At 33.1% G+C, this 63,643-nt stretch overlaps 4 protein-coding genes and 2 non-coding genes across 9 annotated transcripts; 1 reads left to right on the forward strand and 5 right to left on the reverse strand.

Moving 5' to 3' along the window:
• Positions 1–5,350: 5,350 nt before the first annotated feature.
• On the reverse strand, positions 5,351–10,999 carry LOC110604019 (UBP1-associated protein 2C). 3 transcript variants are annotated; one of them, XM_021742041.2, is made up of 2 exons: positions 9,706–10,999; positions 5,351–8,735 (listed from the first exon to the last, which is right to left on the reverse strand). In XM_021742041.2, the coding sequence occupies exon 1, from the start codon at positions 10,880–10,882 to the stop codon at positions 9,707–9,709; it is 1,176 nt and encodes a 391-aa protein (XP_021597733.1). In that variant the 5' UTR covers positions 10,883–10,999; the 3' UTR covers positions 5,351–8,735; position 9,706. The 3 variants fall into 3 exon arrangements, with proteins under 3 accessions (XP_021597733.1, XP_021597734.1, XP_021597732.1); XM_021742042.2 differs by having other exon boundaries at positions 5,351–7,699; positions 9,706–10,998; XM_021742040.2 differs by having other exon boundaries at positions 5,351–8,722; positions 9,706–10,995.
• Positions 11,000–11,656: 657 nt separating this feature from the next.
• On the forward strand, positions 11,657–13,038 carry LOC110603997. Its single transcript, XM_021742009.1, has 3 exons — positions 11,657–11,668; positions 11,797–11,925; positions 12,334–13,038. Exons 1-3 carry the CDS (start codon positions 11,657–11,659, stop codon positions 13,036–13,038), a joined length of 846 nt encoding a protein of 281 aa, XP_021597701.1.
• Positions 13,039–23,584: 10,546 nt separating this feature from the next.
• Positions 23,585–27,855, reverse strand: LOC110603535 (U-box domain-containing protein 7). The gene is made up of 2 exons (XM_021741286.2): positions 26,535–27,855; positions 23,585–24,556 (listed from the first exon to the last, which is right to left on the reverse strand). The coding sequence occupies exons 1-2, from the start codon at positions 26,951–26,953 to the stop codon at positions 23,710–23,712; spliced, it is 1,266 nt and encodes a 421-aa protein (XP_021596978.1). The 5' UTR covers positions 26,954–27,855; the 3' UTR covers positions 23,585–23,709.
• A 5,909-nt stretch (positions 27,856–33,764) lies between these two features.
• On the reverse strand, positions 33,765–33,835 carry TRNAG-GCC. The gene has a single exon. It is a non-coding gene; the product is annotated as a tRNA-Gly (tRNA).
• Positions 33,836–35,450: 1,615 nt separating this feature from the next.
• Positions 35,451–35,521, reverse strand: TRNAG-GCC. Its single transcript has one exon. It is a non-coding gene; the product is annotated as a tRNA-Gly (tRNA).
• Positions 35,522–37,057: 1,536 nt separating this feature from the next.
• Positions 37,058–40,865, reverse strand: LOC110602908 (transcription factor bHLH30). Of its 2 annotated transcripts, none has more exons than XM_021740506.2 (2): positions 40,062–40,865; positions 37,058–37,805 (listed from the first exon to the last, which is right to left on the reverse strand). In XM_021740506.2, exons 1-2 carry the CDS (start codon positions 40,377–40,379, stop codon positions 37,323–37,325), a joined length of 801 nt encoding a protein of 266 aa, XP_021596198.1. In that variant the 5' UTR covers positions 40,380–40,865; the 3' UTR covers positions 37,058–37,322. The 2 variants fall into 2 exon arrangements, with proteins under 2 accessions (XP_021596198.1, XP_021596197.1); XM_021740505.2 differs by having other exon boundaries at positions 37,058–37,808.
• Between the last annotated feature and the right edge of the window lie 22,778 nt (positions 40,866–63,643).

Consider the following 63,643-nt stretch of genomic DNA (forward strand, 5'->3'; position numbering starts at 1 on the left):
AGCTAAAGGCGTCTAGGCTACTTCTATCAAGGTTGCTGAGCTCGAGGCAAAGTTACAAGAGACGGTGGCTTAGGATGGAGAGATGTTCATACAAGACCAGGATTCGGTGAAGAAGGAATTAGTAAAGCGATTTGCTTCTAAGGTTTTCTCTTAGATAGACGACATCTTCTCCGAAGAGGAGGATGACGTTAAAGAGGAGGAGGGGTGTGTTGAGAAAACTCCCAACGACCGAGTCTCTACACATAATATAATAGATGTAAAAAATAGTGATATAATAGAGACTCGAGTAGAGGAATTTGAAAATATCCCTCCTCCTATGTACTTTTTTGTGACTAATGAATATCTTGTCATTATTTTTACCGAGTGTTTGTATACCTTGTGCTCATTTGCATAATTCTTTTAAGACTTAAACAATTTCTTCTTTTTAAAGAATTGCCAAGAGTTAACACTTGCCCATCATAGTAGTAATAAATAGCTTGAAAATCCTTGAACAATGGGGATAATACCCAGACATATAGCTTAGCATATATTTGCCTTAGGTCTGAAATATTCTACGAGATTTTCCATGATATTGAGGCCATAAGCACCCGTTCTGTAGCTTAGGCCTCGAATGTCTCAACAGTCTCACATGGAGCTATCTCCTGGTAATTAAATTTGGCAAAACCTGCCTAGTGGCCTAGCATAAATCCCTTGATTAGTGGGGCCCTTGCCGACTTTTTTGGTCTGGCCTATACCTACCCTATGGCCCTGGGGTATGCCTTATGATTTCTTATGGGGGATTAACACCGAGCGGGACTCGCCCTGTGGCCCCTTATAATCACTTTGGATTAGTGGAACTAATGTCCGGATGGTCTGCCAGAACCAGCCTCATGACCTGGTCTGGCGAAATCCGCCTTGTGGCCTTATTTAGTGGTAAACCCCGGATGGTCTGGCGAAACTCGCCTTGTGACTTGACTTGATGGAATCCACCTTTAGGCCTTATTTAGTGGGACCAATGCCTGGATGGTCTGGCGAAACCCGTCTTATGACCTGCCTTGACAGAACCCATTTTGGGGCCTTATTTAATGGGATCAACGCCCGGATGGTCTGGCGTAATCCGCCTTATGACTTGGCCTGGTGGAACCCACCTTGTGGCCTTATTTAGTGGGACCAATGCCCAAATGGTCTGGTGAAACCCACCCTGTGACTTGACCTGGCGGAATCTGCCTTAAGATTTTGTTTAATGGAACCAATACCCGAATGGTATGGCAAAACCCACCTTATGATCTGCCCTGGTGGCACCCGCCTTGTAGCCTTGTTTAGTGGAACTAATGCCCGAATGGTCTGGCGGAACCCACATTGTAATCTGACTTGGCGAAACCCGTCTTGTGGCATTGTTTAGTGGGACCAATGCCTGGATTTTCTGGCAGAACTCACCTTACCTAGCCTAATGGAACCCGACTTGTGGCCTATTCTTGTCTCCTTAATCCTTTTTCTTTTTTGAGGAAGATAATCACATCATTCCTTATCACTGAAGAACACAACATATGAAAATATTTCATTAACTTTATTATTAAAATAATGTCCTCATGTTACAAATATACCAAGAGTGGGGGATCACTCGGCTTTCCAATTTGGTTGGTTTATAAAACTTCTGGGTAGGTGAGGACCTCGAGACTTAAATGGTCTTTTTCAACGTACCATACCAGTAACTACATCTGCAGTTTACTTATTTTTCCTGATCATCCCTAGGTCCTTCCATTATTACATGTATGACCCCTACAAGTTATCAATCAAGGGTTTTTTTGGGAGTTGTTTTCTCGAGCTCAGGTCTCCTCTCTTCCCTTCCCTTCCCTTCTTGGTGAATTTTCGAAGAGTGTTGTCCCTTATCAATCTCTCAATCTCATTCTTTAGTTGTTGACATTCTTCTATTGTATGACCATTATCTTCATGGAAGTGACAATACTTTATTTTGTCTTGTTTTTCTATTTTCTCGGAGTTGAACTTAGATGGCCACCTGATTTTTTTATTATTTTTCCTGATCCATATCAAAGTACGAGTCCGTGAGTTATTTAACGGAGTATAATTTTTATACTTACTTTGATCGTCCCTTCTTTGATAGATGAGATAACTCTTGTGATTCCCTTCATGTCCTCGCCTCTCGGACTTTTGACTTTGCTTTTGCTTCACACTCTTGTCTTCTTTTAGTTCTTGGATTTCATCATCCAGCCTGATATACTTTTAGACTTTATCTATCAACTGTTGATACGTCGCGACTGGATTTTTAATTAAGGAATCCATAAATTTGACATGGTGGATTCCTTTTTTCAATGCTTCACACACTATCTCATGACTTAACTCTTCACCTATATGACTTTAGCATTGAAACATGAGATAAAACTCCTAAAAAGACTCACCCTCTAAGTCGTTAACGTCCAAAAGTTGAATGGTTGTCTTGAAGATCGCCAGGTGACTTCTTGAATCTGTTGTTCCATCATACTTGTCCAAGCTAGGCCGCTTGAACCTAGTCGGAAAGGTTTCTGCTAATATTTCTTCCGAAAGAGGCGAGGCACCATCTAAGCTGAAATCTTTCTCTTGTTCCTTTTGGTACCTTTACATGGCACGTACTAGCTTTTAATCAACTCTTTTTAGAGTTTCGTCTGATTCATTTTCAGACTCAGCCTTTCCTTTAGGCTGTTTTTTTACTGCCTCTATCCGAGCCCTTAGGGTGCTATAGAGGCTTCCTCCCTTCTTACGGGGGCCATGTGCGATACTTTCGCTCGAGCCTTGTACTGCTCAATAGCAGCCTGTAACTTTTGGATGTACTGGAACATCTGCTCACTATTTAAATTGGTGAAGTCCGCTTCATTAACTATTGGGGCGCATCTTGCCCGTTATATAAGGCAGAAGAAGCGATGACCCTTTGTGGGTGGCGATATTAGCAGAAACTCGCGAACTTTCGGCCATTTTGAAAGTGAAAGGAGAGAGGATGTTCTTTTATGGGAAAACGAATAGGAGATCAATCGTAATCCAAATGAATGGAGGATTTAAAGGATACCCCCGCAACAAAATCAGATGACGTTGTAGAGATTGGATTGATGACGTGGTCGAAATGGAACTGTGCTGTGATTGAATAGACTTGCAAAAAAGAGAAGGTGAGGTGGTGGTGGATGCCTACAGCAGCCACTCTGACGCAAGTCAGTAAACTGAAAACAAGAGAGAATGCACTGAATTGCTTAGAATTTAAGTAGTGTTTCAGAACAACATACTTACCTCTATAACTCTTCTCCTTTTATATTCTAAAGAGGTAGAGATGAATATGATATTTTCCGATAATTTGATATTAATGTGGCCGGTTGCTTTGATAAGGGATATCAACAGCTAATAGGTGAGAAATCCCGCGATTACAGGTATAAGGAAAATACGCTGGGCTGCGCTTGATAACGGTAATTTCGTGCCGAGACTCGCTCTATCCCTTTGATGATTGAACCGGGTATTAATATGTCTGGGTCTTTCTTTTCTCGTGTCGAACCACATTTCTTATTTAAAAATTTTTACTTTTACAGTGATAGCTCATAATTTATTTTGAGCTGTTATTATATAGTATTAATAATCTACGCTATATATAAAAGTGGGAAGAGGGAAAATATTAAGATTTCCTAACCTATCACTACTATATTTTATTAATTACAATTTTATTATTATTTAAAAATTTTTAATTTAATTATATTAGTATTTTATTTAAATTCAAATTAAATAAAGAAATCTATTAATATTTAAATTATAGTTCATTAAATTTTATTATAAAAAATTCTCTTAACATTTAAACTATTTGTATTCAAATTTTATTATAAATTAAATTATGATATTTTAAAAAATAGTTATAATTTATTATTATTTAAAAAATTTTAATTTAATTATTTAATTATATTATTAGTCTATTTAAATTTAAATGAATTGAAGCCATCCTTGATTAAATTTTATTATAGAATTTTTTTAATATTTAAATTCTATTTATTAAAATTTTATTGTAAATTAAATGATTTTTTTAAAAAATAATAAATTAAAAAATCCTATATAAAAATTAAAAATAAATAATTTTATAACGAGTTAAAAATATGTTCAAAACATAGAACAATGTTTAAAATTACATCTAGGAAAAATATAAATTTACTCATGTAGCATAACATATTGCTTTTTTTTATTATTAGATGTAAGATTCGTTTGATGTTTAGGCACACCTTGCAACACATAAACAATAAAATAAATTATTTTAATTAATTAAAAAATATTTTAATCAATTAAAATGTTCTCCTTACCGTCGTTGTCTCAATCACCCACATTCTCAAGACCATCCATTTTTACTGCTCTATTTTTCAAGGCTTTAGATAAAAAAATTTCACATACTTAGATAAAGATAATTTCTCTTCAATTTATTTTCTTTATTTGGAATAGTTAATTTTGAGAAAATTAAAAAAATCTTTTTTTTTATTTTCATATTTAATGAAGTTAATAATATAAGAATTAATTTTAAATTAAAATTATTTATATTAACATTATTTAAATAACCCTTGAAAACCTTTTTTTTTCTTTTTCTTTTTCTTGTCCTTATTTATTTTAACTTCAAAATTGTTTATGCTTTCCTAATTAATAAATTCTTCTCTTTTTTTAATAATTTAATTTAATTTTATATTAAGTACTAAAATTTAAAAAGAAAAGTCATTTTAATGGCAAGAAAATTATATAAAATTTAAATTTTAAATATTGTAAAAAATATTAATAATTTTTTAAAAGAAATATTTTCAATATGATAATAATTGAGTACTTGTACTACTACCCATAGGTGGGTGGCTGATAATTTTGAAAATCCAACAATTTTGCTCAATAATCAAATATCCAATAAATTTCATGACGCATGATCAAACTGGATCCTCTAACCTTGTTAATTCTTGTAACAAAAAAATTAAATTCTATTTTGTAGAATTCATTTCATTTCTATTAAAAAAATTCATTTGTTTGAATTATATTTTAAAATAATAGAGAATTCTTCCGACTAAAATAAATTAATACCAAATTCAAATTAATTTATTTTTGTAAAAAGAACCACAAATTAATAATTTGTTAAAAAAAAATTAGTTATAGTTTCACGAATTTTTAATTAAAGATCTAAACTTAAATTTGTAACAGATGAGCACCTATATCTTTATAAGGTTAATCAAGTGAGAATTTTCTGTTAAAACTATAATTTTTAATATTATAACGTTTTTTTTTTTTTGAAATAAAGAACAACTCTAAGGCTTATTGATACTTCACATCTCCAAAATGTAGCCTCACGAGCCATTAGAAGCAGATTGAAAACGCACAAAGAAGAGAAGGAAACTCAGGCAATCCACAGTTTCAAAACAGAGAGAAAATCATCACGTGCAATAACAATACACGTCGCTCTAGACTGAACAATGGAATCAGTAACTACCACAAGAGAAGGGTAGCCTTCCACAATCACTGTTGATCACCACCTTTAAAAACCGAGTAGAAACCATCGAACACATCATCAATAAGATAGGAAGATAGTCGCAACCTCATATCTTAAGTCAATGCTCATCGTCCCCCTCCTAACACTCAGATTTAGCTTCAAAGGCACAAATTTGGGACCACCTCACCTGCACAAGCACAAACAACCAAACAACGAGAAACAAAACAAGGAAACCGACAGACCACTTTTACTAATAAGTACCTCCTACCGAAAGCAATACAAAAATTTAAAGAAAAAAAAAAAATAAGTCCCACTCAAGATGAGTAGGAAGAAAATCACATCCAAGTAAGGACAGAAGAGCCAGCCCTACTCAAAAGGCAAGGAAAAGACACATATCCAGCAAACCAAAGTCAAACTGCCTCACAAACAAAAGAAAAGAACCTGAGAAAAGTAGGAGAGAAAGAAAGCTAACAAAGAGTTCTTTCATTTCAGAACCCGTAGAAAATGGCATTGTTTAGTACTCATTATGTTGTATCCATGTCTTTCTGTTGTATACTCATTCTGCTCTACACCCACTTATACCCGCTCCTTAAAAGTTTGCTCATTCCCACTGGATTTCGTTAGTTTCATTGTGGAATCTTTCTGAATATATATATAAATTTAACGTTGTCAAACATCTTCAAAGCTTGAAAAAGAATTAAAGTACCATTGGAAAGGAAAATGATGCAAGCTATGAAAAGCTGAACCACAAAATTTATTATTAAAAATATTTTCCTAATTTCTGATGCTCAATGCACTGAAGAAAATTGATCAACCAAAGGTAATATAAATCACTTTTAAAGAAAATGATCGTCTTTTGAAATCAAAATCTTTTTCATAATTTTATTAATATTTTTTATTTTTCAAATTACAATAAAAGAATGAAAATAAATTACTTTTTTCAAGTTATTTTTGCAAGAACGAAAAGTAGATATTCTCTATATTTTTTCATTGCATATCAGAGGACCCTAACAGATCTTTTTTCCTGCATATCAGAGGAACCTAAAAGATCTTTTTCTCGTTAAGAGCACTGCAATAGTAAGGAACCCTTACAAGTTACAACTAAATTAAACAGCTCTGTTTCTGTGATGAAATAGAATTGTTTATACTAACCAAAAACAAAATGGAGCATTCACTATCCAATTAAAATTTAAGCAAAATACCTACGGGGAATGTTTTTGAAAATCATTTTATTAAATATTTAGAGTGAGAGAGAAGAAAATTTCAAACATGATATTAAAGATTTTGAATAGTACATAGAGGTTCCTATTCGTCTTCAAATCAACAGCCACTGCTGGTACTCTATTTGCCCAGATGTAGCATATCAGCATTCTCCGCAGGTAAAGCAAATCAGAATCCCAACTTCAAAGGGTTATGATATATGTGGTGGGTGGGATCAACCACCACAAAACACATCAACACACGGAGAAGAACCGCCAAATCATTAGTTAGCCAATCATGGGTTTTAGACTTTATAAATTATAACACACCCTAACTAAAAATTTACACAATAAGGTTTCAGAAATCCATTTGAAACTGCAGCCATCCATATGGACATCAATCTACCATGAGAAAAATTCAAACTACACAAGGGGGACCTAGAAAAACATTGTCAAAGCAAAGAACAAGGAAAGGCTAATCATCAAAACTTGCATTATATTGACATGACATCATTAAAGGATCAGCTGCCCAAATTTCCAAAAGCCAAATCCCATCTATTTGCATTGCACGGTCATGCTACAACCAAAATCTTCCACTTTGGATCCATTCAAATCACCCACAAACTAATTTAAATTATCAAAGATGTATCCCATGCTAAAAGTGGTAGAGGTTATACATTTTGTTGAGCAATTTATACTCGATGGCAATGCATCTCACCATTTTTTCTGGTCATCAAATAATACTATCATTCACTTTTTGTGCATGCACAAACCACAAAAGACAGTCAGATAAAAATCATACATATTAGAATAAGGTACATTGGAAGAATGGAATAAACTTGAAGGACACAAGGAACAACAAAGCTATTAGTACAAAAAGTTCAAAAGAAAAAATTCTAACTGCAAAATAGTTCTCTAACACTGCATAAGAAGCCAGTTGTTGCATCATGCATATTTTACTTATGAACAAGCACAGGAGACAATAACAATCTCTTGATATATTTTTGAGGGTGCCTTCTCTTTTCTGGTGAAGGTGGCAGGCTGAAAACTGTCCAAAATTACAAATGGTATCCAACTGCCTAAGAACCAGTATGAACAAGTATTCAAGGATGCTAAATAGACAGCAGAATGCCACAATATCATCAGCATATTAGATAGAAGCTAGACACAAGTCTTCCCTTTTTTCCATTCATTATTCACCAAGGATGATGGAATTCTAGTTATAATGTATATACACTTCGGATAGGTACACTCCAATAAAAATAAAGTCAGATTTAAACGAATGCTGTCTCTACTCAAGCACTGATAGAAGCATGATGTTATCAAGAGTCTGGACAAAGAAAAAGAAAACCAACAGCAAATCAAAACTTTCTGTTTTATTTGGGCCCATTTTTTCTATTATATTATTTGATAAAGTTTAAAATAGTGAAGAGTAGTCCAAAATGGATAGACTAGATATAAAATACCCACAACATGGAAAAAACAAGGGATGACTGTACCTAACAGCCCTCCACAATAATTGAAGCACACCGTGCTCGAAGAGGTACGAGATAAAGCAACAAAAACAATGCGATAATCTCAAAAATTAAAAGTGTGAAAGTCAATGCTGCATCAATTATGATAAGACACACACCACGCCTCTAGCAATATACGATCAATATCTAACATAAATCAAGTTGGCAATAAAACTAAAAATACTCACGCACTAATTAATACATGCCAGAAGAAAATACAAAAAATGAGCTTGTAGCAGCATGAACAACGCAAACTAATAAGCAAGAACTACGGTTTGTAGTAACTAATGATAAATGTATTCCAGCACACCAAAAAAGTTCTACAATCCTTCCAAAAAAGTACACTGATTTAGAGGCTAAACTAGCTTTGTAAAATTCACGTAGCACTAGCATCCATCACAAATCCAACCACAACTTTGAAAATGGAAGATGAAGTGAAGCAGCAATGAAAGCACAGCAGTCCACATAATTAAACCCAAAGATTTAAATGTCTTCCGTCACCAAATCACGACAACCATTTAAAGCATTTGTGCCCAAGAAGCTGTCAACTCATACACCTGAACCAAACACCTATCAGAACACAAACCAATACATAAACAGAAACTGAAATAAAGCAAAAATATCAACCTAACATAGCAGAAGGAAGCCAAAAAAAAAAAAAATTAAGATGAGTCTACAATGCACATGACAATCAAAGTCAGCAAGTTTGAAGCTTGTGTATGTGCAACAGATAACGCTCCAACACTATTACAAAGGAAATGGTAATTCAATTCAAGTATCCAACTGAAAGGTTTTCAGGAAACAAACACAGCCACCCTCAAGATATATTACACAGAAAGACCACTACAAGGAACATTAGAACAAAATTGTTCAAGGTACGGATACAAAGTATTGTTCTACAAAGCACTGAATACAGGCAAAATTGAGCACCTTGAAAGCATACATAATTCACTTGGAAAATTTTCAAAATAAACAGGACACGGTATGAAACTACAAAAAGCAGTCAAATCCATTATTAATAAATGACGTAGATCAGCAGGATTAAAGTATCAAATCTAGAAGGACGAAATCCAAGCATTCCAAAACTTGATATAACAAACGAACTTAGGAATGCACTAACGCATATCTTAGAATAATCACATCATTTCTTTTAAGAGAAGACGCAGTGAACAGCTAGCAAATATAACCATGAATGCAAAAAACCCAAAAGATGCCCCTAAAAGACCAAGAAGCAATCAGATGAACAAGGAAAGTAAAGGAAAGAGGATTTAGTGAGTCAACAAAATATTTCTGAACTTGGCCTTTGCAACATACACATGGACACACCAACTGCACAAAAAATTGTACGTGACAAGAGAGCTATCAACCAGGAAACAGATGAGGCAATCCACCCACAATAATCCATCCACAAACCAACAAATTAAACATGCCTACTATTTCTACCAAAAAGAAAATATACTTAAAATAACCAAGAGAAATATGCTCAATACCAAAAACTGCATGTCATCAAAACCATGAGAAAGTGAACCGCAACAGTTACCTCAATAATATGGTGGCATGCCCTGATACATCCCTCCAGGTGGAACTCTAGGGGGCAATGGCGATGAATGGTGTTGCTGAGACAGCCCATAAGGGGCACCAGCTGGATATCCTGCAGAAGCCATTCCAATAGAACTAGGAGGCATCCTATACATAAAATTGCCAGCATTATTCATTCCACCGAACTCACCAGAACTTGGTCCCCCATACTGTGGAACACCATATGGACCAGCATTACTACCACCACCAATCGAACCTGGCAACGAAGTATTCAATCCATATCCACCACTACCTAATCCAGAAAACCCTCCATAGGGTGGCAAACTTCCAGGAACACCATAGTGAGATCCAGGCATTGAAGACTGTGGTTGTGGCTGTGGCGGTGGCTGCGGCTGTGATTGTGCATTATCACCACCTACACCACCTTCGGTCTTGGCTTTTTTATTATCAACCGCCATTTTGCAGAGAATTTGATGCCCATCAATCATCTTTACAGTATCAGCAATGGCAGCCTTGGCAGCCTCCTCAGTCTTGTATATAATAAAAGCAAACCCCTTTGATTTACCCGTGGCCTTATCAAACCCTAGAGGTCCCTCTTCAATCTCCCCATACGTCAAGAAAAAACTTAACAATCTCTCTGAAGGTATATCATACGGCACATTCCCAACGTAGATCTTCCTCGACCAAACATCGCCACTACTAGAACCAGGATTCGATAGACCCGCGGAGGCCAACTGGGTAACAGTCATCCTGCCGTCAATTTTCTTGCTTGGTTCCTTCAGCGCGATTAAAGCACCGTCTACATGTTTAAACGTGATGAAACCAAACCCCTTGGATTTTCCAGTATTCTTGTCGAATATTACGACGGCCTCCTCAAGCTCGCCATAAGAGGCAAACAGAGAGCGGATGGTCTCGGTGGTGGTATTGGTGGAAAGGCCCCTGATGAAGAGCTTGCGGAGAGAGATGTCGCCATCGGCTACGGTGCGGATGGAATCGAGGACGTCGGGGTGACGGACTGCGGCTGTTTGGAGGATATCGAGAAGCTGCTCCTTTGTGAAGGGTTCGATTACCTTGCGGATCTCTTCTGGGGTTAAGGAGGTTGAGGCTACGGCGGCAGGAAGAGAAGGGATTACTGCGGTGCCATTTTCCTCGGCTTTTCGTTTCTTTGTGAAGTCCATAGCGACGGAAAGAGGAGAGAAAGAAACCCTACAAAGCGTCGGGGTCGAAGATAAGGTTATAAAGGCAGGATTCCAAAACCAAATCAAATTGGGAATACTAGGCCAAGTTCATGCCTTGCGAGTTTAATAAGTCTTCTATTCTTTTTAACCTAAAAAAAGGGCAATTTACGCCATTAAATTTTTGCTTTTCAAAATCAAACAAATAAATTTTTTTGTATTCTATCTACCCACAAAGATGGAGAATAATAATTTCATAAAAACCATTTCAAAAAAAAATAATTTCATAAAAGATACCCATACCTTTATATGATATTTAAATTTTATTTTTATTTAAAGTTTTTAAATTAATTAAATAATTACATTATTTTTTTATTTAAATTAATAAAATGAAAAAATCAACCAAAAAATTGTATTTGAAAAATCATAAAAATTAATATTTAGTGATGCATTAAAATTGTCGTTAATTTAATTATAAAACGTCATGATTGAGTTATGAGGCCAGATTCAACTAAGTTATGATACTCGATCACGGAAGTTTCATCTAAAAAAAAAAATTGAGCATCATAACGATTGATGCTTAGAGCAACACAAAACTCACTTTCTTCTTAATTGATTGAGCCTCTTATTACACAAGTTACCGTCAAATAATAGAATTCGCTAGATCTTCGTTATACTTATAATTGTGGAATCCTTATCCACTAGCTGGTACTAGTTGGATTTTCAGGACATTCGCTAACTAACTCCATTTCTTACAGTATAAAAAGTAAAGTATACATGGAATTAAAGGTATACATTCTTACACACTCATTCTAAGCTCAAACTACTTTTTTACACTCACTCTTTGTGATAAATTACTAATGTGAGTGTCAGAGTCGCTGTCATATATGCTAACCATCTCACTCTCTTTTTTACAGATTGACAAGTCATACTTTAGCTTATTTTCAGCTGCATTATTTGGTTCCATTGTCGATATATCTATTGAGCTTTTCTTGTTCATTTGGAATAAAATCCAACTTAACTTTCTATTTATCTTCTCAATAAAAGTACATTTTCATTTTTCTTTACTCTCAAAATAGCTGAAAACTCACGGGCTATTGCTAAGTCTGCTGCCAACAAAGGAGCCCTCGTCTCCTCCATCCCTAGTAATGGATAAAACACCCTTTCTATATATGGTTAATGAGGCAGACCTCAATAATCTGAATAATGAGTAGATTCTACAATATATCAAAAAGTTGTAGGCAACTCTTAAGCAATATAAAACTCTAGAAGAGGCCTCATTTATGACTCTCAGAATAAGGGTGGAAGCTTCCTTCGAGACCCTGAGGACTCAAACGAAAGCAATTCAAACGTAGTACAAAGGGAAGGCCAAGCTGGAGGATGAAGAATCATCGGACGAGGCCCCAAAAGACATCGATTGAAAGTTGGTTCATGCGGTACAAATATACTAAAAGGAGCAAGAGGAAGATTACAGTTTGAACGATGCTTCGCCCATACCAGAGGAAATTCTTGCAGAGACATTTTTCAAGAAGTTAAAGCTGCCTAGTTTGGATAAATACGACGGGACGGTAGACTCCATGAGTCATATGGCTATCTTTCGAACAATGATGCAGCCCCAGGATGTCAACGATTTTATATTGTGCCGAGTCTTTTCATCTACGCTCACAGGTTTGGCCCAGAAGTGGTACCAGCATCTGAGTCTAGATTCTATCCATAATTTTACACAGCTTGATATGTTATTTAAATACAAGTTTATTATCTGTATACCTCCTAAAAAGCTCTCCTCAAACTTGCAGAAAATTCGACATGGAGAGGGTAAATCTTTACAGAGTTTTATCTCACATTTTAATTTTGAAGCAATGCAGATTGAGGAACTAAATCACGAGATAGCATGTGAGGCATTAAAGAAAGGGATTCACAATATTAAGTTCATGGATTCTCTGATTAAAAATCTAGCTACTACCTATCAACAACTGATAGATAAAGCCCAGAAGTACATAAAACTGGATGACGATGTCCAAGCACTCAGGGAGGATAGGAAGACAAGGCAAAGCAAAGCCCAGAAGCTAGAAAGGCGAGGCTATGAAGGAAATCGCAAGAATTATCTTGTATCCCGAGAAAGGGACAAGCGAGGAAAGTATAAAACTATACACCATTAAATGACTCACGAATGCACATTTTGATGTGGATCAGAAAAAATGATAAAGAGATCAGATGGCCCTCCAAGCTCAACCTTGATAAAGCCAGCGGGTGAGATAGGACCAAATATTATCGATTCAACGAAGATCACGAGCATAGAATGGAAGAATACCTACAGTTAAAAGATAAGGGACGACACACTTTGAAAGTTTACTAGAAATGATAGAGAGGAAAGGAGACCCGAGCCTAAGGTAAGAACTCATAAAAACGCTATTGACAATGAACCCGTTGGGGTTATACATGTGATTTCTAATGATGGTAAGGGTAAGAATAAGCATGTCGTTGAGGATGTCTTGTCTTTAGAGTAAGAGCCGTAGGCAAAGCAAGAGATAAAGTTTGCACTCGCAAATAAGGTGATAGAGTTTTTTTCACAATGATCCATTAGTCATAAGTTTTCGGTTGAATAGGTATGACATGAGGCGAGTCTTAATAGACACAAGTAGTTCCATCAACCTTATTAATTTTAAAGTATTTAACAAGTTAGGTTTAGATAAAAATAATCTCACTAAAGTCTCCTACCCGTTAGTGGGACTAGAGACAAAATTGTGACAGTTCTAGGCACAATTAATCTCCCCTTCGTGATGGGTGATAATAAGCACAAAGGGAGTTGCATGCGAAATTTACGGTATTATGTGTTTAAAGTTGCCAGCTCTAGGGGGATTGGCTATTGTTCAAGGCAGCCAGAAGTCAGCACAGGAATGCTACAGACACTCTACAAAAAGTCTCGGGAAGACAATGCTATCGATCGATTTTCTGAAAAAACTAGATTCTCATACGAAGCCATAACTAGCAGAATCGTAGAAGAGGTCCAATTAGAAACTAATAGAAAGAAGATGTAATAGGTGTAGACTCGACCCTATTCACCCACAAGTTGTCTATTTATAAGTCAATAAAATTAGTCTAATAAAAGAGGTTCAGTATTCTACATGGCTCGCTAATTTTGTACTAGTTAAAAAGGCAAATAGAAAGTGGAGAATGTGTGTGGAATTTACTAATCTGAATAAGGCGTAACCAAAAGATCACTATCCATTCCCATCTATCGATAGGTTAGTAGATTCTACCTCAGGTCACTTTGTGGTCTCTTTTTTACATGTCATTTCAAGGTACCAACAGATCTTAATGGATCCTAAGGACGATGAAAAAACCACTTTCATCACGGATGAATGGATTTTTTATTACAAGGTGATGCCATTTGAGTTAAAGAATACAAGGGCGACCTATCAATGGTTGGTGTCAGGTATCTTCAAAGATCTAGTGGGAACGACAGTGGAAGTGTACATGGATGACATGGTGGTGAAAAGTCGAACCTTAAAAGATCACACATACGACATCCAGATGGTTTTCAACGTACTGGATAAGGCAGGTATGAAACTCAACCCTAATAAATATACTTTTGGGGTAAAGGTTGAAAAATTTAGTATAGTATCTAAAAGAGGCATAGAAGTAAGTCCAGATAAAATTAAGGTCATACAAGATATGGAAACACCCAAATGTATAAATAATATACAGAAGCTAAATGGGCGAGTTACAATTCTTGGCCGATTTATATCATACTCAGTCAGGAGGTGTCTACCATTCTTTAAAGTATTAAAATACAAAAACAAGTTTGTATGGGAAGAAGAGTGCGTTGAAGCATTCTTTAATTTGAAAAATTTTTATCGTTTCCTTCTTTGCTAAGCTCCATGATTGTACGAGAGTACAAGGGAGAGCAAAGCCCTGTCTACTATGCCAGCCAGGTCTTGAAGGGTGCAGAATTGAATTATCCCCCTCTCAAAAAGTTGGCCTTTGCAATTCGAATGTTTGCCACAAAATTGTGTCCTTACTTCGAGTCTCATACCATAGAGGTAAGGACAAATGATCCTCTACGAAAGGTACTTCATAGGCTAGAACTGTCAAAGCGATTGTCCACCTGGGCGGTGATACTATTAGTATATGATATCAGGTATGTACCTAGAAACGTAATGAAAGCCCAAGCTTTACCTGACTTTATTACAAAAATGACTCCATCCGTAGAGACCTCTGAATCGGCTGTTGAAGAATGGAAGGTATGGGTGGATGGTGCCTGTGGAGCCAGGGATTCTAGAATTGAAATTCTTCTACAAAGTCAAATGGGAATAAAGATTTGGTAAGCAACAAAACTCACCTTCAATACTACCAACAATGTAGCCGAGTACAAGACTGTGATCACGGCACTAAGGATTATCATGAAAATAAGCATACAAAAGTCAATTATTTTTAATGACTCACAACTCGTTGTTAATCAGTGTTAGGGACAGTTCAAATTTTAGGATCCCAATCTCGTCAAATATGAAGAGAAAGCCCAATCCTTAATGACGAGAATCAAGGATGGGCAAGGCAACTATGAACTTCACCAAGCGGCAAGAAGCAACAACGAAGAAGCTAATCAGTTGGCAAAAATGGCGGTGACAGGAGAGAAGCACTTAACTCAGTCATTTCAGTTTGAAGTACTACATACTCCAGCAACCGATGAACAGGAGTCTTTACTAATTGAGGAGGGGGAATCGTGGATGACTTTGGTGTATAGATTTCTGACGGAGGACTAGTTACCAATAGATGAATTATCGGCCAAACAGGTTATAAGAAAATTTTCTAGATATGTGCTAATAAATGGTTGGTTGTATAGGAGATTGTGAACACAACCGTGGTTACAGTGTGTAACAAAAGATGATGGTCAGAGTATCCTTAGAGATATCCATGAAGGATATTGTGAAAGCCATGAAAGAGCTCGAACGATCGCCTGAAAAGCATTCAGACAAGGATATTACTAGCCAACAGTAATGTAGGATGCAAAGGAGCTCCTCCAGAAGTGCCAACGGTGTCAAGTGTATGCAAGCATTCCTTGAAACCTAGGTAAAATGCAAGTAGCAATCAGAAGCCTTTGGCCCTTTTTTCGATGGGAGCTAGCATCCTTGACCCATTCTTAAAAGCAACCGGGTTAAAAAAGTTCGTGATCATGGTAGTTGACCATTTCAGCAAGTGGGCCGAGGCAAAAGCAGTCCAGTCTATCACCACAACGCGAGCAATCTCCTTCGTCAGCAAAAACATATTCACCCATTTTGGATCCCCAATGTAGTTATCACTGAAAATGGAACCCAGTTTGCGAGTTTAAAATTTAAAGACTTTTGCAGGAAATGGGATATTGACCTACGATTAAACTCAGCATACCATCCTCAGACCAAAGATATGACCAAGGTCACAAACAGAACAATCCTTCAAGGTTTGAAGAAAATGCTCGACAAAGCCAAAAGTAGCTGGACTGAGGAGTTACCCCACATCCTCTAGGCATACAAAATAACCCCAAGAGTAGTCAAAGGAGAAACCTTGTTCTCACTATTATATGAGGACGAAGCAGTAGTGGAGGTTCAAGTAAGCAGTTTTAGGACTCAGCACCCTGAGTCCTCAGGGGACCCCGAAGAGATGCAATTCAACCTGGACCAATCCGAGTTTTTATGAGAGTAAGTTGTGATTAGAATGGCTGTCTATAGAAACAAAATGTCTCAAATGTTCAACAATAGGTTTAAACCCTAAGTTTTAGTGTATAAGACTTAGTTCTTAAAAGGACTGATGTAACATGCGGTAATGCCGGGGTTTGATAAGTTGGGTAAAAACTGAAAAAAAACCATTTAGGGTCTTAAAGGTTATTCACCATAGGGCTTATAAATTGGCCAAGTTAGATGGTCGGGTCATTCCCTATTCCTAGAATATCTGTAATTTATGAAAGTTTTATCAATAATATTAACGAGGTATTTTTTTTTATGTGTTGTGTTATTCAATTATGAGGAATGATGGTTTGCTAAAATTAAAAGCCAATGATCAAGCATTTTTTAGAGATAAGCCAAAACGCGAGTAACTGCCAGGCCCATGACCGGGTGTTAGTCTTGCTTAAGTAATTTATCCAATACATTTTATGTCAAGGCCACAAGACGGGTAACTGCCAAGCACTTGATTGAGTGTTAGTCCCGTTAATAAAATTTTCAAGACATTTTATGCCAAGACCACAAGGCGGGTAACTGCTAGACACTTGACAGGGCGATAATCCCGTTAATAAAATTTTTCAAGTTATTTAAGACTTATTTCACAATTTGCGACTTATTTCTCAATTTGCGCTTGATTTGTGAAATAATTGAATGAAAGTTCTTATTATTTTACGATTGGATCGAGTACCGATCTTAAAATACTTAGCAAAAATAAAGACAAAAATAAAAATTTTATACATTACATAAAGAAAATTACATAGGAGGAGGGACATCTTCAGTCTCCTCTTCCTGAGTCTCTATTACAGTTATATTTTCTACATCTATTACATTATTTGTAAAGACTCGGTCGGTCGGATTGTCTTCAGTTTGTTCCTCCTCCTCTTCATTTGAGAAAATGTCGTCAATCTAGGAGCAGTCCTCCACAGAAAATCATTTGATAAGCTCTTTCTTCATGGAGTCCTGTCCTTGGATAAACATCTCCCTGCCCCGGACCACCGTCTCTTGAAGCTCAACTTTCAGTTCAGTCACCCTGTCTGTGGCGGTCCGGTTCTCTTAAACTTGAGACTATAGCTCCTAGACTTGTCGTTGAAGGATAGCCACTAGGTCCTCAGTGATTTTAGCCCGATTCTCAAAGGCGAGTTTTGAAGTGTTGGCCTCATCTAGGTTTGCCTAGAGCTTGTCTATAGACTCTGGGGTCTCCTTCATGGTGTTTTCCACCTCAATAACCCGAGCCTTCAACTCGGTGCACTCTTCTTGCACGAGATTTTTGTCTGTCTCCTATGCTCCATACTCTCTCCTCATAGTCTTATTACACTCCTTGGCTAAGTAGGCACACAAGGCACTCTCCATTGCGGAGTGGATAACGTTGTTGTAAAGGTCATCCATCTCAACTTCGTTTAGACGGTGACAGTCACCTGGCTGCAAGGCATTCTTTGCAATCAGACTAACAACCAGGATTTCTCAAGTAGCGAGTTCACCCGGGTCAGTGCCAGCACCAAGTGTTGGATGCCTCGAGACCAGAGGGCTCCAAATCCAGCCTCTTCTTATTGTGGTCCAATTTGGACAAGCGGCATTGAAGAAGTAACCCTGGAGGAAGACTCGGGTTGGGACACAATTTGCTCTGGTGTACACAGAGGATGGGGAGAAGGAAGCCTAACGATCTCCTCTGCCCGGCGAGCCCATTTTGGAGGTGGGCCGGATGTTCCAGTAGAAGCCTTGCCTTTGTAGGTAGCACGTGCCACTTTGGCGAACTTGTTTTTCCCTTTGTCCATCATATCTGCATAAAGTAGAGAGTGAGTAAGTAAAATAATTTGAAAGAAAAATGATAAAAGTAAAATATCCTGCTCTACAGGAGAGGGTTGGATCATCCGAGGGGTCTGTTGTTTAGATGGCGAAGGCAGCTGAGCCTGCTCTGCCTGATAGTGGCTTTGCCAAGACAACCTGGCGTTCCTCACCGACACGTTGATATCCATTCTCTAGGTTGATGCCATCTTTAGGAGGACGTGCAAAGCCTCTTCTTCGTCACTCTGTGGTAGGACCCCATTCTTTTTAAGCTCTACGTACAAATTTTAGTAAGTTCAGAGCTGTCCAAAACCTTCGAACACCCTATGACAGAGAATGAAAAACTTATTATTCCAGCACTTTAGTAAGGAGGTTATCCGGTCCAAAAGCGTCATATGTTTCTTCCCATTGAAGAACCACAACTCTTCGTTCTTTCGTGTACCTAGCTGGTATAGATGGGAGAAGAGTGCAATGCTCGACTCGATATTATTGTTAAAGCATATAAGCTGGAATGCCATCAAAATCCTTCAGTTGTTGGGAGTGCAATTTGATGACTGACAACTTGTGAAAACTAAGGACTTCAATAAAAAACGGGTCCATTGAGAACCGAAGATCTACCTTCAACTGTTCTTTATAGACTATGATTGTATCCTTTGCAGCGATTTGATCATCCACATGAACATTCGGGTGTAAAGCATAAACCTGGAAAATCTCTCGAGAGATCTGGTAATGGTCATGCAATCAGTCTATATCCTTCTCAATCAGCACAGATGGGATGTCATTCATCAGGAGGCTATCGTTATCATGGACCACCCTCAATGGAACGATGGGAGCTGGAGTACGGATAGGGCCGCTAAAGAAAGAGCTCGAGGTGGAACATCTATCAAAAGAAAACGACAAAGAAGAAAAAGTCCTATTCATCTTAAGAAATAGGAAAAAGGAGCGGAAGTAGGAGTTACCTTTTAGAGAATGAAATAGTTAGAGATGACTGAGTAGCCAAGTCTATTGTAAGCAGAAGAAAGCAATTGAGAGCAAAAGTGGTAATTGCAGGAGAAAGGGAGATTTTATATTGTGATTTCGATGGCAAGTATAAATATTGCTCGAGAAGTAAGGCAATCATCATTTATGTTTAGGAACAGGCAAAAAGATATGGGTATAAAGAGCCAATTCATGTATATCACATGTTCAAGGCCATGAAAACAGTTATAATTTTCGAATTTGTAGAGTCGAAGATCGATAGGGACTTCTAATATGACATAATATTCGCCGAAAGTATGCTATAAACTGTCACCAGATGACTGAGCCAAGTGGCAAGGCTCCACAGAGCTATGATACTCGGTTACGGAAGTTTCACCTAGAGAAAAAGAAGACCTCGAGCATCGTAACGATCAATGCTCAGAGCAACACAACACTTGCCCTCTCCTGAAGTAGTCGAGCTCCTTGTTACATAAGTTACCATTAGAGGATAGAATTCGGTAGATCCTTATTTTGCCTATAATCGCGGAATCCCTTATTTACTAGCCGGTACCAGTCGGATTTTCTGAAAATTCGTTAATTAACTCCATTTTCTTACAGTATAAAAGCAAATGATACATAAAATTTAAAGTACGCATTCTTATACACTCATTCTAAACTCAAACTAACTTTTTACACTTGCCATTTATGATAAATTACTAACCTGAGCGTTGGAGTGACTGTTTATAGGCGCCAACCATCTCATTTTCTTTTATAGATTGACCAATAATATTTTAACTCATTATTTTACCATATTAATTGATTTAAATAATGCTATTATTGCTAAATAAATTTTTTGTTACTATTATTGATCGCTAAAATTTTCTATATAATGTAAAACTTTTGACGATAAAATTTTCTTTTGCTAAATAATTTTCTTTTCCTTACTATAATACACAGCTAAAACTTTGCTTACGCTGCATTTTAAAATTTTTTACAATGAAGTTTTTGTTATTAATAATTTTTAACAATTAACACATTATTTGATAAATTAAATTTATATAAGATTTATTTAAATAACTTTAACATACTAATTTTTATTTATAGTAATTAATATTTTAATACAATTAAAAATATTAAAATAAACAAGTATTATATTTTTTATAAGAATAAAACTTTACAAATAATAATGTTTTATTATATTAAAAATAATTGTAAATAAAATAATAGATAATAAAAAATTAGTCATAATTTTTAAAATAAATAAGTAAAAATAAATAAATAAAATAAAAATAAATAATATTTTTTTAAAAAAAATTGTATACTTAATAACTTTATTATATAATAAGCATTACTACATAAATAAAAATATTGTATTTTTATTTTAGTTACATTTTAAGTATTTATTGAATTTGAATTACATATGGCTGTATTTAATATAGTAATAATTTTAAGAGTTAATTATTAAAAAATTTTATATTTTTTATTTTATTGTAATTATATTCATATTTTTATTATTAATTAAATTCTAACATTTTAAAATTGATCTAAATACGTTCAACGGTACCGTTAGAAAACTAATCAAATTGCCATAATTTATGATATTAAAAAACTAATGAAATTGCCATACCACTCATCACGTCAACGCCATATCAGCACGAAACATTAATAAAATTTAGAATTAATTTTTAAAAAGTGTTATATTTTTATTTTTTACCAATTAAAATCTATTATTTTATTTCTAATTAAATATACTCTACCATTATTTATATGATTAAAAATTAGAAAATTATTAAACTATTATTTTTTACTGTATTTAAAAATTACTATTTATATTATTATTTAATTTATTTATTTTTATCAATAATTTTATAAAAATAATTTATTTTAATCTTATTTTGACTAAAATTATTATCAATCAATTTTTTTTAAATATATCTAATATTTTTACTATTTAACATTATTTTTAAAATTATTATTAAAAAAATAATCTTATTAAATATATTAGTCATGAAGCATTAAAAATAATTTAAAATAATATTTAATATAATTCAACATAAAAATATAAAAAATAATAAAATAATTTTTTAAGATATTTTTAAATTATTCTTTTAACTTTCAATTATAATGCTAATTTATTATTTTTTTAAAAAATTATACTAATATTATCAAATTTTAAAATGCGGAATACTATCGTGATATTGATAAAATAATTCTATTAATTTTTAAGGGTACAAATAATGATAGCATAGAAATGAAAAATTTTAAAAAGTGGAGTTTAATTAAAAAATACATAATAATTGTAAATTTTTTCTACTATTAACTTTAATTTTAATTAGTTAATAAATATATCTATGTGTATATATATATATATATATATGCACATTAAAATTTTATAGAGTTAAAATCTTATATGAATTTAGTTTATTGAATTAATAATTATAATTGGTTTAAAATAATTTTTTTATTATTATCTGTCTAAAAATACACATATATAATTGTTTTTATTCTTCGATATTATTCTCAAATAATTATTTGTATTTTTAATTTTCATAAGTTAATTTTATATTTGATAAAAAAATTTATTTTTCATATTCAAATGATATTAGTTATTTATAATATTTATATTTATTATATCTATAATATATATATATATATATATATATATATATATATATATATATATTATATAATTATAATATATATAAAAGTAAAAAGAGGGAAATAATGAATTACTTAAATTACTTCTAAATTTTTATATTATTTATAATAATATTTTTATTATTAAATTAATTTTAGAATTCATGTAAATTTAAAATTTTTAATTTTCCTTATTTTAAATAACAAACAATTTAATTTAATTGATTATAAAAAATTTAATATATATTACTCTTTCTATTTCATAATTTTTATTTTTTTAATTATTATTTTTTTATATTATAATAAAATATAAATTAATTATTATAATCATGTTTAATTTTATCTTATTTTCAAAATAATCTCTTATTAAATGTTATTTTTTAAGTGAATATTTAAAATATTTCTATGTAATTAATAAAAGTTAATGTATTTAAGATGAATATAATTGAAAAATTAATAAAATAATTATTTTTCTTGCATAAAACTGTGATAAAAATTATGGGATGGAGTAAATAAATAAAATAAAAATATAATAAAATAAAAAAATAAATAAAATAAAGCAGTGTTATTGGTGACGGCTATTTAAATTCGTTGCTAATGATGAAGCAATCAATGGTACTTTTGTCACTAATTAGTTTTAGCGACAATACTGTTGCTAATACCTTTAACAACGATTCTTTGCGTTTTTAATAGCTTCTGTTCATTGCTATTAATTCGTCACAAAAACATTTACGGCAAATATTCTTCGTTAATAATTTTCAGTACTAATATTTTATTTAATAAATTAAATTTGTATCAAATACATATTAATTTTTTGTTTATAATAATTAAAATTCTAATTCTATTCAAATGAAATATTAGGATTTTTTAATAAAAGCAAAAGTTTATAAACAACGATTTTTTTATTATATTAAAAATCAAATATTTATAAATAAAATATTAATAATAAAAAAATTTCAAATGTATATTTATGCTAATTAAGATTTATTTACCATTCAATACGGAAATTTATAAAAATCATAATAATTAAATATAAATTAATTATATTATTGATATTTTATGTAAAAAAATAAAAATTAATCATAGATATTATTGACTATATTCTAAATTTTATTAGTTATACTATTAAATTTTATAAATTAATAAAATTAAATGAATATAATTTATTATTTTATAAAAATTTAAAGTAGAAATAGCAAAATTTTAAATTTAACGAACTGAATTATTTTTTTTTATTTTATAAATTATCATATGTGGTTAATTTATGTTTAATTATTATAATTTTTATAAATTTAAATGTTTAATAGATCATAATTTTAATTTTGGTATTTAATTAATTAATATAAAATATTATAAGAGTGTAAATATATGTCTAGCCAATAAAAAATTATATATGTTAAAATATTATTCATATCTTTCTACTTATAAATAATTAAATTTAATTAAAAGTAATAATTTTAGATAAATAAAAATATAAAATTATTAATTTTAATTTTTTATTAGAATAAAGTTAACAAAGAGTGAACTATTTATTTGCCTACGATTATATTATAGTTATATATAATTTTTTTTTAAGAACATATTTATGTATTAATTTTATTAAATAATAAATATTAATTTTATATTATTAAAAAAAAAAAAAAAAAAGAACTGGCCAACATGTACAATTGTAATAAGCTATTTGCACAAGAAATGCATACCATTGCCCAAAAGAATTCAAAAGAAGCTTGGAAATTCCTCAAACTGCCTATAAAATCTTCAATAAGGCAAGCTCTTAGAACTTGTACTAATAACCAAAGACTTGAGCTTTGAAGAATCCCCAGAAGCATTAGCTCTCCTTGTGATCATCTCCATATTCTTATACAGACTCTGCTTCACCAAATTCTTCATCATTTTCTTTCCTTCTTCACTCTCTCTTGGATTTACAGGAGACCCCATTGCTATCCTTCCTGTCTGGGGCCCAGAATGTGGGCCCATCCTGGTCAACCTCTGATCTTTGAACCATTGCAGTAGCTTCAATGCTCTCTTCTGAGCTAAAGGACTCCCCAGTAGAGCAACTTCAAGAAGCACAGGGACAATTCCAGACTTGGCCATTTTTTCTCTCTGAGATGAGCTTTGATAAGCTAGAATCATTAGAATATAAGCTGATAATTCTTGGCATTTGGGTTTTTCATCCCATGTGAGAATCTCTATCAAGCTTTCTGGCACAATTGGATTATTTTCCATTGCTTTCTTTCCCATTAAGGTCACAACTAGATGCCCTAGAGTTGCTAGGGCTTTCTCTGAGAGTTGTTTTACTGATATGAGAGTCAAGAGAGTTTGAACAACACCATTAGAGATCAAAGGTCCTGCATTTTCTAACACTGCTGAGAGGTTGTATAAAGTGCCTAAACAGGATTCTTTGGTTTCAACACTTGAGCTTGATTCAAGAATTCTGACTAGAAATGGTAGAACTTCTGATGAGGCAAGAGAGAATTGGTTATTTGCCAAAGAAGATAAGGATAAGATTAATTCTGCTAAATCATGCATCATTGAATCCTCTGAAACTTCTGTGTTCTTGGTTAGTTTTGAAAAGATTCCTGCTTCTACCATGAGGGTTTTGTTCCTGAAAATTCGAACCAATTATAAATATTAATTTTTAAATTTAAATATATTTAAAATCTAATTATATATTATTTAAATTTAATAAATAGAATATTAAAAAATACTCCATCTATTCTTATCCCCAACCGCAGCTGAGAAAACCAGAAAGATTATGCAAACCAAACCAACCAATCAATGAACCAAACTAATAAAAAATAAATTTTATGGGAAGGAAAGCCAATGAGATTCCAAGATTTAGATCTGTGTTGAAAGGTGTAGGTCAAGAAAATGAGTTTATTTATTGCTCAAGATCATAGGGAATCTCATGAATTGCACTAAATCTTACAACTTGTGATTAATTTATAATATTCATGGACAACAATGTCTGTTCATTAAACATCATTGTCTCTTCAAGCTTCTCACCACCACAAAAACCTAGTGGAAAGTAATTAAGCACTCACCCACAGTTAGAGGTGAGCATTCGATCGATTCAGTTTAAAATTGAATCGAATCGAATAAACTGAAAATCGAAATTTTAGTGTTTATGAAAATCGAATCAAATTGATTTTGGCAAAAAATCGAATCGAACCGAATCGGTCTGATTCGGCTCGATTCGGTTCGATTTGATCAGTTTCGATTTTTAATAATTTTTTTATTTTTTACACTTTATTTTTAATATTTTAAAATTTAATTAAAATATTTTAATTTTAATATTATTTAATTTCTCTATATTATTGAAAAAACATATTATTATCACTAATCGGTTCGGTTCAGTTTTTTTAATTTTTTCTGATAAAAACCGAATCGAACTAAAATAATCGAAATTTCTGAAATTAAAAACCAAACCGAACCGAAATGTATAAAAAACCAAATCAAATTTTTAAATCGATTCAATTCGATCTATTTTTTCAATTTGAACCGAATATTGCTCGCCCCTAGTCACCGTTTGGTCTCCTAATCTATGGGCATCATTCTTAATTAATTTCATATGATTTTAATGAAATGGGTTAACTCAGTAAAAAAAAATATTAAATGGGTTAATTCACCAATAATAGAAAAATACAATAAAATAAAATAAAATAAGCAAAATTTTGTGTTCAAGTTTGATTTTCAGTGAGCTTTAAACTCGCTTATTTTCGTTTATTTAAAAAATAAAATAAAATTTTAACATTTTCTAATAAGTGAAATTTATGAGCTACAGCATTTAGTGGTCCTCAATGCATCACAGCTTTGCAAGCTAGAGGTACATTTCTGGCTGCAAGGGTACCCTACCCTACCCCAAAGGCCTAATAAAAGCAAAAGAATGGAATCTGGGTCAGGAATTCAGAAATCTGGTAGACCAACTACCATGTGACCTCTGACTAACCTGCCCCTCTTTATTCCTTAAAAAGTCAAATTGTGCCAAATTCTCAACAGGGCTCCACCCCAAATTAATTCTTAATGCTTTCTAAATAAAATGGGTCAAAAATGGAAACATTGAATTACTTGACATCAAGAAATATTCCAAATCAAGATAATTGGGGATTTGATTTTGGAATCAAAGAATTAAGAAGATGATGACCATCTTCTTATTGCTTTTATGAATTTACTTTTAAAATACTTATCCTAACTCAGTTATTATTAGAAAAGATTATATCGAAAAATTCATAAATTAATTTTTTAATTTTAAAAAATATTAAAATATTTTTAATATTTTAAAAAAAATCTATTAATTGATATTAAATATTTTATTATTTAATTTTTATAATTTTAAAAAATTTATTAGTTGATTTCTTAAATTTTTAAAAATTTTATTAATTAATTTCTGTGTATTAAAAATATTTTTATTAAAAATTTTACTAATTAATTTTTGTATGTTAGGAATTTTTTTTTAAAATATTTAACGGTTAATTTCTGAAATGGAAAAAAAAAATTGGAATAAAAGAAAATAAAAAGAAGAAATTAAATCACTTTGAAGAATATTTTGTTATTAACTAATAAATCCAAGAACCAAAACTTACGTGTAAGTTCCATTAGCAAGCTCAATCAAAGCCTTGACGGCCACTCGCCGGCGAGCAATCACCTCCGATGCTACCAACTCAACTAAGGCAGGAATAACACCGAGCTCAGCCATCAACTTTCTTGTCTTGACATCTTCTTTAGCTAATCTAACAATTTCCATAGCCGCCATCTCCTTCTCTTCCCAGCTTCCAAAGTGAAGTTTCTTCACTGATCTTTGTAACACCAAAGAACCATCTTCAGTTTCTCCACCCATAGCTACTCGCACTTCTTTGTTATCGATCGAAACTTTGGTTCTTGGCTTATTATTCTTCTGTGCAGCTTTGGATTGCAAGAACCGCCTTATGCGAGTAAAGAACTGCAGGTTCGTGTAAGATGCCAACCAAACAGAAGAAGAAGAAGAAGAAGAAGGCTCAGACATGTTTGGCCTTTGTGTTTGAGAAATATAAGAAAATTGAAGAAGTTGTTTTTGGGTTGGTATAGTTTGTTTGGTCTACAAATGTTTAATAGTCTTGACTTTTGAGTGCAAGAGAGGAAGGGTTATATATATATATATATACTTCTTTTCAATTTTGAAAAAGTATGGAGAAAATTATTTTTTCAATTATTGGAGTATAATATAATTAATAAATTTATCTCTCTATTTTTAAAATTTAATATTTTATTCATTCTACTCCCATTTCATCTAAATTTAAAATTTTTTACCTGCAAATTTTATTAAGTCAAATGATTTAAACCTAATTAAAGAAAAGAGAGTAAAATAAAAATATTCTTATCCTCCTTTTCTCTTCTCCCTACCCTTTCTCCTCTTTCCCTCAAGCCGATCTCTCTCCTCCCTTACTCCATAGTCGTTGCCAGCTTGTCACTGTCCTTCTTGTTATTGTCACCACCAAAGATGAAGCCTTCCTCGTCTCCGAAAAGAAGCACCCTTCATCGTCTCCATTACTTTCATTGTAGTCGCAAAGAAACCCTCATCATTATTACTGCTCTCGTCATTGTTGCTCGAAGAAGTACTCCTCATCGTCTTGCGCTTTAGTCGAAGCTGTTACTGCCTTCGTCGAAGTTGCAAAGCCTCGTTGTCGCTGCTTGCTGAGTTCATCGGAGTCTTGAAAAAGCTCTCATCATCCCCGCAAGTGGGAGTAGCAACGCGAGAGGACATCACAGTTAGTGGCAAGTGACGAAAACAAGAGTGACGGACAATAGCACGATGATGGTGGAGGAATGAACGAAATCAAATGGATGGATGAAAATGGATGAATGAAATTAAATGGATGAACAAGCACCGAAAGAGATATCATCGAGCACAAATATCGTGAGAAATCTTTGAATTTGAGATTAATCTTTGAAATTGAAACTAAAGTATTAAGTTTTAAAACTAGTAGTTCGATCATTATTTCTGTAATTAAGGATAGTTGTTTACGGAAGCATTTTTAATTTTAACAGAATCAAATTTTAAATATTAAAATATTAAATTTTAAAAATAAATGGATAAATTTGTTGATTATGTTATAGACGAAAAAGTAATTTTTTAAAAAAAATTAAAATATTTATAAATTTAATAAAATATATTAATTAGTTATTCCATTAATTTTAAAAATTAATTATTAAAAAAATTTAAAATAATTTAATAAAAAAACTAAATAACAGATATTTTTATAAAATTTGAAAGATAGGCTAATAATTTTTTTTATATTATAAAAATTAAATAATTAAATACTATTATAAAAAATAAAATAAAATAAAATTTATCTATAAATTATTAAAAATATATCGTTAAAATAAATTATTCATCTACCAATTATTTAAAATAAAATGGTAAATTATTGATAAACGAAAAATTATAATTATATTTTTATTTTTTAATATATATAACAGTTAAAATTAATAAATAAAATTAATTAATAAATATTTTAAAAAAATTAAAAAAATAATTTATTTTTAAAAATTAAAAATTAATTAATGATTTTTTTTCATATTATAAATATTAAATAATAAATTTTCAGAGCAGTGAAGTTGAGAGAGATCTCACAGCATTGGGACACAGTCCACAGGACAGGGGACAGTAGGGCAAATGCAAGGGAACAGTGATGTCTCTTTATAAAGCCAGCACTGTGATTATATAATTTTAGGTCACATTATGCCATTTAACAAAGGGATTAGTGAGAGATCATGTGATTTAATATTTAATCTAATTAAGGCAATTAAGGTGTAAGTGGGATTCAGATTTTGTCGCCTATACTCCATCTACAGGAAGAGGGCAAGGAAGTTTCAAGGTGTAAACAAATCTGGACCGCTAATTGATTGGGTCCATGGTGGTAATTGAAGTTGACAAATTTTTATTTAAATAAGCTTATGGCATGTGGGTGAGGTAGCATCAACCTAGTTGCTGTCAAAAGAGAATCATCCAGGCCTTGCTCTTTCAATGAGCACACGTGCTGTCCATGCACTGAAATTGTGTTGCAAATACAACAAAATTCTAGTTCTCTTTTTTCAATTATTAAAAATCTAAATCTGAATCAATGGTCTGATAGTCACACATGGGTGGAAATGGAATGATTAAATTCGTAAAAATTTATGTGTGAATGAATCAAATCTTGGTAATTTGTTTTATAAAGAAAAAATTAAATGCAGTAACATGGAAATGCTTCAATGCTACATTTATGCAGCTAGATTACGAGTAATATTCAGTTTAAATTGAAAATGTTAATTAAATTAAATTAATTTAAAAGTTTAGTTTAATTTTTTATTTATTTTAATTTAATTTAATTTTTAATTTTAAAAATTTTAATTATTTTGATTCGATTCGATTTTAATAAAAAATTAAAAAAATTAAATTAAACCAATTAGTAATAATAATATATTATTTTTTTATAATATAAAGAAATTAGATTATAATTAATATTAAAATATTTTAATTAATTTATAAAATATTAAAAATAATGAGTAAAAAATAAAAAACTCATTAAAAAAAGTCAACCGATTAAATCAAATTGAATCGAACTAATTCGATTCGGTTTGAATTTTATCTAAAATCAATTTGATTTATTTTTATAAATACTAAAATTTCGATTATTTATTTAATTTGGTTTGATTTTGAATCAAACCGACTGAATGCTTACCCAAAACATAACAAAAAAACCAACCAACATGTATAATTTTTCTGGTTTAAGGAGACAATGTGGCATTCTTTCCATTCTGGTGGATAAAAATGCAAAGATAATTAAGTTTTGGTGTTCTTTTGTAAATAAAAAATAACATGCGATATCACTTAAAAATACTCTCTTTCTTATAAATATAAGTTTATATAGTTACTTTCACATGGATTAAGAAATTATTAGTTAATGCAATTAAAAATAAATAAATTTTATATTGTCTTTTCTAATGGTACATTATTAAATTATTTTTAATATATATTAAATAAAAATAAATTAGAAAGTAAATTAAAAAAATTGTTATAAAAAATCAAAAAATTTATTTTCCTTTCTCCTTTTATTTTGCTTCCTTTTTCAGACAAAAAAAGTGAAAATTATCTTTTATTTTTCACTCATTATGTTCCTTTCTCTTCACTTCCTTTTTATCCAAACAGAGCATTACTTGTTTTTCCATATGAATTAAAAAAATATAATTAATATAGTTAAAATAATAAATTTTTTTATATTATTTTTTAATATATCTTTTACTCATATTGCTTGAATATTTAAATTATTCTTGAAATTAATAATTTATTGAGAAGATTTTGACATTTGTTATACAATGAATTTATGTTTTGAATTTGGATTTGTGAAATATTTAATATAAATTTTAATTTTAATCAAATTAAAAACAAGTATAAAGGTTTAATTCGAAATAATGATTCTTTTAAATTCAAATTCAATCTAATAATTATTTATAAATTTAAATTTATCTAAATTAATAAATCTAAAGAGCAGCAATGCCCATGATCCATAGCATTTATTGACCTTTAGATCCAACCATAGGCTGGCAGCTAATAAAAGATATGAAGCAAACAATTTAATTTTCTTTTGACAAATTACAAAATACTCCATCATTCTATAATTTTTATTTATTTATTTTTTAATTATCTTAAAATTATTATCCACTTTTTTTTATATTATATTTAAGGGTGAGCATTCGGTGGGTTCAAAACTGAACCAAACTGAATAAATCGAAAATTAAAATTGTAATATTTATAAAAACGGAACCGAACTGATTTTAGTTAGAAATCAAATCAAACCGAATTAGTCTGATTCAATTCTATTCAATTCTATTCAATTCGATTTAATTAGTTTAAATTTTTAATAATTTTTTTATTTTTTATCCATTATTTTTAATATTTTAAAATTTAATTGAAATATTTTAACTTTAATATGATCTAATCTCTCTATATTATTGAAAATAATATATAATTATCACTAAATCGGTTCGGTTTAATTTTATAAAATTTTTTAATAAAATTGAACCTAATTGAAATAACTGAAATTTTTAAAATTAAAAATTGAATCGAATCGAAATTAATAAAAAATCAAATCAAAATTTTAAATTAATTCGATTCGGTCGATTTTTAGATTTGAACTGAATACTCCCCAAATTATATTAACATATAAATCAATTATTATAAATTTATTTTATTTTTAAAAAACTTGCATATTTAATAAAATTTAATGTATTTAAAATAAATATAATTAAAAAATTAATAAAAAAAAATTATTTTTAATACGTATGAAAAAGAAAAATGAATAACTACAATAATAATAATAATATTATTATTATTATTATTATTTAAAGTTAGTCGCTGAATCAATTTTATGTATTAATTTTTTTTTTCATCAGATAATTTTAAAATTGTATAGTTTTATATTAATCCATTTTTATATTCAAAATAAATAATTTCAAAATATAATGTCTAAAAATCAAATCTTAATTAATATAAGGACCTTTTATGTAATTTATATATTTATATTTTAAATTTATCATAAATTACGTCTAAATAAAAACTATAAGGAGATTAGATATAATTTATTTTAATAAAATAAAATTATATTCTCTTTGTATTATAATTTTTATCCATCGTTTTTTAGTTGTCTTAATATTATTGTTTAGTTTCTTTTTTATATTATAATAACATATAAATTAATTATTATAAATTTATTTAATTTTATTTTTAAAAAATCTCCTAAAATATATTTTAATATTTAATAAAATAAAATTTAATATCTTTAAAAGTGAGATATTAGAAAATTAATAAAAAAAATTATTTTTTTAACATGAATGAAAAAGTTGTAAAGTAAATAAAAATTAGATCTGATCCAAAATAACTTAATTTTATGAATTTTCATATTTATAGCTAAATCTGATAATTTTAAATAAAAAACTCATAATTTTTAAATTTATTGTAATGATAGTAATTTCTTAAATTAATTTTAATCAAATTTAAATTGTAATTAAGAAGTTAAATCCCTAATTACTTTCAAATCTATCCTAAAATATATTTAAATTTAAACATAGATTTAAATTATAGAAGATTAATTAGTAATTCAAAGTTGATGCCATGACTTCTTTATTACAAGTCAACAATTAATTTTCTCAGCACAAAGATTAATTAGTGCCCCCAAAATTGACCCCATTTTTCTCTCTTTGGTATGGAAAATTTTGGTGGGTTTGCATTATTGGAATTGTGTGATGACGTGGCATTTCCATGTCAGATTCCACTTTGGGTTTTACTACTTGTTTATAAGTAATACTTTTTTGCTAACTCTTCTAATCTTAATTTTTACCCATTTTTTATGCTTAAACATTATTGGTTGATTTGATTTTAACTTTTTATAAATTATGAAAATTTTATTTTTAAATTATTATTTTTAATAAAAAATTTGACAATTTTATTTATTAATAAAAAAATAAAAAAATAATAATTTTTTCTCATACCATATATATATATATATTCTCATATTGTTTTAGCTTATTAATTTAAATATCTGAATAGTTATCGTAAAACAACAATCAATTTATGAATCAATCATAATATAATTTTATTTTTTAATTTTATAAATTATAAAATTTTTATAATTTTTAAACTTAGTAGTTTGTCACTTTGTAGTATAATTGCAGCAAAAAAAATTATATATACATATTTTTTTTAAAAAAATTATTATTTAATTATTATAATATAGAAAAAATTGAGGATACAGTTCAATTTTATAAATTATTCGATTTGATTTTAATTTTTAAAAATTTAACTATTTCGATTCAATTTTCATCCATAAAAAATCGAAAAAATTCAAATTGAACCGATTATCTAATAATATTATATATTTTTTATAATATAAGAAAATTAGATATCAAGTAAGATTGAAACACTTTAATTAAATTACAGAATATTTAAAATAAAATATAAAAAATAAAAAATTTATTAAAAAATTCAAGTAAACAAATTAAATCAGATTGATTTAATTATTTTAAAAATTTAAAATCTCAATTCTGAAAATAATTTCAGTACCAATAAATTAAATTACGGAAATTGCTACATGACTATATTATGTAGCAGAAAAGTGCAAAAAGGACCGACTAAACATGTTAACGGCTACAACTTTGCAAGACTTTGAGGCGGCAGAAGACTTGGTTTTCTAATTGATGTGCTAAATCCTGAAGCTTCTTCTCATTTTCTGAATTGGATATGTATTGCTACAAAGAGAAAATAGGTTGCGTGAGTATGACCAGCTATTTTTAAGTGCGTTTCTGTTGAATGATCACTGAAGATTTTAGGTTGTCTTTTGTTAGGTCTACAAGCAAATTCAACTTGACTGGCCAGTTCTGGGCTGAAATTGCTGGTTTTCAAGGCAAATTGATTTCAGTTTGACATGGACAATTTCAATTAAAAGACAGTTAGTGGTTTGAAGCCATTATAGTTTAAAGCGATTTTGGTTTAGTTTCATATAATTCGACTTATAGTTCGAAATTTTTAAAACTATAAAAACATTAATATTTTTTAAAGTTTCTGAGCTTTATCAAGATTTTTTTTTTATTTAATTTTTTGAGAAAGCTAAAGCTAGGAACTTGCTCTTTTCTGAATTGATCTGATTCGACTGAAGATGCCGCTTTCGTCTACGCAGACATTTTGACAATTGCTAGCTTTGTGTGGTTGAGTCTTTCAGGGGAGTGGCCCACAATAACAGTGGGACTTTGCTTTCTTGGTCAAGTTCCAAAAAACAGGAAAAAGAAAAGAAAAATTCAAATGCACCAGCCGGGAATCGAACCCGGGTCTGTACCGTGGCAGGGTACTATTCTACCACTAGACCACTGGTGCCAGCTGGTCTTAATCATAGTTTAGCAGAGTTATAATGTAAATATAAATGATTTGTAGACTATGGACAAATAAAGAAAGAAAAATGTTAATTTTAGATAATTGAGTTCATACTTAAAATCGGTTTATTTTAATACAAATAAAATAATTTTAATTTAGTTAGGATATGGAAAGATCTTAGCAATATAAAATTTTTTAATATAATAATTTAAAATTATATTATCAAAATTTTTGTATGACTTAATTTTTATTTAAATTATAATTACTTGAATTAAAGTATGACTATATTATTTAGATTAATAACAATTATAAAGAAGTTTTCTACTATATACTTAAAAAAACTTTTGAAAAATCAATGAAACAACTAAAATTATTAAATTTAATATATTAGAACTCTTAACTTAATTTGATTTTTTTTTTTACATTAGACATTATTTATTTTTATATGATTATTTTATGCATGTATAATTTGAAACAGATGTTTTCATGTTTAGTTTAATTATTATAATTTCTTCTTTTTAAAAGAAAATTTTATTTTTTTAAACTCATTTTCTATAGGTTTAGTTTAATTTGAGATCAAATTCATTTTCTATAGATTTTCGAAAAATTTTCTCTATTTTTTTAAAACATCTTTCTTTAAAGTTTACAGAACTCTTATGCTATCAGACCATTTGATCTTTCCTTATCCCATTCACATAGAAGATGAACTCCCCTTCTTTCCAAAGAGATGGTTTCTCCTCTTAGTTTTCGAGATTAGATTGTACATAAATTTTTTTTAGCTTTTTAATTTTTATTTTTATCGAATACATTAAGAAGGGACCGGTCTTAAAACCTATCTATCCTATCACTGTTAGCATATAGTTTTATATGTTTGATTAAAGTTGAACGCCTTACTAGTTTCTTTTATACCGTTCGAAAAATATCTTGAAAATACTCACTGCATCGTTTTATATGATTTTTTGTCGCTAAATAATTATAAAAGTTAGACTGAAAAAGGCAGAGTATTTCCCCCTCTCTCTATTGTGTGATTGGTACCATGGCCTTATCCTTCTCTTTTTATGCTAAATATGCTTCTACAACTGTTTGTTTTTAGTACTCAAAGTGTGTGTCTTTAGTTTCTTGCCTTGGTGAAGGATTTGGTGTCTTCGGATGGTACTGCTCCACTCCCAACCTAGTGGTTCATTGCTCAAATCTATGGGTTTTGGTTGGTCCGCATCCTTGGTGTTTGTTTTTAGATATATCCTCAAGCATCAAATCTACGTATCAATGGTTTTCTTCCCTTGGTGGAAGATGTGGATAGAGCAACATTGGCTCTCTAGATGCATGGCTGCTTCTTTCCAAACTAGGCTGGTTTGGCTCCTTTGATAAGGTTGTCAATGACTTGAGTTCTTATTTAGATGGACTGGGATCTTATTTGGATGGGCAACTGCATTTAGTTTTAATTTTTCAACAAGCCATAGCCTTTTCATGTATTGGGCTTTAGCCCTTTTAGTAGTGAAACCTTTAGAAAAAAAAATTTTCTACAGATGTTTCCATAGCATTTGATATTATATGATATATCTGATCAAGATCATCGACTAGAGTTACAGACTCCCCAATCGTGAATGAAAAAGAGAAATGCACCAGCCGGGAATCGAACCCGGGTCTGTACCGTGGCAGGGTACTATTCTACCACTAGACCACTGGTGCTTGATGCCTTGGCTTCGGCAATAGCATTACTCGACTGCTACCAAGTTTTGAGTCATTAGATTGTCTTGCCATGTAATGGTTCCAGAATGTTGGGAATTAATTAGACCTCATTTCAATGTTTATTAAGTTTTGCTTTCTGCCTACTTCTTATGTCATTACTTACTAATCAGCTGTGATATTTTCTTATAGATTATGATTTCGTCTATGGAAGAATAAATCAAAGTAATTGTAAATACTTTGATATCGGTATATCCTGAATTTTTCTTTTTTATTATATTTTATAACATTTAAAGTTTTAAAAAAGTATTGGTCGATACGGTTATATTGTGATTAAGTTAGATTTGCAAGAAAGAGAATGTAAAGTGTTGGGTGTTCACGGTAGTTACTTCAATATTCAAATCAGTAATTCGAAAAATATGACGAATATAGAATTTGAGAGTAGTTATATAATTCAATTGTATACTTTTATTTCTGAGATTATTTCCTTTTTAGACCGTAAGAAAATATAAATAAATATAATATTTTTTAATAATTCGGTGATAATGTGACTGATTTAATAAAGAATAATTTTTTAAAAAATATATGTCTCATATTAAAATGCCAAAACACTAATATTAAATTGAAAACCGTTATAATTAACTTTTTTTTATAAAAACATCCTTTAAACTCGATCAAAATAAGATATTAAGTTGAATTCTAGTGCTATAGTAGTAATAGTTTTTATCTTATTTAATTCAAATGTGTTATTTTCTGAAAAGTCATATTTTAAAAGATAATTTAATTAGTTTAGGTAAGTAAATTACTACCTTTGACTGTCTGAAAAGTTAAGAAGAAATGTTAACTAAACAGAAATAATTTTAATATTTTTTAGAAATTTTAAATTTTTTAACCGAATTATGGCAACTAAACAAGGCCTTTGAATCCTGATGGATAGACTATAGACTGAAAATGCAAGAGACTTCTTGGCATAATAGAGTAGCTGATCCTAGAGTCATTAGCTTGTAGGAAAGCTTGCCTGAAAGGGGATTTTTTTTCAGCATTAATTCTCTCAAGCAGCAACTAGATCGTTTATTTATTAGAGATTTAGACAGGTATCTAATGTATTTTATTGCGTATTTTAATTTTTTCTATTACAATTCTTTGCCAAAATTTCAATTTATATTTTTGAATATTCTCATAGCGCCCCCAGAATTCCAGAACCTGTTGAATAATTTTTATAAATTCCAACATTTCACCAATCCGAAAGAGAATATAAAGTATTTGGTGCTCACGGTAGTCACTCTAATATCCAAGTCAGTAATCCGAAAAATATGACGAATGTAGAATTTAAGAGTAGTTATATAATTCAATTGTATACCTTTATTTCTGAGATTATTTTCCACTTAAATTGTAAGAAAATAGAAATAAATATAATATTTTCTAAATGCAAAATTACTAAAAATTGAGTCAAAATTTTCTTTTTGGGTAAAAGAAAGGAAAGAGAAAAATAGAGAGAGAATTCTACACCCATCAGAAGGCATCCTAATTCATCTCAACTTATACAATACAAAGCAAAAATTAGGAGTCTATTTAACCTTTTGATTAAAAGTTACAACACAATCATATGCTTACAACTACAAAGATGCAACCACCAATTTTAATACTCTGAGGTGGCAGCACCTTTGTCATTACTCACACTGCAAATATTACATCTATATACTGTGTAGAACCACAAAGTCTGATCAAATCTTTTATAAACTGAGACATTAATCACCAAAATAAGAGTATACACATCACCACCAACAGCAACAAGAATTGGCTCTTAAGAAGATGAGCTGGAGGAGTCAAAGAAACTCACCCTCCTCCTCTTGTTTGGAAGTGTTGTTCTTGGTGAATATTCAGCTGAGATATAGCCTTTCTCCATGATAGATTTCAGAGATTGGTGAATAGAATTTGTGAGAAGCTGTGTTGCCTCATGATCATCAACAGCACTTTTATTTCTGCAGCTGGTTAGAAAAAGAACAAGCTTTAGCCTGCTTCCTAAGGTTGATATTTCTGCATCCACCATTTTCAACTGCAGGGAATCAACTGCTTGTCTTATGTCAGACAGAAGCTCGGGTCGATATTCGCAACATAAGAATGCTTTAAAAGACAAAGTTCCATGTCCTGTTCCATTGTCATGTGTTTCAACTTTCACTTCATCATCATCCATTGGAATTAGAAGACCTTTGCTGGCTTCCATTGCATTCTTTTTCAGTTCTTTCACTTGGTTAATGACTTCAGCAAGCAATGTGGCTTTGTCCATCTTCTAATAACAAGAAAACAAAGCAGAGTTCAAGTCAAGATCAATTGGATAATACCCATAAACCATCATCAAATTCCATAGGCTGACTAAACAAAATCCCTCTGTTGAGCTGATTCATTTTGCAAGAAAAGAATTCAATTGAGTTCTTACAAAATCATGCATGGTTAAATTTTGCAAGTTAGAAAAGAAATGAATTCTTACATTCCAAACAAGAAAATTAATAGAAAAGAATTGGTTTGAATTGAATTCTTGTAAATATGTAAATTAAATTGTGATTGCTGTCAATATTTGCTTTATAGTTTATACTAACAGTGACATACCAGAAGAACAAGTCCAAATATGTCAATGCAACCTGCAAAAGTAATTTGGTAAATTAAAGAAAGAATGACTCATCCAGCTATTTCTTTTATTACAAAAGACGTTCCTAGAGTAAGACAGATCCACCAGAATATTTAAAGGATATGGTCGAAACCATGCTAATAACCAAGTAAATATAACAGATGAGATTTTGTTGGACTTTGTTAACCTTCACAACCTCAGCAAATGAAAATGACATTGAAATAAAACAACAAAAGACATGACAATGCTTATGAAATAAAATCTTATACCCTACATAATATTGTCGTGATTCAAATTGAGGATTTAAAAATGTAGGGTAGTGGTTTTCCTTGGCCCACACGTCTGTTTCAGACTTGCTGATCCAACCATGAGAAGATATCATATTTATCAGACAACAAACCCCATGTCCAAAAGCCATCACAATATATATATATAAAGAATAGACCTCATGGTGAGATTGTTAACAGGGCAGCTGGCATATTGCACCCACCACCCAATAAGAATCATCAGTCCACCTACCAATAGATATATAAATACTTTTCCAGAAGGTTTCCTACCGACAATAGCTCTGACTAGGTGAAATATGTATTATTTAAATCATCACATGGGTTTACTTTTTGCTAACCAAGCAAGAAATCATCAAATAACATTTGTAGGTTGACTTGAACTTATAACTACATGTGTCCTTGACTAAGTGTAATGATTTAAGAAAAGCTCTTCTATGCCATTACTGAACTATTCCCTTGATCAAAGTTGCATATATTGCAAGAGAACAGAGAAGCCCTCTTGTTTGCTTTCATTAAAAACTTGTGATGGAGGGCAGAAAAGTCCAGGCTTTAATTAGGATTTAAGCTTCAAAAGGTGAATATTAACTTTAACTAATCACAAAAAAAATTCTTAAAATAAAGATTCTTATAGAAATCTGGATCTTTTCATACCCTTGTGACTTGAATAAATGAAAAAGCTCTCGTATTTTAAAGTAGGTATATAATTGAAAATCTCAAAAAAAATAGAAAATACCTATAATTTCCTCAATAAACTAAACCATAATCTAACCTGCTTGAGTACTCAAGTTGAAATTTTTTGAATTCCTTCATTGTGTCGACTTGCAAGTTCAAATCTTAACATTCCTCTACCTATTGATTGGAAACATAAAGCTTAACTCATTCAACTACACCAATGAGGAATATCCAGATGACCACAGACACAAGAAAAAATGGTAAAAGGGCTACACTTCACTCATAGTAGCCAAACAAATGGATTCTCAAACTAAGATTGCACAATTTGTTCAAATTCATCAGAAAGATTCTCACCATTTTTCAATTTTTGAATTTTAGTATATACTTCATATAATTTGAAGATGAAATATCCCCAAGTTGACTTTATTTACCCAAACATCCAGATATAACTAACTAAATTAACTGATAAAATTATCTAGAAGATGTGCTATAAACTTAGTTAAGCTCGTATTTGTCTCTAATATGAAAAAAACTGCAGCATCACCTCATAGGGTTATATCCTATTGATGCAACTTAAGATATAGGTGATACAATGATCACATACCATGTATGGATTTGTTGAATTCATAATAACATAGTATATGTAATAAATGTTAATTTTATAAGAATATGAAAACTTTTCAAGAGTTGAACTTGTAATTTTTCAATTCATGCTTATATATTTTTGAGATTTACAGTTCAAGAATGATATTAGCTATGCTTGCTCCTTCCCTGTTATAATTCTTCTGCAGTCTGGCAAAATGAAGTCCGATCTATTAATGTTTTAAATTCTTGCATATTCTCTCAGCAGCCAATCATCAAACACCTCTAATATAAACAGTAATCGAAAAGATAAGATAAATTGATTTGTAATGCTAATATGAAAGTGATAGAAGCAAGACGGAGAACGCATAATAACCTTTTCGCCGCAGGGAACAAGACCGCGAAGAGAGGCGAGATGAGCATTGATCCTCTCTCTCCTCCTTTTCTCAGCCTCACTATGGCTCTTCAGAGCTGCCAGAACCTTGGCCTCAGACATCCCTTTCTTACCGATTCTCGTCGCCGGTGCTTTTACGAGTTCTCCCTTCTCACTGTCCAACACCAAAGCCTGCGAGACCAACGACCCACCTCGCAGAACCCCATTAGAACCTTCTAAACTACATGAAAATGGATCCAACGCGTTAAAATAACCATGCCCAGATGATGCAGAGCTCGAGTTATAATTGTAGCTGATCATTGCAAGAAGAATTAGACGAAGAAGAGAGCCTGTAAATGCTAGGTTGTTAGTTTTATGAGCCGAAAGTGGAGTGGAGTAAGCCTGGAGGACGAGTAGTGGGAGCGAACCAGAAGGAGATGTTTTGAAGAGGGAAGTTTTGTTGTTTAACAGCCTTGCTAGTGATTCTTGAGGCTATGATCATGCCTTCCATACCGCAAAAAGGACAAATTCTGGGTTCAAGGTAGATGGAGATAATTTAGTGAGAAAACATCCACATTTTCTTCTTGAGAGTATTGAAGAGCATTCTTTCTTCGATAAGTGTGAGATTCTTCTCTAGTTTAAGCTTTAAAGAAAGGAAAACGAGTGTAGTTTTCGAAACTCTGAATCTTTCTGTTGGAATTTCGATGAATCTTGGAGAAGAAAAGGGAAGACTTGAAGAAAATTGGATTCACAAGAAGAGAAAGATGGTTTTGATTGGAGAGTGTTTGAAAGTTCAAAGCACAGACAACTAGGACTTGAAGAGTATCAAGCGAAAGAAAATATATATATAGGCTCCTAAAAGTTCTGAAATATTGATTTTTCAAAATTTCCTATTATTAGCATTTTAATTTCTTATATTTAAAAAGAGAAATTTCTATAGTTATCCAAAATAAATTTACTTTTATTATAAAAATAAATTAAATTTTATGAGAATTATATATTTTATTATAAATTTATTAAAGTGATTTTTATAAATAAATTATTTTACAGAAAATATATTAAATTAATAAAAATTGATGTTTCAATATATAAATATATTCTTACACGGATTAATATAATAAAAATTATATTAAATTAATAAAATTATTATTTATGTCATTATTATATTCTAAAATATTTTATTTTATTTTATTTTATTTATAAATATACGAATCAAAATATTCGATTTAAATTAAAAAAATCGATCAAATTAAATTAATTTAAAATTTTAATTTAATTTTTTATTCATTTTAGTTCCGTTTTCAATTTTAAAATTTTTAATTATTTCAGTTCAATTTTTTTTTATCAAAAAAATTTAAAAAAATCAAATTAAACTGATTAGAAATAATAGTATGTTATTTTCAATAATATAAAGAGATTAGATTATATTAAAATTAAAATATTTTAATTAAATTTTAAAATATAAAAAATAAAATATAAAAAATTTATTAAAAATTTAAATCAATCAAACTGAATTGAATCAAACTGATTCAGTTCGATTTAATGTCTAATTAAAATTAATTTAATTTAATTTTTATAAATATTAAAATTTTAATTTTTAATTTATTTAATTCAGTTTAATTTTAAATTGATCCGATCGATTTTTCACCTTAAATGGATTCGATTGCTAATATAAAATATTTTTTTTAAGAAACTGTGATGAGAGACGTAATAATAAAAATTTGAGATTTTATTTTATTCTTTTATAGAGGTTGTGAAATTTTTTAAAATATTAAATCCAAGTACAATGTATTTTTCCATTGAATTTAGCCGAAAATTGATGCAATCATCAGTAGAATTTGATAGTGTTGTGGGTGGCTGGAATATTCAAATTTTGCGGCTGAAAGCAGTAAATTTAGAAGAATCATCGTTTCCGTTCATGAACATAAACCCACTAAATCTTATGTTTTGTCAATGAGACAAAGACTTCGGCAATAAAAAAAAAAAACGACAGTTATCTTAGACATAAACTTTATTTTGTAGATCACATAATATCAAAATATATTTTTAATATAATTTATTAAATTTAAAATTTTTAAATATAATTTTTATAATTTTCATAATAAAAAAACAGTAAATATATATATTTGATTAGAAAAAATCACCCTTCTTTATTATTTTTTATTTTTGTATGTATAATCATCTTTATGTTTCAGTGCTATTTATTTTTATTACTTAGATTGTACGTACGGATGAGTAAGAATATCTCTTTACGTCAGACAACCATTTAATTTTTTTAGTATCCACACTTATAGAACTGTGAAGTGACTGGACCGACTATTCTGTTTGATTTGACTTACTCCACGTCGCTTAATTAATATTTATGATGTTGAATGGATCTATTTGAAAGTAACCTAATAGATTTTGAGTTTGTATTTTTATTCAGAGTCTAATCTCACCACCGCATATAAGAGGTACGGCGGTCATTATATCTAATTTATGTGAATTAAATTTGACAAAATTTAAAACGTTTGATCTTAAGACTCAGAATTAAGGAAGCAATGCTTCAGGCCATCTGACTAAGAGGCAGCAGACGATTTGGCTACGTTGACATTGAATTTAAATATGATTTGAGTTAGAGATGGTCTTCTAAAATAAGGCCAAAAGGCAAACCACTTGGAGGTAGTAAAAGATCAGCTAACTCATAGCTCTAGGAAGGCCAATGGGTTGCCCTCAACAGTTTCCCCATTGACTTGCAGATTCGAAATATTAATTGTTAAGACAAAAAAATTAAGAAAAGAAATTGTTGTTTTTTCTTTAAATATCAAATTATTTTAATGGTAGACCTTTTTCAAGGACGATGCTGAGTGGTTCCTGTCTTTGTCATAATGATGCCATCATTTTCCTTTTTCTTATGAAAATATAAGAAAGGAAAAATAATATATTTTTTAAATAATTAATGTTCTTGTCTCATGTCCAAATTCAACTTATTTGGTATAAGATTAAAATAAATTAAATCATAAACTATAATTTTATTCCTGTTTATTACCAAATGTTTGAAAAAATTAATTAAATTATATTAATTTATTTTAATTTTTAATTTAAAAAATTTTAATTATTTTAATTGATTCTATTTTAATTAAAAATAAAAAAATTAAATTAATTAGTAATAAAAATATATTATTTTTTATAATATAGAGATTAGATTAAAGTTGAAATATTTTGATTAAATTTTAAAAAATTGAAAATAAAAAAAAATAAAAATATTAAAATTCAATTAAATTGCATACCAAATGAGATGGGAGTTATATATATATATTTTTTAATCAGTGGTTTTTAGTGATAGAAATTATGAAAAAATTAATAAAATTGAATGGAATTTTTATTTTTTTATAATTGTATGATTTGTTTAGGTTATGACTTACTAATTAATTGTCTAAATAATTGGAGTCAACTTTTATTCTTGTAATCTTAATTAAGTTAAAATTTCATAAAATTAATTAGATTTTGTAGCAGCAACGTAATCAAATTAATTAAGAAAACAATGTATTTTTTGGTAGAGCTTGCACGAAACATCTCCTTAGTTGTTTTAAAATCCAAAGTCAATCTTTAATTGATTTGAACATCTTATCCCAATTTGCAGAAGAAGTTTTCTTTTTTTAATAAAAAAATAAAATTCAGTTATTATTAAAGGAGATGGAAGCTAACTGTATATATATATATATATATATATTTAATATACTTCTCTTAATGATCCGTCTAATCTTTGATCGGGTCAGGGCCGTCTGATCGTGTGATCGAGCCTTCCTAAAAATAGGGCACTAACATGAAGATGTTACCGTGTGCGGAATTCTTGAACTATATAGAATTAAAGTAACACTCTATTAACAGTTTAAATTTTTGGTAGAATAGTATGCGCCCTTATGGTATCAGAGCAAGATCACGGATTCGAGTTTCGGGAAAAGGAATTTTAATATACTTCTGATTCGAGTTTCGGGGAAAAAAATTTTAATATACTTCTGATTTGAGTTTCGGGGAAAGGAATTTTAATATACTTCTCCTAATGGGCCGTCTGGTCTTTGATCGGACCGTGTGCGAGTTTCTGGCTATATAAAATTAAAATAGCGCCTCTACCAAAACTAATTAGCGATAATAATATATTATTTTTAATAATATAAAAGAATTAAATCATATTAAATTTAAATATTCTAATTAAATTTTAAAATATTAAAATTAAAATATAAAAAATAAAAAATTTATTAAAAACTCAAATCCATCAACTTTCGAATCCAATCAGACTGCTAGAATTTAATTTAATTTCTAATTAGTATAATTTAATTTAATTTTTGATTAAAATTAATTCAGTTTATTTTTTATTTATATATATAGTTGTGTTGAATAATAAAATAAAATATTTTTTTAATTTAAAAAAATTCATTTTAAGGAAATGATTTTTTTTAAAAAAAATTATTTTTCATATTTTAAAATATTATTAAGACTTTTATATATAATTTTTTAATATATTTTATTTTTAAATTAAAATTAAATAATAAAAAATAAATTATTTTATATGATTTTTTATGAAATAATTTTTTTAAATATAAATTATTCTTCATAAATAAATAGAGTTCGAAAAAAAAAAACTTTAATTTTCTTTTTCGTGAGATTATTAAGAAACTTTGAATGGCACCTTGAAACATTTGTGCGGATTTTGTTTCTGAGTTTTCTTTTTTTTTACTGTTCTCCTTACTTGGTACTTTCAGAGAGAGGTTGGTCAAACTGCTCTATCTTGTTCCAGGATCTCTTTATCTCCGGTTTTTCTCTGGCTAAAATCCTCTAGTGGTGGCCATCCATCTATGAACGGCGGCGCTCTTCTTCGTGCAGGCAGCATCGTTAACTGCTTAGTGTTTCTTTTATCGGGTCAGCATGTATACATACTCGATCTAAATTATTCTAGAATGGGTACAGTATCACTATAAATTTTTTATTTTTTTAAAATTAAAAATAATTTTTTTATTTTTAGTTATTTATTTCTTAAAAATAATTTTTTAAAAATTATTTGTATAAAATAAGTATAAATTTTTATATAAAATATCATTTTAGAAATATAATATTTAATATAAAATAAGAATATAAATAATTTTATAAATAATTACACAAAAATAAATTTAAAAATAAATAATAAATTATGTTTATAGAGGATATGATATTATAACAAAAAAATTATTATTTTATATATAAAAAATTTATTAATTAGTCTTTATTTTAAAAAATATATAAAAATATTTTTATAATTTTAAAAGTTTATCCGTTATTTATTCTATTAATTTTAGTTATTAAATAATAAAAATAAAAATTATTATTTAATATATATCATAAATTTACTAATTAATTTATTAATTTTAAAAAATATATTATAATATTATTAAAATTTTAAAAATTTTTTTTATTATAATAACTAAATAATAAAATATTTAACAGATAAAATTAATAAAAAAACTAATTAGTATTTTTTTTCATACTTTAAATATATTTTAATATATTTTTTAAAATAAAAAATTTAATTAATAAATTTTTTCATATTATAAAAATTAAATAATAAATTTTTTTATAAAATAAATTTAAAATACTTTCGATATAAATGAATTAATTAGTAGATATTTTTATAAAATTAAAACACTAATTAATAAATTTTTTATATCACATTAATTAAATAATAAAATATTTAACCAATAAAATTAATAAAAAAATTAATTAGCAATTTTTTTAAAATTTTATGTATGTTTTAATTTATTTTTTAAAATTAATTAATTAATTAATTAATTTTTTTATATTACAAAAATTAAATAATAGATTCTTTTATAATAATAAAATAAAAATATATTTTATAAATTAATTAAATAAATATATATTTAAAAATATGAATTTAATTAATGAAAATAAAATATTAAAATTTTTAATGATAATTTAATAAAAATTATGAAGAAAAATAATTGCGTAATAGAATCTATAATAAAAAAAATTAATATTTGATAGAATCTGTAATAATAAAATTAATATTTATAATTTTCAATTTATAATTTTTTTAATTTAAAAAGTAAAATAAAAACGCAACACTTTTAAACAATTAAACAGAAAATTGTGAGAAGCACTAATTCAACTGAGTTATGAAATGGACAAAATTAAACTATGAGTGACCAAAGGTGAAATATCAGAACCCCTTTAAAAATAAATTCCTAGAAACTATGGGTCTCTAGAAAGTGCAGCAATATAAAATAATTTGTATATATAAAATATTTTCTCTAAAAAATTTCTCTACACAAAATTTTAAAAAATTTTCTATTATTTTGGTATAATATTTTAAAAAATATTAATAAATTTATATATAATTATCAGTAAAATTTTAAAATTAAGAAAGTGACTTCATTTTTTTTTAAAAATATTTTTTAAAAAAGTGATTTAATTTATCAGAAAAATATTTTTATTAATTAATTTTTTGAGTATTTTAAATATCAAAAATATAAAAAGTATTTTTTTTAAAATAAATTAAATTTAATTCGTCATTCTAATGAAAAATCCTTCGCCTGAGCTTAATTAAAACCTCATATTATAATAATAATAGCACTCACAGATTTAATATGATAATGAGTATATTTAAATAAATCTATGAGATTTGAGGTTGGTTCCAATCAATTCTCAATCTCCATTTAAATAATAATAATAATAATAATAATAATAAAGACCTCGCGGACCTTGCCATCTTAGGCCACGAAAAGCCTTGCACAAAAGCTTGCAAGCATGTCACAATCTCTAACCCAAAACTCTCTTTCACTTGAAATAAATGATTATTAAGGAAAATTAAATAGAATTCTTATATACAATTATGAATAATTTTTATTTTTTTTTATAAAATTAGTTTTAAATAAAAATAACAAATATTAAATTCTTTTATTTTAAATATAAAAATTAACAAAAAATTCATTAAATGAACTTCTTGCAAATTTATTGTACACGTATCATAATTAAAAATAATTTTTAAAATATAATTATTTTTCATGCATATAAATATTTTTATCATATGATAATAAATATTATAACTATTTTAATTATTTTTTAATTTATTTATTTTTATGTTATAAGTTTAAATAATTTCTTTATGTAAAAATTAATTTAAAAACTATAATGAATAAATTTTTAAAAATAATATAGTTATTATTTGTTAATTTATTTATTTTTGTGTTATAAGTTTAAATAATTTCTTTATGTAAAAATTAATTTAAAAACTATAATGAATAAATTTTTAAAAATAATATAGTTTAAATAAAAAATAAAGTAAAAAAATGATTAACTGATATAAAACTGCTCTAATTATAGAATTGAGCTGAAATGCTCATAAGCATCGTATTAACTCCTTATAAGCTACCCATTCGTATTTTTAAAGTTTATCAAATATCTTATGATAAACTGAAATTCAATGGGGTTATCAGATGTGGATACCTAAACAATAAATTGATTCAATGGGTTGATGGTTGATCCATAATTAGTTTGATGAGGGTAGATGTTTTTGAGATTTCATATAAATCTCTTTATACTCAATTTTGAAAAAGGGGACCTGAGGGTGCGTGTGAGAGGATGTGCTTGAGAGGGCTTTTATGAGTGTGGGGGAGAGAGAATGAAAATAAAGTTTTGAGAAAAAGAGGAAGTTTCAGATATTATATGTGAGAGTATGAAGAGAGACCTTGAGAGAGAGAGCCCTCTTTTTTGGGTTAGATCAGTGATATATATACTGGTTGATCGTTTTGACAACCTTTTACATCATGTCCCATTGGACTGGATGGGGATATCCTCCTATAGACGTGTCAGGCGGCTCGACAGTCGGCTAATAAATGCAAAGCTGGTTAACCCATACCCTGTCTATTGTGTACGTCACGCCAGTCTGTATGCACATTCATGACCCTGGTGACATATCGAGGAAACGACCAACGTGTTGGAGGTCAGCACCTTATTTTATTTTATTAGGTCGTGCCCGGTTCACTCGATCTATATAGAGGTGGATTTCTTTCGGTCTCTGAGGTCTGTTGCGCTCGCATCCAATGTCAAGCTTTGAAGAAATATATCCGTCCGCTTCGGGCTTGCAGGGTTAGGGGTGTTGGTGGTTTGATCCTCATACTTTATAGGTCAGACTTTCTTTTGCCCGGTCGGACTAGATGGAAAAGTTCACACGATCCTTTTGCATCCCGTGTACACCTGTCATGATCTTAACAGACTCTATTTTTTATATGCTATCTGATGCCCTTTCACTTCTTTGAGGGTTATTTATGATGGCTGGAGAAGAAAAGTCGATCTGCTGATTTGACCTCAAATTGATAGTCTCCCTTTTGGGAGATCAGATTTTGGCGGTCTTCTTTACGAAAGATATGATTTTTGTGGTTTTCCTTTTGAAAGGTCTGACTTTGGTGGTCTGCCCTTCTAGCATTGCTTTAGTGGTCTACCTTCCTAGTCTGACCTTAGTGGTCTACCCTTCTAGGTCTTACTCTTCCAGCCTTGTTCTTTTGACCTAATTTTAGTAGTCTGCCCTTTCAGGTCATACCCTTCCGACTTGACCTTTTTAAATGAGATCTTTCCTTTTAGGATCTTTCTTTAGGATCATCAAATCAAATAACAGGTTTTGGAGGTGGTGGTCGGATGGGTATTGTAATACCCGGCTAGATCCCGGCATCGGAATCCCTATCTTCCGGCGGAATCTCCGTTGGAATATGGAATTTTGATGATGCCAGAGTCTTCTAGAGGGGTAAAATGTGTTTTCTAAAATGATTTTTACTGATTTCATGGTTTTTAAATGAAAAAGATTTGAGTTTTGAAAAGAAAAGACTAAGGAGGTTTTTTTGCCAGGTTCGGCCGCCGAAAGTGAAGTTCGGCCGCCGAACATGAGTTGGTTTCGGGAGCGCCTTTGGCCTCCGAAAGTCTTGATTGAACAAACCAGGTTCGGCCGCCGAACCTCAAGTTCGGCCGCCGAACATGGGGGTGTTTTGCATGCACGTTAGGCCGCCGAAGGAGGTTTGGCTGGCCACCTATAAAAGCCCCTCAGACCGGAAATGGGCGAGATTTCTCCCCATTCTCGAGCTCAGGTGTGTTCATGTCCTCCTTTAGTCGTTTTCTTGCTTTTTCTTCAAATCCTTCACGTTTTATAAGCTATATGGTTGTTTTGAAGAGTTTTAAAGCTTGGATCAAGGTTTGGAGAGCTTGGAGACTTTAAGAGTTTGGGTTCTCCACATCTCAAGCTTTGGGTCGCACCAACCCTCGATCTTCAAGAGGTAAGTGTGGATCTATGCTTTTCTTTACGTTTCATGAAGTTTTAAGATGGTTTTGATGGGTAGATATGCATGTTAGGGTTTATGTGGGTTTTATGCCCAATGTATGATAATGTATGTTCATGTGATGTTTATGTTGGGGTTTAAGTTAGTTTTCAAGCCCCTTGAGCTTATGGGAGAGAGTATGCATGATTGGGAGAGAGTATGTGAGGTTTGGGTTGTTTTGATGGTTTTGGCCTATGTGGGTCATAAACTATCTATGTATGCTTTAGATGTTGTTTTTGGGAGTTTAAGCTTGTTTGAGCTCCCTTGTGCATGGTTGAGGATGTATGCATGTGTTTGAGAAGTTGGATGCTTGTTTTGGGGTGTTTGGAAGGTTTGGGAGGCTTGAAATGCACAAAGGCTGAGTTCTGGATGAACTCAGGTTCGGCCGCCGAAGGTGGTTTCGGCCGCCGAACCTGCCTGAGGATGCAGAGATTGGCCGCCTAACCTTGCCCCCGAAAGTGGAGTTTTGGCTTGAAAGCAGACTTTCGGCCGCCGAAGGTAATGTTCGGCCGCCGAAAGTGCCTGACTTTCGTCTCTGGAGAGAAGGTTCGGCCGCCGAAGGTGCCGCCGAAAGTGCCTGACTTTCGGGTCTGTCTGGACTTTCGGCCGCCGAAGGTGCCGCCGAAAGTGCCCTGCCCAGCCTTTTCTTGGGTGTTTTCTATGCATGCTTCTATGATGTTTTAGAGGGTTTTTGGGGAGTATATTAGAGTTATGTTTATGTATGTTTGGCACCTCACTGGAGTCCACCTGTGTAGGATCGGACCCGAGGAACCGAGGTGTTTAGTAGTGTCAGCCGTTTCAGAGTCGGCCCTGAGCTAGTCACAGGTGAGTGGAACACAACTCTCTTATTTTAAAGTAAATAAATTAAATGTTTTAGAGCATGATCCATGCATCATATAATGCCATGATATGTATTAGGTTGTTTTGCATTAGAACCCACGAATATGATGCATTGCATATTATGTTGTTGATGTGGATGGATTTTGGATGATCCTTAGCCCTCAGTATGAGATGAGATAATATGATATGATATGCCATGGTATGATATGAGATGAAAAGACCAGGTCGCCCCTGGTACTATGTTTTTGTAAGCGAACACTAGGTGAGGCCTAATCGCCCCTGGTGCAGTCGGACATGTTATGATATGAATTATGTAAGCGAACACTAGGTGAGGCCTAATCGCCCCTGGTGCAGTTGGACATGTTATGATATGCAGAGGGCTAGTGGTGACAAATTCATCCTTTATGTGATTAGCTGTGATGTGTTGCATTTCATGAAAGCATGATTGAGAAAAAGTTAAATGATTTGATAAATAAAATGAATAATAACATACCTAAAAAGTGTGGAATTAAAGCAAATGTTTTTAGTTTCTGCTCACTGGGCTTTTTAGCTCACCCCTCTCCCCTATCCCCAGGTTTACAGGTTCAGAGATAGTCAGGAGATCAGCTGGATACGTCCATGGTCGTGCTTATGTAATAGAATAGTTGTGGACATGATGTAATCTAAGTTTATGTATTGATGTAAAAAGAGTTGTATTGTAATATGACCTTATGTTATATGTTCAGAGTTATAGTATTGTGCTTGGCCCGAGTTGGATAATCCCCTTGTACATGAGTTTTATTTTATATTGTTTCATGTGATGGACCGAGTTTGACATAGGGTATGCTGACCTTAGAGGTTCTATGAGTTCAGTCATAGTGCATACACAGGTCAAACGGGTTAAAGAAAAAGTTTACAGTTTTATGTTTTAAAGTTTATGCTTATGTTGGATCATGTTTGGGATTATACCAGCTGTACAGGATGTATAGTAGGCTTGCTACGGGTCCCGGCGGCCTTATGCCGATCTGGATCCTAGCGCCGGTAGCGGTCCGGATTTCCGGGTCGTTACAGAATGGTATCAGAGCCCTAGGTTCACATGGTCGGACCTATAGTGTGTCGGGCTCATAGAGGTTATAGTAGGGCAAGCACAATAGGAAGATCATGTCCACTAGGATAGGATATGGAGTCCTGTCTTGTATGATGATGTGAAATGCCATGACGATGAGCATGTGCATTAATGCTATGATATGTATGTTATGTATGTGAAGCAGGTTCATGTGTTTCCACATGAACCATAAGATGCTAATGTTTATGTGCTATGTTATGCTCTCAGAAGTCAAGATGAGAGGAACTCGTCGATCTGCGAGATTGACTGGAGCTCCGCCAGAGAATGAGGGCATGGATGCCCATTCCCCTGCTCTGCAGAGGGCAAGATCTTGTAGGACGATCAGGGAAAGTACATCAAGGGACCCCAGAAGGTCTTTTGATGCAGGTCGGAGGAGATTAGCTCATGAAGGTGTGTCAGCGGATGTGATGGAAACAGAGGAGGATAACCAGAGAAGAGATAGTAGTTTGGGCATGAGTATGTCAGTAGAGGATATGGGAGAGTCCCTAGGAGGCACTCAGGCCTCGGGTTTTGTTCCACCACAGTATCCACCCTACCCGCAAGGGCCAGGGTATCCGATGGGAGGTACGTCGGATTTCTTCAGCTATAACCCATATCCCACCTTTATGCCCTATCCTCCCTTTCACCCACCGTACCCACAGTACCCCATGTTTCCATCCTCACCCTTTTTCTCAGGTCCAGCTAACCCTAACCCAGGGAATGCTGCACCTCCTCCTCCACCAGCAGAACCAATAGTCCCTGATGTCCGGATACCTAAACCTGGTTCATCAGTTGGGGGTAAAGTAAAGATGTCAGATTACCTCAAGTTGGATGCCCCCAAGTTTGAAGCAGGTGATGACCCTTTTGAGTACCTCAGAACGGTAAAGATGATAACAGATGAGCTAGGAGCAAGTGACAGTAGGGCCATTCAGATGGCAGGGTTCACATTGAAATGCAAGAAGGCAAGGGAATGGTTCAAAAACTATGTGGACCCAAAGTTGGAGAGCTTATCCTGGGAGCAGTTTGCCAATGAGTTTGCAGGATGGGCTTTTCCGGATAGTTCCAGAGAACTGAAGATGATTGAGTTTGAGCAGCTAAGGCAGACGGAAGAGATGAGCGTAGAGGAATTTACGGACAGGTTCCTGGAGCTGTTGCCGTTTGCAGGACAAGGTCTTGACACAGACCTGAAGAAGTCTAGGAGATATGTTATGAAGCTTCACTCCAGGTATTCCTCGTTGGTTCAATCAGCAGAAAGGGAGAGCTTCCATGCTATAGTAGATATGGCACGAAGAATGGAGGCTAGTGCCATTGTCCAAGGGACAGTTAAACAGTACGTGGCACAGTCTTCGGGTTCCAAAATCCCGGGGACAAGTGATGTTGATCTCTCCCCTCTAAGCGAGGCTGTCACAAAGAGTAAGAAGGGAGGCAGAGGCCTCAGAAGATCGAAGAAGAGCAAGTTTTGGGAACAGATAAAGTCTGGTCTGGGTTTAGGTGATGGTTCGAGCTCTGGTTCAGGTAACTCCAGATGTACACGGTGCGGTAGGCAGCACAAGGGAGTCTGTTTGATTGGGACAACAGCATGCTTCAGGTGCGGACAGGAGGGGCACATGGCACGTGAGTGTCCCACCGCGACCTTGGTGGCACGGTCCCAGCAGACAGTTTCGGGCAGTGTAGCTCACCCAGTAGCTCCATCCATGTTTCAGGGCAGTGGTAGAGGCGGAGACAGGGGGACAGCCCCTTCTTCAGCAGGTTCCCGTGGGGAAGGTCCATCAGCTCCAGCGCGGATCTTCGCCATGACTCAGCAGGAGGCTAACACATCGAACCCGATGGGATCAGGTAATCTCACTCTGGTATGTTCTGGTGTGTCTGTTTCATGAACCCTGATGTTTCTCTTTTCTTTGTTTGTTTGTGAGCCCTTGTGAGGATGGGTTGATAGCTTATGGGTTAGAGTATCCCCTTGGGGTCAGTACACCCAAGTGTGATCCATCTGTGGCAGAGTCAGTCTGCCGGTATAGTCAGAGTATGTGTTGAGAGTAGATGCCTTCCAGCTGACCTAGCGGTTCTAGATTTGACTGTTAGACGTCATTCTAGGGTTGGATTGGTCCTTCTACTAGTGGTACTACCTAGTCTGCAGAGACAAGGTAGTCAGGTTCAGAGGTCAGGATGGATCAGAGGTAGTCTTTAGAGGAGACAAAATAGGGATACCTAGAAGTTCAGTATCAACCCTATAGGCTCTTAGGTTGTTCAGGAAAAGTTGTCAGGGGTTCTAGCTCTTCAGAGAGAGTTTAGCAGTCAGGTCAGGGAGCCCGCCTCAGTGCCCATTGTTAGAGAGTTTAGATGTTTCCCCAGATGAGTTCCCAGGGCTACCACCTATCAGGGAGATAGAGTTTAAAATAGAAGTAATTCATGGAATTGGATCAATCTCTATCCCTCCCCACAGGATGGTATCAACAGAGTTAAAGGAGTTATAAGGATCAGTTGTAAGAAATGGTAGACAAGGGTTCCCATCTGACTGAGCACTTCGCCTTGGGGTGTTCCAGCGTTGTTATGAGGATGAAGGATGGATCCCTAGGACTTTGTGTCGACTACTAGTCGTTGAACAAAGTCACTACCCAGAACAAGTATTTGTTACCTTGGATCGACGATCTATTTTAAGCCAGCTAGCAGGAGCTAGTTGCCTTTCCAAGATAGATCTGAAGTCCAGGTACCATCAGTTAAGATCAAGAAAGAAGATGTACAGAGAGCAGTGTTTAGAACCAGATATGGGCATTATGAGTTCCTAGGAATGTCGTTCGGGTTAATGAACGCCCCTACATCATTCATGGACCTCATAAGCAGAGTTTTAGTCGGTTTCTGGATCACTCCGTTATTGTCTTCATTGACGGTATCTCAGCAAGTTCCAGAAATGCAGAAGAGTATGCCCATCATCTGAAGTCAGGATTGCAGACCCTGAGAGAACATGGCTTGGATGCCTAGTTCTCCAATGCGAGTTCTGGTCGAGGAGCATATCCTTCTTGGGTCATGTGTGTCGAAGAAAAGAAAGGTGAAGTAGACCTGAGAAAGTTGAACTTGTAGCTAACTAGCCCAGGCCCCTTGTAGTGACTAAGATCAAGAGCTTTTTGGGTTGGGCAGGTTACCTAACGGAGGTTCATCTAGAACTTCTCTAGAGTTGCCGCTCCTATGGCCAGATGGATCAAGAAGAACCAGAAGGTGTGTGGTCTACTCAGAGTGATGAGGGCTTTGAAAAGCCAAAGGAAATGTTGATGTCAGCACCAGTGGTGGCTCTGTCCGCCAGTGATAAAGATTTCACAGTGTCCTGTGATGTGTCCCGTGTGGGACTAGGTTGTGTGTTGATGCGAGTAGTAGGATGATTGCTTATGCTTCTAGGTAGTTGAGGAAGCACGAGTTGAATCATCTTACACACAATCCAGAGATGGCAATGGTAATACTTGCACTCAAGATGTGGAGGCGATACCTGTATAAAGTATGTGGACGGATCCTTATAGATCGAAAGAGCTTGCAATACATCTTGAGTCAAGAAGGGAAAATCGGAGACAGAGAAAAGGAGTAAGAGCTGCATAGTCAGAGAAAGTGAAGAATCAGAACTGCTGTGAGTCAGCAGGAGAGTATGAAGTTGTCCGCAAGGAGCATGTAGAGTTTCAGAAGGGAAGAAGAGTTTTGTCAGAGTGCGCAGCGGAAGCGTGTTGAGGTTCTCGAGGAAGTTGAGGGTTGCTGGAGGTGTCTCTTAAAGAGAGGGTGATTCGTTATGGGCAAAAAGGGTAAATTAGCTCTCAAATACATTGGACCCTTGAAATCCTGCAAAGGATTGGGAATGTGTTCCCCGGGTTAGGCTTACCCACTTCTATGGAAGAGGTCCATTCGTTTTTCCATGTTTTCACGATATATGAGTTCGTGTCGGGTCCGAGTGAGGTTCTGGAAAGAACCAGAGGTGGAGACCAGAAAGGATCTCACCTATGTTGAACAGTTAGTACGGACCGCAGACACACAAGTTAGAAAGTGTGGAAACAGGGAAATCCCGATGGTGAAAGTCCCTTAGAATCACCTTAAGATGAAAAGTGCACCAGGAAGACCGAGAGTTTATACTCCAGCAATGACCGTGTCTCTCTTTTTGAAGAGAGGTTTTTAAGTTTTGCTTGCTTGTTACTTGCTTGCCGATGTATGCTTGATGCATGTTTGTTTGTTTGAACATTCGAGGACGAATGTTCTTAAAGGGGGGAAGAATGTAATACCCGGCTAGATCCCGGCATCGGAATCCCTATCTTCCGGCGGAATCTCCGTTGGAATATGGAATTTTGATGATGCCAGAGTCTTCTAGAGGGGTAAAATGTGTTTTCTAAAATGATTTTTACTGATTTCATGGTTTTTAAATGAAAAAGATTTGAGTTTTGAAAAGAAAAGACTAAGGAGGTTTTTTTGCCAGGTTCGGCCGCCGAAAGTGAAGTTCGGCCGCCGAACATGAGTTGGTTTCGGGAGCGCCTTTGGCCTCCGAAAGTCTTGATTGAACAAACCAGGTTCGGCCGCCGAACCTCAAGTTCGGCCGCCGAACATGGGGGTGTTTTGCATGCACGTTAGGCCGCCGAAGGAGGTTTGGCTGGCCACCTATAAAAGCCCCTCAGACCGGAAATGGGCGAGATTTCTCCCCATTCTCGAGCTCAGGTGTGTTCATGTCCTCCTTTAGTCGTTTTCTTGCTTTTTCTTCAAATCCTTCACGTTTTATAAGCTATATGGTTGTTTTGAAGAGTTTTAAAGCTTGGATCAAGGTTTGGAGAGCTTGGAGACTTTAAGAGTTTGGGTTCTCCACATCTCAAGCTTTGGGTCGCACCAACCCTCGATCTTCAAGAGGTAAGTGTGGATCTATGCTTTTCTTTACGTTTCATGAAGTTTTAAGATGGTTTTGATGGGTAGATATGCATGTTAGGGTTTATGTGGGTTTTATGCCCAATGTATGATAATGTATGTTCATGTGATGTTTATGTTGGGGTTTAAGTTAGTTTTCAAGCCCCTTGAGCTTATGGGAGAGAGTATGCATGATTGGGAGAGAGTATGTGAGGTTTGGGTTGTTTTGATGGTTTTGGCCTATGTGGGTCATAAACTATCTATGTATGCTTTAGATGTTGTTTTTGGGAGTTTAAGCTTGTTTGAGCTCCCTTGTGCATGGTTGAGGATGTATGCATGTGTTTGAGAAGTTGGATGCTTGTTTTGGGGTGTTTGGAAGGTTTGGGAGGCTTGAAATGCACAAAGGCTGAGTTCTGGATGAACTCAGGTTCGGCCGCCGAAGGTGGTTTCGGCCGCCGAACCTGCCTGAGGATGCAGAGATTGGCCGCCTAACCTTGCCCCCGAAAGTGGAGTTTTGGCTTGAAAGCAGACTTTCGGCCGCCGAAGGTAATGTTCGGCCGCCGAAAGTGCCTGACTTTCGTCTCTGGAGAGAAGGTTCGGCCGCCGAAGGTGCCGCCGAAAGTGCCTGACTTTCGGGTCTGTCTGGACTTTCGGCCGCCGAAGGTGCCGCCGAAAGTGCCCTGCCCAGCCTTTTCTTGGGTGTTTTCTATGCATGCTTCTATGATGTTTTAGAGGGTTTTTGGGGAGTATATTAGAGTTATGTTTATGTATGTTTGGCACCTCACTGGAGTCCACCTGTGTAGGATCGGACCCGAGGAACCGAGGTGTTTAGTAGTGTCAGCCGTTTCAGAGTCGGCCCTGAGCTAGTCACAGGTGAGTGGAACACAACTCTCTTATTTTAAAGTAAATAAATTAAATGTTTTAGAGCATGATCCATGCATCATATAATGCCATGATATGTATTAGGTTGTTTTGCATTAGAACCCACGAATATGATGCATTGCATATTATGTTGTTGATGTGGATGGATTTTGGATGATCCTTAGCCCTCAGTATGAGATGAGATAATATGATATGATATGCCATGGTATGATATGAGATGAAAAGACCAGGTCGCCCCTGGTACTATGTTTTTGTAAGCGAACACTAGGTGAGGCCTAATCGCCCCTGGTGCAGTCGGACATGTTATGATATGAATTATGTAAGCGAACACTAGGTGAGGCCTAATCGCCCCTGGTGCAGTTGGACATGTTATGATATGCAGAGGGCTAGTGGTGACAAATTCATCCTTTATGTGATTAGCTGTGATGTGTTGCATTTCATGAAAGCATGATTGAGAAAAAGTTAAATGATTTGATAAATAAAATGAATAATAACATACCTAAAAAGTGTGGAATTAAAGCAAATGTTTTTAGTTTCTGCTCACTGGGCTTTTTAGCTCACCCCTCTCCCCTATCCCCAGGTTTACAGGTTCAGAGATAGTCAGGAGATCAGCTGGATACGTCCATGGTCGTGCTTATGTAATAGAATAGTTGTGGACATGATGTAATCTAAGTTTATGTATTGATGTAAAAAGAGTTGTATTGTAATATGACCTTATGTTATATGTTCAGAGTTATAGTATTGTGCTTGGCCCGAGTTGGATAATCCCCTTGTACATGAGTTTTATTTTATATTGTTTCATGTGATGGACCGAGTTTGACATAGGGTATGCTGACCTTAGAGGTTCTATGAGTTCAGTCATAGTGCATACACAGGTCAAACGGGTTAAAGAAAAAGTTTACAGTTTTATGTTTTAAAGTTTATGCTTATGTTGGATCATGTTTGGGATTATACCAGCTGTACAGGATGTATAGTAGGCTTGCTACGGGTCCCGGCGGCCTTATGCCGATCTGGATCCTAGCGCCGGTAGCGGTCCGGATTTCCGGGTCGTTACAGGTATGATTTTGGTCTAAAGGCTGGCTGTGATGAGCCAAGCAAGTCTCTTAGTCTTCGATTAGCTGAATGCGATTCTAATGGTGAGGATGTGAAGTATAGTCCTGACAACCGGCCAATTGAGAAGCCTACTAAGACTCCTACCTCGAGGACCTCTGCCTCCAAGACTCTCGTCTCTTCTTCTCGAGGTGCCCCAGAGAAAGATAGTGAGCTAGCTGGTCGGATGATTATCAATCTCATTGCTCCAGAGGCCATAAATGCCCAAGTTTTTTCCCTGAAAGATGTCATTTTTGCGGGCCCGACTATCGAGGTTTGTCGTGCTACTTTTACCATTTTCGAGTTTGAGCATAACCTAACTAGTAAACTTGCTTCATCTTAAGAAGTTCAAGAACAATTTATTTGTAAATATGCGGCAGGTTCATGTTTGCCTTGCCCTTGTTGGTAAAAGGGTTTTAATTTCTTGTAAAACCAATCTTTTTATTTAATAAAATTGCTTTTATTTTTTTTAATTTATTGCTATTCAATGTTTAATATTTTTTGCTCTTATGTTGGACTTTTTCTTATTGGGTATACTTAGCCATGTCGTTTATATGAGATCTTAATGTCCTGTTAGGTTGAAAGGTAATGACTTGTTTTAGCCCTAATGGCGTGCGGAGATAACGATACTTTAAGATTCATGTGAAGGAAAGAAGCATCAGGCTCCTTGTGGTCTTCTAGGCTCTTTAGTCCTAATTCTTTATCCGAGTACTTTTGCTTTTGTCGTTTTTCAGGCTCTTAGCCCTGGATCTCGTCTGAGTACTTTTGCTTTTTATTTTCTTCTTAGCCTTGAGTCTTCGTTTAAGCTCTTTACCCTTAAGCGTCTTCCAAGCTCTTAGCCTTGATTTTTTTTCTAAACATTTTTGCTCTTATCATTTTGCGGGCTCTTAGTCTTGGATCTCGTCCAAGTGCTTTTGGCTTTTTGTCATCTTTCGGGCTCTTTTAATACTAGTTATTCATCCGAGCGCTTTGGCTCTTAGCCCTAGGTCTTCATTCGAGCACTTTACTCTTAAGCGTCCTCTGAGCTTTTTTCTCGGATCTTAGTCCGAGCATTTTGCTTTAAAACATCTTCTGGGCTCTTGGTCCTAATTCTATTTCGAGCATTTTTGGCCTTATGCATCTTTTGGGCTTTTAGCTCTGATTCTTTTTCTGAGCAATTTTGCTCTTTTCGTTTTGCGGGCTCTTAGTCCTGGATCTCGTCTGAGGGCTATTGGCTTTTTGTCATCTTCTGGGCTCTTTTAGCTCTGGTTATTCATTCGAGCGCTTTGGCTCTTAGGTATCTTTCGAGCTCTTAGCCCTAGGTTTTTGTTTGAGCACTTTACTCCTAAGCGTCCTCTGAGCTTTTTTGTAATACCCGGCTAGACTCCGGTATCGGAATTCCTACCGTCTAGTGGAATCTCAGATGTCGAAAATCTCTAGAAGGGTAAAATTATGTTTTTATAAAATATTTTAATGTGTTTTATGATTTTAAGTAAGAAGAAAATTGAGTTTTGAATGAAATAGACTATGGAGGCATTTCCAGGTTCGGCCGCCGAACCTCAAGTTCGGCCGCCGAACATTGGATGGTTTAGGGGGGCAAGTTAGGCTTCCGAAAGAGGCAAAGGTTCGGCCGCCGAACCTCATGTTCGGCTGCCGAACTTGCATGAGTTTTGGAGGCACTTTAGGCTGCCGAAAGGTGGTCTGGCAGCCCCTATAAAAGGGCTTCATGGCCGAAATGGGCGAGCTTTCTCCCCATTTTCGACCAACGGTGAGTCCATGCTCTCCCATGGTCGTTTTTGATGTTTTTCCTTCGATCTTTCATGTTTTAACAAGTTTTATCTTGGTTTGAAGATATTTGAGCAAAAGAGCAAGTTTTGAAGCTTGGAGACCAAAGAGTTGATTTCTCCCCATCTTCAAGCTAGGATCGTCTTTCCTCTCGATCTTCAAGAGGTAAGCTTAGATCCAACCTTCCTTGTATGTTTTAAAGAAGTTTTATGAAGATTTGTGGGGTAGAAATGCATGTTTAGGTTATTGTTGAGTTTATGGATTTATATTATGTTTATGAGCAATGTGGGTAGTATGTGTATGTTTGATGTGTTTTGGTTGGGGTTTAAGTTAGTTTGAGACCCCTATGTGCTTGTTGGCTTGAGTTTGCATGTTGTAGACTAGGTAAATGCATGATGGAATGGATTGGGAGGCATTTGTGTATGAAAGAGGCTGAGTTCTGCCCTTTGGAAGAACTCAGGTTCGGCAGCCGAAGGGACTTTTGGCCGCCGAACCTGCCTGTGGAGGCAAGCCTTTGGCTGCCGAACCCTGCCCCCGAAAGTGGACTTTCGGCTCTGGAAGGGAGTTTCGGCCGCCGAAGGTGCCGCCGAACATGCATGAGTTTCGTTTCTGGAGGAACCTTCGGCCGCCGAAAGTGCCGCCGAAGGTGCATGACTTTTGGCTCTGGAGGGACTTTCGGCCGCCGAACCTGCCGCCGAAAGTGCCCTGTTCAGCCTTCCTTTGCATGATTTATGTGATTGTTTTAAGGTATTTTAGGGGGGTTTTTGGAGAGTAGTTTAGAGTTATAATAGTCTATGTTTGGTACCTCATTTGAATCCACCTGTGTAGGTTCGGATCCGAGGAACCGAGGACCCCAGTAGTGAGCTAGTTGCTCCAGAGTCTACCAGAGGTGAGTAGAATAAATCTTCATGTTTTAAATTAATAAAAGTTCTAGCATGATTCACGCATCATGAATGCCATGAGATATTCTAGGTTGTTTGCATTAGAATTCACGAATATGTTGCATTGTATTATTTGATGTTGATGTGGATGGATGTTGGATGATCCTTTAGTCCTCGTATGATATGATATGATGATGATACGGTATGGAAGACCAGTGAGGCCCATTCTACGCCCCTAGCACAATGTAAGAGAAAGACCAGTGAGGCCCATTCTACGCCCCTGGCACAGTTGGAATATTATGTTATGTTATGTTATGTTATGTAAGAGAAAGACCAGTGATGCCCATTCTACGCCCCTAGCACAGTTACTATGTAGAGGACTACTGGTGACAAGTCCATCCTTGATGTGATTTGTCTGTGATGTGATGCATTCCATTATAGCATATGTTTTAAATGTTTTATTATTCTGCTCACTGGGCTCTAGTAGCTCACCCCACTCCCTTAATCCCCCAGGTTTGCAGGTACGGGATAGACCAGGAGGTCAGCTAGAGTAAAGTTATGGTCATGTAATAGCTAGTGGTGGACATGATAAATATTGAAATGTAATGTATAGTTCAGTAATGTAATGAATAATATTAAACAGTTATGTAAAGTAATGATGTTATTGAGGATAGAATTGTGCTTGACCCTAGTATGTTGTTAATCCCTTTTGAATACATGATTTTAATAATGTTTATGTAAACCAAACTTAATAAATGTTATGTTACCCCATTGGAGCAATTGATGATGACTCCAGTGTGGGGTTGATGATTATGTATATGATTAGTGCATGCACAAGTTGAGTTTGGTGAATGAATAAAAAGAAAAGTTCAAAATTTTTATGTATGTGTTGATCATGTATGGGATTAAACAGGTATACAGGATGAATGTTTGGCTTGCTACGGGTTCCGGCGGCCTTAAGTCGATCTGGATCCTAGCACTGGTAGCGGTCCGATTTTCGGGTCGTTACATTTTTGCCCCGGACCTTAGTCCGAGCATTTTGCTCTAAAATGTCTTCCAGGCTTTTGGCCTTGGTTCTATTTCTGAGCATTTTTACTCTTATGCATCTTTTGGGCTTTTTGCCCTTGACCTTAGTCCGAGTATTTCGGTCTTGAACGTCTTCCAAGCTTTTTTCCTGGACCTTAGTTTGAGCACTTTTGCTCTTGTAGTTTTTTGGGCTCTTATTGCTCTGGATTTCTTTCGAGCATTTTGCTCTTAAGCGTCTTATGGGCTCTTAGCTTTGGTTTTATTTTCGAGCGCTTTTGCCCTTATACGTCTTTCAGGCTCTTAGCCTTGATTCTTCATCCCATGATTTTCGCTCTCTGTATTCTTCCGGGCACTTTAGCCTGATTTTTCATCTGAGCTATTCTTTTTTCGAGCACTTTGACTCTTAGGCATCTTTCAGACTCTTACCCCTGAGTCTTCGTCCAAGTACTTTGCCCTTAAACATCCTTTGGGCTTTTTATTCTGGATCTTAGTCCAAGCATTTTGCTCTAAAATGTCTTCCGGGCTTTTGGCCCTAGTCTCTATTCGAACACTTTTGCTTTTTATCATCTTTCGGGTTTTTATCCATAATTTTTCATCTAGATCTTTGGCTCTTTAGTCGGCTTTCGGCCTCTTAGCCCTGATTCTTTTTTTGAGAATTCAGATTCGTAGCCTTATTGGAGATTTTGGGATTCAGGCTCGTGGACTTACTGGCGATTTCAGAGATTCAAGCTTGTGGCCTTACTGGCGATTCAAAGTGTAACGACCCGGAAATCGAACCGCTACCGGCGCTAGGATCCAGATCGGCTTAAGGCCTCCAGGACCCGTAGCAAGCCTCACATACAACCTGTATACCAGTTTAATCCCATACATGGTCAACATATACATAAAAATTTTGAACTTTCATATTCATTTACCAAACTTATCCTGTGCATGCACAACTCATAAGCATAACCATCAACCCCACACTGGAGTCCTCATCAATACTCCAATGGGGTAACATAACATATAATAAGTTTGGTTTACATAAACAATGATAAAACATTTTATATACCATGTACAAAGGGATTAACCAACATACTAGGGTCAAGCACATCTCTAAACCTCAATACTCGTCATTACATTACATTACATTACATCATTCTCATGTCCAGAGCTAACTATTACATAAAACATAACTTTACTCTTCTTGACCTCCTGGCCTATCCCGTACTTGCATACCTGGGGGATTAGGGAAACGGGATGAGCTACTAGAGCCCAGTGAGCAGAATAATAAAACATTTAATTTAAAACACATGATCTCATGGAATGCATCACATCACAAAAAAATTACAATTAAGGATGGTTTTGTCACCAATAGTCCTCTACATATCCAATAGTGCTATGGGCGTAGAATGGGCCTCGTCCTGATCTTTCTCTTAACATAACATACATAACATAACATTCCAATAATGCCAGGGGTGTAGAATGGGTCTCGACCTGGTCTTTCTCTTAACATAGTGCCAGGGGCGTAGAATGGGCCTCGACCTGGACTTCCATACCATACCATATCACATCATATCATCATCATCTCATATCATACGAGGACTAAAGGATCATCCAATACTCATCCACATCATCATCATATTATGCAATGCAACATATTCGTGAATTCTAATGCAAGCAACCTAATTTATCTCATGGCATTCGTGATGCATGAACATGCTCAAAAACTGATTTATTTACTTTGAAACATAAAGAGTTATTCCACTCACCTCAAGCTAGCTCTGACAAGATACTGAAGCAGCTGCCTCACTGCTGGGGTTCTCGGTTCCTCGGGTCCGAACCTAC

The sequence above is a fragment of the Manihot esculenta genome, chromosome 16 (assembly GCF_001659605.2).
Source record: "Manihot esculenta cultivar AM560-2 chromosome 16, M.esculenta_v8, whole genome shotgun sequence".
In the NCBI taxonomy this organism is placed as follows: domain Eukaryota; kingdom Viridiplantae; phylum Streptophyta; class Magnoliopsida; order Malpighiales; family Euphorbiaceae; genus Manihot; species Manihot esculenta.

Excerpts from the sequence above, each read along its gene's own strand:
- LOC110604019 (XM_021742041.2), bottom strand. The coding sequence starts at position 10,882 with ATGGACTTCACAAAGAAACGAAAAGCCGAGGAAAATGGCACCGCAGTA.
- LOC110603997 (XM_021742009.1), top strand. Across the intron at positions 11,926-12,333 it reads TATTTATCTTCTCAATAAAA|GAGCAAGAGGAAGATTACAG; the intron begins GTACATTTTCAT and ends ATATACTAAAAG.
- LOC110603535 (XM_021741286.2), bottom strand. The coding sequence starts at position 26,953 with ATGTCTGAGCCTTCTTCTTCTTCTTCTTCTTCTGTTTGGTTGGCATCT. Across the intron at positions 24,557-26,534 it reads CTTGCTAATGGAACTTACAC|GAACAAAACCCTCATGGTAG; the intron begins GTAAGTTTTGGT and ends TCGAATTTTCAG.
- LOC110602908 (XM_021740505.2), bottom strand. The coding sequence starts at position 40,379 with ATGATCAGCTACAATTATAACTCGAGCTCTGCATCATCTGGGCATGGT. Across the intron at positions 37,809-40,061 it reads TTGTTCCCTGCGGCGAAAAG|AAGATGGACAAAGCCACATT; the intron begins GTTATTATGCGT and ends TCTTGTTATTAG.